General features: G+C 37.5%; 5 protein-coding genes and 3 long non-coding RNA genes across 10 annotated transcripts; 3 read left to right on the top strand and 5 right to left on the bottom strand.

Annotated features, from left to right (window-relative positions):
- Positions 1–1,616: 1,616 nt before the first annotated feature.
- On the bottom strand, positions 1,617–3,587 carry LOC106323998. The gene is made up of 5 exons (XR_001266686.1): positions 2,891–3,587; positions 2,713–2,799; positions 2,266–2,630; positions 2,024–2,157; positions 1,617–1,769 (listed from the first exon to the last, which is right to left on the bottom strand). It is a non-coding gene; the product is annotated as an uncharacterized LOC106323998 (long non-coding RNA).
- Positions 3,588–4,292: 705 nt separating this feature from the next.
- Positions 4,293–5,322, top strand: LOC106323986. 2 transcript variants are annotated; one of them, XR_001266685.1, is made up of 2 exons: positions 4,293–4,595; positions 4,938–5,322. XR_001266685.1 is itself a non-coding variant. In XM_013762021.1 (2 exons), the coding sequence occupies exons 1-2, from the start codon at positions 4,371–4,373 to the stop codon at positions 5,083–5,085; spliced, it is 387 nt and encodes a 128-aa protein (XP_013617475.1). In that variant the 5' UTR covers positions 4,293–4,370; the 3' UTR covers positions 5,086–5,310. The 2 variants fall into 2 exon arrangements, 1 of the variants encoding a protein (XP_013617475.1); XM_013762021.1 differs by having other exon boundaries at positions 4,924–5,310.
- Positions 5,323–28,469: 23,147 nt separating this feature from the next.
- LOC106298381 (cation/H(+) antiporter 4) lies at positions 28,470–31,399 on the bottom strand. Its single transcript, XM_013734531.1, has 3 exons — positions 30,910–31,399; positions 29,767–30,825; positions 28,470–29,675 (listed from the first exon to the last, which is right to left on the bottom strand). Exons 1-3 carry the CDS (start codon positions 31,171–31,173, stop codon positions 28,545–28,547), a joined length of 2,454 nt encoding a protein of 817 aa, XP_013589985.1. The 5' UTR covers positions 31,174–31,399; the 3' UTR covers positions 28,470–28,544.
- An 87-nt stretch (positions 31,400–31,486) lies between these two features.
- LOC106298472 (50S ribosomal protein L9, chloroplastic) lies at positions 31,487–33,161 on the bottom strand. Of its 2 annotated transcripts, none has more exons than XM_013734641.1 (7): positions 32,907–33,161; positions 32,639–32,766; positions 32,474–32,519; positions 32,250–32,347; positions 32,113–32,160; positions 31,845–32,009; positions 31,487–31,656 (listed from the first exon to the last, which is right to left on the bottom strand). In XM_013734641.1, the coding sequence occupies exons 1-6, from the start codon at positions 33,054–33,056 to the stop codon at positions 31,889–31,891; spliced, it is 591 nt and encodes a 196-aa protein (XP_013590095.1). In that variant the 5' UTR covers positions 33,057–33,161; the 3' UTR covers positions 31,487–31,656; positions 31,845–31,888. The 2 variants fall into 2 exon arrangements, with proteins under 2 accessions (XP_013590095.1, XP_013590165.1); XM_013734711.1 differs by having other exon boundaries at positions 31,487–31,649.
- A 5,726-nt stretch (positions 33,162–38,887) lies between these two features.
- On the top strand, positions 38,888–40,760 carry LOC106292755. Its single transcript, XR_001260242.1, has 2 exons — positions 38,888–39,253; positions 40,616–40,760. It is a non-coding gene; the product is annotated as an uncharacterized LOC106292755 (long non-coding RNA).
- A 1,881-nt stretch (positions 40,761–42,641) lies between these two features.
- On the bottom strand, positions 42,642–45,346 carry LOC106314152 (pheophorbide a oxygenase, chloroplastic). Its single transcript, XM_013752085.1, has 7 exons — positions 44,742–45,346; positions 44,162–44,397; positions 43,962–44,088; positions 43,732–43,868; positions 43,498–43,657; positions 43,147–43,431; positions 42,642–43,044 (listed from the first exon to the last, which is right to left on the bottom strand). The coding sequence occupies exons 1-7, from the start codon at positions 45,258–45,260 to the stop codon at positions 42,790–42,792; spliced, it is 1,719 nt and encodes a 572-aa protein (XP_013607539.1). The 5' UTR covers positions 45,261–45,346; the 3' UTR covers positions 42,642–42,789.
- A 5,324-nt stretch (positions 45,347–50,670) lies between these two features.
- LOC106311874 (BTB/POZ domain-containing protein At3g44820) lies at positions 50,671–54,512 on the bottom strand. Its single transcript, XM_013749199.1, has 3 exons — positions 53,605–54,512; positions 53,219–53,288; positions 50,671–52,929 (listed from the first exon to the last, which is right to left on the bottom strand). Exons 1-3 carry the CDS (start codon positions 53,652–53,654, stop codon positions 51,103–51,105), a joined length of 1,947 nt encoding a protein of 648 aa, XP_013604653.1. The 5' UTR covers positions 53,655–54,512; the 3' UTR covers positions 50,671–51,102.
- A 2,275-nt stretch (positions 54,513–56,787) lies between these two features.
- LOC106294722 lies at positions 56,788–57,783 on the top strand. The gene is made up of 2 exons (XR_001260902.1): positions 56,788–57,379; positions 57,616–57,783. It is a non-coding gene; the product is annotated as an uncharacterized LOC106294722 (long non-coding RNA).
- The last annotated feature ends 13,152 nt before the right edge of the window (positions 57,784–70,935 follow it).

The following is a 70,935-nucleotide window of genomic DNA, read 5'->3' as shown; positions in this document are numbered from 1 at the left end:
CAAATAAAATAAAAAATATTGTAGATTTGAATAAAAACTAAATATACTTTTCTAGTTTTGAATAATGCACTGGCTTAAAATATTTATCAAAAGTATGTAGATATAATTTATTTCACTTTCTACATCAATGATCCTGAAATCATTGTAAAGAAAGTGAATTTTAACTTATGCATAAATTAATTAACCATTTATAAAATAATTGGTCCTGAAATCATTTTAAAGAAAGTGAATTTTAACTTATGCATTAATTAATTAACCATTTATATAATAATATTTTATAACCTTTTGTCTGAATATATATTACTTTATGAAAAATTATCATAATAGATATTATGTTCATTTGACCACAAAAGAGATATTATGTTCTTACATTTGAAAGGAGTTAGTTATACATTGATAATGGATAGTCACGTCTCATCAACTCACAATGATCTTAATCAAAAAGTGAACTTGTTTTCGTACACTGAATCTTTAATAAAGGAAAACCAAGTGGATATTATTAATCAAAATAAATAACATACGTAAGGGATCTAATATATTTCAATATCATCAAAACGGATGCCTTAGAAGTTAAACCGATAAAAATATGTAGCATATTTTACTGATTCAATTTGGGAAACTTAGTTTCCACAAAACATGCATAAGTGATCATATATTCGAATATCAACAAATGGGACACTCCTTGAATTAAGACAAAGAATGTGAAGCATACTTTGCTTAATTCATTTAATTTTTTTCACAAATGCTCTTATTTCAATCTTATAGACATAGTTTTCACAAAGACTACTACTTTCAAACTCTACTCGATGAATCCTTACCCATGATTGGAATCAATGGTGTAATAATTGTCAATTATTTTTTGAATTACTGTATAATTCATTTAGTAATTTATGATTATGGTATTTTGAACGTCTTCGGGTCGCGGAGACTGATGAATTAATAGCTATTCATATACCTGTCATTATTATTGCTTTTAATTTTTTACAGTTTTAGTTATATGAAAATTAAAATTAAGTCGACGTAGTTTAAAAATCATTTTATAAAATATAAAATTGAAATCAATTTTTTTTTTGTGAGGTTGTTTGTATATGTACATGGTGTACATAAACATTAATTTTTTTTTATAAATTTAATAGTTGCCTTCAATTGCATTCATCTATCATCATCTTAAACTTTGATTCATTAGGTGCAACTGCAACGCCTTTTTCTAGCTCTTTTAGCAGTACTATATTCTTGTAACTTTATACAAACAGTGCTTCAAATACAGTATAGTGTGACACGATAATAACATGAAGAAGTTCACACTCAATATCTGTAAAGGTTAGTTTTCTAGCTTTGATCAACCAAGCAGCAATGACCAGTAAGTACAAAGATTAAACCGTTTTAATCAAGGAAAATAAAAATTAACGAAAGTCAAATTTGTTCAGCATCAAAAGTGGAAAAAGAAATATATGTGCATCTGTAATTAGCTATACTTTGTCTTCTTGTTGATAAACCTTATCAGAGTTTGACGAAGCTTTTTATAACCACAGATTGATATATTTTACCAGTTCAGTGAGAACACTTATAGATTGATTCTCAATTGTAGATTGATGCATTTCCCCAGTTTGTTTTTCTGCAGCTCCTTTTGTCTATTTTCGCCCTCTCCAATTTTTTTTCTCAGCTTCTTAATCTCATCGCTTGACCATTTCAGAACTTCATATGCTCTCTTCCGCTTTTCAAGTATTCCGCTCCATCTTCTTTGCCGTTTCTTTCAGCTATGTCTCAAGCTGGACAACAGTAAAAGAAAAACAAAAAAAAAAACTAAATATGAACTAACAAACATGGCTTTTAGCTCATGAACAATGTTTAAGGAACGCCGCAAAGAGTAAGGGATGCCTAAAAACCCATTACATGACATAAACAGCACAATGTAATCTACTGATTCTTTAAATGTACTGACAAATAAAGCACAGCCACATACCATGGGACCTTCAGGGAGAGCAGAAATTAACAATGAAGTCAATTTTATGACAGAAATTACCATATCTGTGATGCGGTTAAGCTGACTCTCATACGATATCTTTGTTTGCTTCTTGAGCTCAGAAATCTCACTCATTGAAGAACCCTTGAGCAATCCAACCTCCTTTTCGGGTCATGTAGCTTGATAGCCTCTTCCTGAGATCACAAATTATAAGAAGCATTCTCTGCATCAAAACAGATAAATAAATAAACCGAGAAAAATATTTCACCCCTTGATACAAAGAATTGATGACAAAATCATACCCATTGCTGAAATACGCTATTGCCAATGTAAGCTCCAACTCGATGGCTTTGTACGCATCTGCAACATCTTCTACTCATGGAAAGCGACAAAAGATCAGATGTCAGATCCAAGAATCGAACAGAGGTTCAGATGAAACCCGCCAGATTACAACGTTTGAGGACACCGTTATAAAACATGGAGTAAAGATGCATGTATAGTCCTTTTCTAAGGAACACAACAGTTCAACTTTTATACTTATCATATGAGTGGTCATAAGAGGATGGGACGACCAATAACTTAAATCAATGAATCATTTGGAGAAGGTTAAGGCGAAACTCAAGCACAGCGCTCTCCTCTTTTACATCCGGTACATCTTCAATGGAAACTGCAGGAATCTGATAGTTAATTTTGATTTTCCTCTTACTACTTTTTAAAAAATGGGTGAACTTGGCTAAAGAATTAATCACCTTCTTCTTCTTCATCCATATTGTGAGATTTAACAGTCTGATCATTTATCTCCATGACCTCATCAATGATTTTTTTTTCTTCAGATCCTTCAATAAACAAATCAAAGTAAGTATCAATGAAATCTTAAAAATCTCATAATCCCGCATGAACAAAAAAGAAGAAGAAGAAGGTGATTACGGAGTGTATGGAGCCAATTGAAGAGTAGTTTCTTGTTGTCATCATGAACGTATGCAGAGGGTTGATGTTGGGTTCCTTGTTGATTTGACTTAATTATGATTCTGGCTTCTGTTTTGTATCTCGACTAACAAAAGAGTATTTGTGTGATGACCTTATAACAAAACTGTGTCCCTTGTGCTTTAGAAGACGGTGAAGATAAATTGAACAGAAGGTCGTGGGATTGTCTGAATGACCTCATCATGGGCGATTGAAAATAATGTGCCACCGAATCGTAGTCGCCGCAGAAGAAGAGAGTCGAGATCGTTTTCTTCACCGTCTCAGGGAACAGAAGCGGTGGACTTCCCGTTTGGTTTCGCAGTTGCGGAGGAGGCGACGGTCTTCTTGTTGGTCTTGTGGTCGCTGGAGATTGAAGCGTTTCTTTTGGGTTCCATCGGGATGATTGTCTGAGAGAAGCTTTTCAATATTAATCTAGACATAAGCTAAGGAAATAGATCTATTAATAGACAAACGGAGAGAAATGTGAAAAGGATCCATTGAATGAGTTCAAGCAAGGTCTGATTAGAGTAGTTAGTGGTGAAAGTATGAGATGAAACGGATTTGGAGAGAAGAGTAATCGAAGATGTGGAAGACGAAATGTGAAAGAAGAACGGCGTAATCATCAAAGAGAGAAGAGAGAATGAATCGACGCAAGGACAAGAAGCCCAAAACAAAATAAGAAAAGTTAAAATAGAAACCCAATACAAAACATGAACATGAAGCCCAAATCAATATTATACAAAGATGACATGGATGATTGTCGCAATATTAGTGGCTGATTTTCTGATCCTAGGTGGCATAGCTCATGAGGCTTGTTATTCTCCTTTTAATAGTGTTAGATTTAATGTAAAATTGTCGGTTTTTAAAAAATATATATATGTTAATTTAATTGATTATGTAATTGTACACATTTTTATAACTTTTGAATATGATATGAAATGCTTAAATACCCAAATAATTTTATATTTCTAATTAAAATAAAAATATTAAAATTATTTTTTAATTTGTATTTTTATTTCAAAAGAATTTTAGTAGTTAAATATATATTAACAAGAACATATATATTATAATTTTTATTTCTAATTAATTTTAATATTTAAAATTATATTAAAAAGAATATTATTTTGAAATTTTCACTTAGCAGAAAAAAAAATCTATAATCGTATTAATATATTAATTTTTTTTATATCAAAACCGCACTATTTTTTTAACAAAATCGCACTACTTTTTTTAACTAAATTCGCACTCATCCCGGAAACCGCAGGAACCGAAGTTAGACCGTACCACACTCTAATTCCGCACCGCTTATGTTATCAAAACCTTGATTACTATTCAGATCCTTAGTTTTACATTTACGATCCAAGACCCTCCTTCCATTACTTAACATTAAATTTTCCAACTCTTGCTCTTTCCGACTTTCTCTAATTTGATTCTATAAATAATCATGTCTACATCAAGAATTTCATCACTCAAACAGCCTCCTTGCTATTTTTCACTCACAATCACAGTAAGCAGCAATGATAACTTATCAGCTCTTGCTTCAGAGTTGAACCCGGCCACTGTTCTCAGGCTGCCAATCGTCTTCTTTGTTTATAGGAGACGAGTACCGTCAAATGGCGGTGAGTTGATGGGCCTCGAGAGCCTCGAGATGCTCATAACTGATCAAAAGGTAGGTGCTGTTATTATCTTCTCCACTTTTTTTACAACTGTCACCGTCGCATCTAGCTGGTGGTTGACCTGCAATCTATATATACGAATATCTCTTTTCTTAGGTCCTTTCTTAGTCTTCACCCTAGAAAAGAAACAATCGTTTTGAGGTTATAAATTCTTCATTCTTAATAAATGTTTCTGATTATACAATTGAAGAATAATAGTAAGGAAACATATACATGTTCTGTAGAGATAGTGCAAGCACCTGGATAATTCATTGGAAATCTCTTATCTTCTCTTAGATCTGCAAGAATACACATTGGACTTCTTATACTTATCAATGTTAGATTCCTCATGTCAGTGACAGCTCGAGGACAACATTCACCAACAAAAGCCAGTCCAGGAGAAATGTATACAGCGGGAAAAGTGTTGCTGGTGTAGGAGATAAGAATAAAAGTTTTGCCCACAGCTCTATCACCGACATTGACGCACTTTATAATATGTCGTAGATGTTGTTGTTGTTGATGCTGATGCTGCAGACACAGAAGCTGAAATTTATTTGAGATATGAGAATAGGACTCTCTGATTTAGCTTCTCTTTCTCTTTTTGTGCACTTGGTTAAGTGTAGTTTGGTGGATGTACTTACCGTGTCAGCTTGGATAAATGGACTTGCACGTGTATGAAGTTTAAGATTTGTGGTATTCCTTGTGAGCATGCCTATGGAATCATTTTCATAAGAAGCTTAAGGCTGGGAACTTCGTATAAGTGGTTCATAATAGCTATGTGGAGAAGAAACTATGTAGATGGCCTTATTCGGGTGAGAGGTGCTCGGTTTTGGCTTGAAACGAGTGCTCCGGACGTCCATATTCAATCTGATTGATATGCTCAAATTAACCTTCAAGCTACTCTCACAAATAAGAGGTTCATTGTAGTACTTGAAGATCGTATCCACAGAGACTCGATATCTCACACAATAGACTTAGCTTCAGACAATGCTAGTCAAATAATATATAAAGTAATAAATAATAAAGCAGTAAATCAGGAGTTTGTTTGTGATAGAAGGATGGTTGCTAGACTTAGGATTTCATTCAAGTTATAAGAACTCAATCTATAGATGCTAAGGGTTGATCCTAGAACTCGATTCCAATAAGCAAGTAATACAGCTCTCGCATGCAATTACTAATCAGATGACTAAGTCCTATGTTCCAGCTCTCGCATGTGAACAAGAATCGAGTGTCGATCGATAGTATTGACTAGTAATCGATCGATACAATTGTCTGAGTGTCGATCAACACTTCCTTAGACAAGCATTAACGTCCAAATCTATTTGTTCGCTAGATGCCTAGACCAGCTCTCGCATGCGCCTAACAACCTAGCTCAGCATAATTATTATCAGGTATGAGCCTACTCTCGCAGTTGTCAACACCTAGAATCATGATCCTAGTTAATTACTCTAGAATGCAAGCTTTCATGACAATCCTATTGAAGGGTACAATAAATCACCTAGCAATTCTATAAATTACAAGTTCATCCAAACCCTATAAAATCCCTAAACCTAGCTGGTGGATCTACTCAGACATGATAGTTGTCACAGAAATCATAAACTGAATAGATATAAAATAGATAAAACCAAATAAGAAACCAAGGAGTTCCAAGAGGACTCTGAAGGAGTTCATCTCTTCTCTCCTAACCTAGAACAATGAATAAAAGAAAGCGTAGCCTTCAACAATGGCTTAGAAACACACATACATAGGGTTTTAGGTCGTCCAGGGATATTCTGGTAACTTGTGGTGGCTTCTGGTCTTCAGTCGGTCTTGAAATAGGCTCGGCCCATCTTCTGGGATCACCTTCTATCGACACCAAGGGTGCACCGTCGACCGACATTCCATTCGTCTCCTCGACAGCTTTATCTCGGAGGCAGACATACCACTCTTCCGTAAATCAGGCATAACTTCTACTCTAACCGTTGAATTGTCCTCAAACCAGTGGCATTGGAAAGCTAACTCAAAGCTCTATCTTGAATACAAACATGGGCTCAATCGCACCGGGAGAAGCTCTCCATCCATAGCTAAACATCTGACGCATTTGTGCAGTTCTGTACCTCAAAAGGCTCCAAAGGCCCCAAAATCACCAAAGTTCTCCAAAACGTACATGAACCTGAAAACACTCTAAAACACACTTCAAATACATATAATAGTCTCTAAAACATCTATATATCATGGCTAAAAATGAGTAAAATTCGTGGAATATCACTGATCCAGACCAACCGGGGAGGAAGAAGTTGACTATAAGGCTGACAAGAAAAGAAAAAAACCTGCTAATGAGTCTCCAACCAAGAAACAACCAAAACATAAGAAGAGAACTATGCACTGGGGAATATGTGGCCAACCTGATCACAACTCAAGGTTTCAAACTAAAAAACAGGTTTGTTCAGTTTCTGATTCACCATTGGCAAGTTCAAAACACATATTTACTAATTTCAGGTTTGTTCTTTTTCATTTTTGGTAGGCTTCTGGAGTTGATCCTTCTCATGTTGCTTCTCCAGCTGCTTCTCAAACTCCTTCTCAAACTTCTTCTCCAACTGGTTGTCATATCATCCATGGATATGAAGATGAAGATATGTGTTGATGGTGGTCTTGACTTTTGTTGTTTTTGTCTCAGCTTTTGTGATTTTGGAGTCTCGGCTTTTCTGGTTTTTGTATCATCTTTTGTTCAAACCGATGATATGTAACTTTTGAATGTGGCTTTAGGAATGGTGGCATCTATTTAATAAACATTATCTTGTTTATGTTTATGTCGGCTTTATTGTTTTTAATCATTTCTTGTTACCTCTTTTCAATGCATATGACCACAAAGCTCTAAAACAAGTCATCAATTTTTTAAAGATCATCAATAAAACAGAGATTCAAATTCTTACAACACCAAACAAAGATTCAAGTTCATAACTAAAGAACACATAGACATATTCTTCACCATTTCTTGAAGGAGAGAAGCACCATCGACCCAACACAAATTTCAGATCTAGTGATTAAGACAACCATCATGTTCTTCATCTTTGTTTTCTCTTCAGCCAACACTTCCTCAACTTGATCAAGTATTTCCTTCTCAAGGACCAATCTCTCTCTTGCAATCTCTTTCACCTCTTGCTCAATACTTGTATTTTTGCATTCAAGTGATTCTAACTCCTCCAATATTGCCTCATCTATTCATTTGAATCTATGCTCATCATTCTCCAGCTAAAATATCATTATACATACATACCCATACACAACAAAGCATTACTCAATCATCATTCTCTAGCTAAAATTTAACAACATTCTGAAACGAGACTAATCGTGAGCCGACAACTAAATTACCTTCTTCTTTGCAGCATACACATCGAAAATATCTCATGTAAGGACTGGTATTCGATTTTGACATCAATAGAACGACAGATTCACTACACTAACAATTCTTCAGGACACCTACAAATCGTCTACCTCTTCTACGCCTATTTGATGATCCAGAGGAAGCTTCAGACACGACATTTGAAGACCCAGACATCACTCCTTACTCTCACAGTCAGAAATTGGGGGAGGGGGTGAGAGAATCATAGTTGATTAATCAGTTTTAGGGTTTGGGTTCATAGGGGAAGTCGTTTCTGATTTTAAAGAGGGAGGGACAACGGGTCAGGTCAATCTGGGTAAATATTCAGTTTCGAGCCGGTTTCGGTTCCAATTCTGAGTTTTTTTGGGTTTGGTTTTGCGAATAGACTGAAAATTGTCTAAACCAATATCGAATTGAGTTTCACGGGGAAATAAGTTTCGAACTTTTATTTCGGAGACATCTGGGATGAGGGAATAGTTTGGGAGACATATGTAAGGATACAATACTTCTCATGGGAAAATAGCACGTCTTTCCTGTAAAACCTTTTGCATCCTTGAATAGTAGTTTTGAATCTCTTGATTGATAGATCTCTAGGTTTAGCACTTTCTTTGTTATTGTTTACAAACCTCAATCAATCAATCGAACAACTGGCTTGTTCACCCTGCTTACTGCTTTGTTTACTGCTTTAATATTGATTGCCTAGCTTAACCTTGATTTATATGGATTTCTAAAGTCTAGCTTAACCTTGATTTAATTGATTTCTAAAGTCTATTGTGTGCCCACGCTCTATATGGATTTTATCCCTAAGTACTACAATTGAACCTCTAATTTAAGAGAGCAAAGTCACTATTATGATAATTTGAGTGATATCACACAACATCAACACGATAGTTGAGCTCCCGCACTTGTTGTCCCATCGGTGTACCTCCGTAAAGACATATAGTATCCAAGCTTAGAGCAAATTCCCTGAACTCCTTCTCAACCTGACGTGCAAGTGCTCTTGTCGGAGCCAAAACCATACAAAGAGGGTTCTTCCCACGCCTGCTACACATCAAAGGCTACATAAGAGGCAAACAAAAAGACTGTAAACCCAATACAATCAAGGAAACCACAAACCCATGTTTAGGTTATATGAAATTGGGAATTAGGGTTCCAAAATCTCAACATGCAATCAATTAATCTATCATAACAACAACTCGAATAGCACAGATTAAAGACTCACATATTAGAGTAGCTTGAAATTGAATCCGGATGTGAATGAGGTGAAATTGATTTCGGGTTTGTCGAGAAACACAGAGACGGAGGTGAGTTATCGTGGAGGATGCTGGAGACAAAGTTGAGTTACGGTAGAGGTGACGGAGACGAAGCTTGTTGTGATGGAAAAGGGACCGTCGGAGATGGAGGTGACGAGACGACAAGAATAGCGTTTCCTAGCTTTAGTGGAGAAACCCGTCAAAGATAAAATGTTCGACCTTTTTTATAAAAATAAATTTAAGTTGTAAAAAAAATCTTCGATCAATCCTATATATTTTTATAGAGGTAAAGATATATGTTTTTTTGGTAGATCGTTAAAATACCTCTTCAAAGTAGCTTGTTCTTCTTTTGAGAATCTAACATTGTCAATATTTCATCTTTTTTTTCATACACCCTTCAGTTGATCAGTATTTTCAAATAAAATATAAGGTGAACTTAAAATAATTCATTACAACACACAGAACTCCCAAATAAATAAAATAGTTATATGAAACAAGCTGGTGACAAAATGAAGACCATGATGTTTTACAAATCTTGCACCAAATTTTACAAATCTTGCACGAAATTTTACAAAAATACAAATGGAAAGTCATTAACCTTGCGCGCGACAAGCCCTCTAATTTATTAATAAGATCAATCAATTGGTTTGATAATGTGATGTAGTACTCCTTTGGAAAAAGTTATCACGCGTGTAAACTAATTACGACACAAAAATGTAAAATTCTTGAGTTGTTTCATGTGCAAATTTACAGGTTTGTGTTATGAGAAATATAGAAAGCTGACTTGACATTTCCTGCCAGTCGCCTGACCTCCCAAACAAGCATATTAACCTAACTGATGAGTACATTCAACCAGAGCTTGAACCAGACTTAACTGAACCTGATATTCAGGACATGATCAGCAACATAACCAAACCAGAGACAGTTCAAGACGTGCCACTAGCGCCGGTACCAACCGTATTCAAGGGAGTTATCACTAGACAAAGAGCTAAAGTACTTCAACATAAATTTAATGAGAGCATGATACTTGCTTCTGATCTTGGACAGGTTGAGGATTCAAGCTTGAAGAAAGATGAGCTAAAGAGTGAACTGGCTGAGAAGAATCAAGCATCAAGTGAAGATATATGGCCATTCATTCCGAAACAAGGCCACAACAACCTGATGATCATTACCATAGAAGATCAATTTTCCTAGCAAGACTCTTGGATGGATCTAGAAACTAGGCCAAGCCCTTTGTGTGTGCTCTTTTCCTTGCTCTTGGTTTTTTCCCAAATGGGTTTTTCGGAGGAAGGTTTTTAACGAGGCCACAACCTGATCTACACATTTCCTAAGTGCTATCTCGGTCCAAGGCTATGAAGACTTATGTCATTACCTTATGTTTTCATTTTAGACTATAGTTTTGTTTCTCATTTATATTTCGTGACCTAAGGAGCTTGTTCCTTTAGTTCTTATTTATATGTTTCGCAAACCCTCATTTTGTGGCAGACTTTGAATAAACATAAACTTTTCTTCTAAAGAAAACCCTAGAGCTCTCTAGCAAGAACTCGCCTCCTCTCTCATTGCCTTGTGAGACCAGTACCTCCACGGCCTTGAGAACCCTGTGTTGTATCACGAGCTTTCCATCTCTTGTGTGGTGCACTTCGATCCATCCATCCGTTCATGTCCAGATCCCTTTGGTTGATTAGATCAGTCCAAAACCGGATCACCCTTGTGCTAGATCGGCTCCTTCTCTCTTGCTTGGGAATCATATAGCCTTTGTTAGCTTAGGCTTGTATCATTTCTGGTATCAGAGCTGAAGTTCCTTCAGCATCAGGTTTTTTCTATCCTATTGCACCTTTAGTTCATTCGATTTGCTTTCAAAAAAAAAAAAAAAAAAGATGTTCTTCGATTGTTCTTCATCATGTCGAGTTTAGTGCATCCTAGATTCATATTCCTTCTAAGATCGTGTCTTGCATTGCTTTCTTCGATTGTTCTTCATCCTGTCGAGTTTATTGCATCCTAGATTCATCTTCATTCTAAGATCGTGTCTTGCATTGCTGCATATCATAGTTTCCAAATTTTTGGTCGAGATCTTTTACATTCTGGTCGAGTTTCTTTTTCTGTCAACCGCATATTAACTTTCTTTTAAAACTTTGCTTGCAAACAAATCTTTCCTTATTTCGTTTTTATAAAAAAAAAAATAGGAAAATAAAGTTTCAAAACTTTAAACTCCAAACTTTATAAAAAAAAAAAAAAAAAAAAAAACAAAAAGGTACTACTTAGCAACCAACATGGGGGAATCGAGTGAGCAAACCACCATGATGCAGGCCTCCATGCCTTGAGAGAGGAAATGAGGGTAATGCGCCAAGACCTTGGGGATAAAATGACCAGAGTTGAACAGAGGCCTCCCTTACAAGCCGTCAGGAATGTTGATAGGATTTTGAACCCCAATCTAGACAACCGCGGGGAAGGTGTGTGCATCAATGATGATAAACGAACTGGTGATGATACCGGGCAGCAACACGGTCCTAACCCAAACCAAAGAGCAAGGGTACAACATGATGACTATGGTGAAGAAGATGAAGAAGATGAGGACTTCTTACCCCGGCCAAGAGCCCCACGCTGGCAAAACCGCAACCAAGGGTTTGAAGAAGAAGACTTCTTACCGCTACATAGAGCTCCACGCCAACAAAACTATAATCAAGGACCAGGACACATCAAGATGACCGCGCCAAGCTATGCTGGAAAGGTTGATCCAGAAGCTTATCTTGATTAGGAGAAGAGGATGGATCACATCTTTGCCTACTATAATCACCCGGGTCCTAAGAGAGTTGCTTTGGCAGTAGCTCAGCTCACAGAAAATGTGCTTTCCTGGTGGGATAGGTTGTGCTCAGACAGGAGGAGAAGCAATCTGAGGCAGCTAGACTCCTGGTTGGATATGAAAGACGCAATGAGGCAGAGGTTTGTGCCTCAACACTTTCACAGAGACTTGCAAAGAAAGTTTAGGTCACTTAAGCAGGGTAGCAAGTCGGTGGAGGAGTACTATGAGGAGTTTGAGAAGTTAAGAAACCGCTTGGACCTTAATGAGGATGAAGAAGCTACCATGGCTCAGTTCATTGATGGGTTGCAAGAGAGAATAAGTTGCAAGGTGGGAAGACAGGTTTATGCCGACATGAAGGACCTGTTCCATTTAGCTACCCAAGCTGAACATCACATCAAAAAGAAGAGCTCCAAGGGTAAGGATACATCCATCCGTTATGAACAGGTCCACGAAGCAATGCTTCGTACGGAAGGTGAGCCTCGCTCCACTGAACCCACTAAGGAGACCAGAAACGAGCCAGCCAAAACTACTAATCCCCAACGTGCCAGAGACATCACTGTTTTCAAATGTAGAGGCCGAGGGCATATGGCAAGAGAGTGCCCAAACCAGAGGGTTATGTTACTCACTGATGATGGCTATGAATCTCGTGATGAAGAAGAAATACCTGAGATTCAAGAAGAGTAATGGGGAGGTTGAATATGCCGATGTGGGAGAGAGCTTGATGATCAGGCGTGTGCTTAGTGTCTTAGTGCAACCAGCCGAGACCATCCAAAGAGAAAACATATTCAACAGCCGGTGCACCATAAAAGGCAAGGTATGTAATCTTATCATAGATGGTGGGTCTTGTACTAATGCTGCTAGTGCTTGTATGTTAGATAAACTTGGCCTAGAAAAGACTAAGCATCCGCATCCATATAGAATAAGGTGGCTAGATGATAAGGTTGAGCTTAAAATTAAAGAACAAGTGACCATTCCATTTAGCATTGGTAAGTATCACGATGAAGTAGTTTGTGATGTAGTACCTATGCAAGTTGGACATGTATTGTTAGGAAGACCATGGCAGTGGGATAGAGAAACTAACCATGATGGTAGAACTAATATGTATACATTCATGCATGATAAGCGTAAGATAAGCTTAGCACCTCTCACACCAGCACAAGTCCATGAAATTCATTTGCAAATGGTTAAAGAGAAAGAGAAGTCTGTTAAATCTAACTTACTTATCCAGCCTAGCTGTGTAAGAAAGGCTGCTGCTACCAAACACAAAATGCTACTAATGATCTTTAAGGAGCTTTTGAGTGCAGGTTCTGATGAGTTAACTCTTCACCCAGAGATTACTAAGCTTCTTGACAGGTTCAAAGATGTGTCCCAGAAGAGATTCCACACAGTTTACCCCCACTCCGAGGCATTGAGCACCAAATAGACTTCATACCAGGAGCTGCTTTGCCAAACAAACCAGCTTATAGGGTGAACCCGGAAGAGACCAAAGAATTGGAGAGGCAAGTTCAGGACCTACTGGACAAAGGATATGTGAGGGAGAGCCTCAGTCCCTGTGCTGTACCAGTATTACTTATTGACACAGTAAAACTGAACATTTCCTATTGTCAAGTTAACAGTGATAATTGTAGTAATTGAGATTCAATCCAGAGGACCAGTCTACACTTTATTCTTATGCATTTTCAACTTAGCTAAAACTAAAATGGGTTTTGAATTAAGTAGTGACTTGCAAGTAAAGTAAAAGATTTTAAAAGGTTTAGATTCGATATTGAGAATAAGCTGATCTAGGATTTCTCATCGGGTGTTAAAACTTAGCCAAACATTTATTCAAGCTCGTTAAGACACGATCTAGAACACGGATCACTCTTAGTAGAACAGCCCACTGTCGTGGTGCTGTTCCCTTTGCGGTCCGACCTTGACGCCTAAACTGTCGTTTGGATCAAGGATCGGTCGCAAGCTATAGAGATCAAGTCCGATAAGTTCACTGAACACTCTAGCATCTACTTTCACTGGCTAGAGATGTTCAGCTCATTCATTCGATATCAGGTAGACTGCTACACGGTTAGTGGGTGATCGGACCTAAGATCTAACAATAAGTGATCAGGTTAGAACTAGCATTAAGAACTAGAATGAACGAAGAAACGATAAGTGCTTATTTATGTGTATCCTTGCGTGTAACACCCTAGAACCCTAGACAAGCTAAACGACTACTCAGCCATAACACAAGATGAACATGACATAATAACTGAATAATATTGCATGTAAATCAAAGGTAAAACAATGGGGTTCAGGATGATCTTCTCTGTCAAGAATAGGAGTCGTCTCCCTTACAAAAGCAATATCCAAGAATAGGTCTAGGTCTTTTTGCCAAAAACTAGCATAAAGAAATAAGATAGATAGGGGTCGCTTTTATATGGAGGTGCCCATCCCATAGACTTCAGAGTGGAGAATCGGCAACTAGGGCAAATCTTTGGAAGATATGGAAATTTTCATAATTATCGAGAACAATCGTCTGGCTGTTCTTGGTAGGATCGTCCGTCAGACTGCTCTGCGGATTGTTCTTTAGGGGAAATCTCCAATCCTTGCTCTTTTCTTCATGCATATTCCTTAAGCTCTTTTATCTTCTCCAGACCTGAAATGACTCTAAAAAGACTAGACTAGCTCGATAAAACAACGAAAACAAGTTAGAAAGCATATACACAATGATGTCAAAAACACCATATATCAATTCCCCCATACTTAGATCCTTGTTTGTCCTCGAACAAGGCAAGTATCAAGAACAGGGAAAAGGTTTGAAAGTGTGGGAACTCTCCTAATCGTCAATAACCATACCTTAACTTCAAATCTCTGAACCATATAAGCAACCGACTAGGACCACACACTTTTACCATAACTTTCGCTGATCACTGTTCAAAGATCGGCTCCATACTCCACATCTCAAACCTGAAAAGGCACACTTTCTAGACAGAACTCCCTATATTCGTTTTAAAGTGTCGTGATCCTCTTGTCAAAAACATCATTCAGGGTAGACGGGCTAGGTATGAACAGGCTAATTTATAGTGAGTCAAAAGAGTGTTTAGGGGCTACCAATTTTTGATGTGGATGCAGGATATCGCGCAAAATAGCAAGAGAGAATGGATCCATTGACGTCCACAGCCTCTCACTCGTTTTGCTGACTTCTGGAGCTGTCGCTTTGACTGTTCTTCTGCTCCCCACCATTGGTACCAACTCTCCTTGTTCTAGTTCTGACCGAGTTAACTCAAAAGGGCATCTGACCGATTTAGTCTTCCTTCTCTATCGATGATCTCATAAAATGGTAAATATACATATAGTCTCCTCTCTTTTTTTTTTTTTACTGATGAGATCATATATGATGAAGTGACAGAGAAGGAGATAATACGCGGAATGATCTGTGCCCTGTGGTCGAGCTCCTTTGCTCTCAACTGACTGCTCCTCTCATTGTTCTGGAGCTGGTTGTTCCTGATTGTTCTTGCACGATTACGAGTAAGAGGCTGCGTCGATCATTTCCTCTCCAACTTTTTGCACATATCTGCACATATGAAACTGAAGAATAGAATGCATGAAGGCGGAATAAAGGCTTAGGTACAAGGTGGGTACTAGCTAAAAATGAACTAGCCACTCAGGATCAGCAAGATTGGTAAAAAGAGTAAGAAGTCCTGAGTGTAAGTCTCGTTTCCCTGATCTAATGCCAATGACAAGAGGAATTTGCAGTCAAGATTAGGTTCGAGTTTAGATGGAGTTAAGTCGGCCCAGTGTAACCTGATCTGTTGAAAACTTCTGGAGAATCAGGTGAGATAAGTCAGGGCCGTTCCAGGTCCAAGTGTGGGTCTTTCGTCGCCGCTAAGGTCACTGAATAAAAATGTTTAAGCACGAGGTGGTTAAAAGATCATCACAGAATAGGGTCCTAATTCCCACAAAAGTTTGGACTGACTCAAACATAAAAACCGAAAGAGATTAGTTTCACATAATCACCTCCCCTAGACTTAGTTAACACCATCCCTAGTTGTGAAAATAAATTTGAGGTAGGCTAAAAACAAACCAAACAAGCAATTAATATGCAAGATAATAAATTGTTCAGATGGATAAGACAATGAGATAGGGTGAAAAGGCGGGATCAGTCTGACTCCCCGCTCTCAGAGCGTCCAGCCATCCGCCTGTTCCTCAGAAGACGCTCTGCTCCAGCGGAAGATCCGGCCGGTTCCTTCCCTGCTCGATGGTACTGCTGTGGAGTCTGCTCAGCTGCGGCTGGTTGCGGCTCTTGACCTCCGAAACATCCCCCCGTGATCGCCTTGAGGATCCTCTTCATGAGGCTGTTGTTTTTCCGCTGTGAGTCAACCATCCAGTGACGGTATGCTGCTTCGTCATCGTCGAGTGGACCTAGGTCATAGGTCGTTTCCTTGTTCGGTGTGATGTCTTCTGGCTCGTCCATATCATCGTCAAGAGGTGGTGCTCGCGGGTCGGCACAGAGGAACTCTGGGTCAGGTAAGAAACGGATGTTCTCTATCATACTGAAGTTCGTGAGGTGCGGTTGGAGCAGCTTGATGAGCAACACATTTCCTTCCTTTTCCGTGAATCTGTATGTGGTCTCGTCACGGAGGATGTGGCACGAGATCAGATATGGAGTGTCCACATACTCAATGTTGTAGTTGACCGCGTAAGCTTGAAGGTTGATTCTGAAGTGCTTGAACAACAGAGTGAGCAGGCTGCCGCAGCGATCCTTCTTGTTGTCGTTCCTGAGCAGGAAGTCTTTTCGCGTGTAGAACATCCAGATGAGATGGAAACCGGGGTTGGTCTGGACATGCTGAAACGGGATTCCAGCTCGTGACCTGCGGATCTCATCCTCAAGACCCGAGTATAGCATTTGCAGTTCTCCTTTGGTGACCTTTGAGGTCTGATCCTTTGCAAAAAGGAGGTTGGAGACCATCTTCGCGATTACCCTCAACGTAGGGTTTCAGATCTGGGACTGATACGCCTTTCTGGAGGCGAATGATCCGGTACCGGTTGCTATGAGGTCCTAAAAGCGCTCCGTCGGAGTGAACTTGTTCTCCACTGCCACATCCTTTCGCTCGTCCGACATCTCGTATATCTCGTTGAGCTGGTCAAGCGAGAGGTATCAGAACTTGCCATCGGCCATGAAGGAGAAAGAACAGTTCTCATATGTGGGTGCCTGAGGGTTGTCGTAGCCGATATGAGGGGAGCAATCCCCCATTGCATTGAGCGTCTCGAACACGTCCGTGTCTAGCCCAAGAGCAGCGAGGGTTTCAGTGTGACTGAGTCGAGTGGGCAAGATCTCGGTGTTGAGAAGCGTGTTGTATTTTTGCGCAGACTCCTTGTCCCATCCTTCGCAGTTGAAGGTGAGGAGCATTGGGTCGTCGAGATCAATCGGCTGACCCTCCTTTCCAACGCGCGGCCATGGGTAAGAGGCCGGGGTGTTGTGGCCTGTTGGCAGGACGTAGTTTCTCGCGGGTGATCTTCGGGGTTTTATCGCCTTTTGCTTGGTTTTCGGAGCCATCTGCAAAACAGAACGATGAATTAGGCATTAGTACCGTTCGTGGGTTTTGTAGAAAACAATGGAACTTCACCATTTCTCAGTTAAATCCAAGTCCATTCAATTTTCGAACAACCCAAATCACATCATGAAGAACAACGACCCTGAATTCGACCCGCATCAACCAACAATCAACACAATGATCAGTCACAATTCTCAATTCAATTCGAAACAAGGCGGCTCTCATTATATATCATTTTACAATGAATCTCTTATCTTCCAAGCAATCATGAGATGATCTTATTAAAGTACAATGCCATGAAAAATGATTCAATCGCTTAAAAGAGATATGAGAGAAACCCGACTTGCGACTGGAGAGAGTTCGAGTTTTACCTTGTCCGGTTGAGAGAGTGCCGGAAAAAGGAGATCAAGTTTGAAATCTCAAGATATATTAAGTGCTAGAACCAAAATCGATTTAGAGAAGGCTAAGAGTTTAAGGTTTTCGATTTTAGGGTTCTAAGTGGGGAAGTGGGGTAGTTGCCTTAAGTAGGCAAACCCTAATCGCTTCCTCTTCTTTTTTCTTTTTTTTTTGTCGAAAACATACCTGGAGGAGCAGCTGTTCTCCAGCGAGAGCAATCTGTTGACTGTTCCTCCAGTGAGAGCATTCCGTGGACTGTTCTTCCGGGGGTCTTCGATTTTTTTTTCTTCCTATAACAGAAATAAAAACAAAATGGAACAAATTACGAAAGGAAAAACATATTTACACTTACTAGTGGGTTGCCTCCCACCAAGCGCTTGATTTAAGTCACTAGCTTGACTTTGATCAGCCTACTGAGCTGGGGATGGATCGCCTAAGGGGATTTCTTCCCCTGCTGCGATTGTCGTATCAGCCATGTATGGCTTAAGATGCTGACCATTTACGACGAATTCCCCTCCATTCGGATCCAGTAGCACCACGGCTCCATACGGTCTGACCTCCTTGACAGTGAAAGGTCCGGACCACCTAGATTACAACTTTCCAGGGAAGAGCTTCAGCCTGGAGTTGAAAAGCAAAACTCGATCATTAGGTTTGAAGTTTCTGCAGATGGTCCGCTTATCATGATAGGCTTTGGTCTTTTCCTTGTATATCTTTGTGCTTTCATAAGCCAGGTGCCTGATCTCTTCAAGTTCGTGAATCTGTATGGAACGCCTTTCCCTGGCTGATTTGATATCAAAGTTGAGTAGTTTGACAGCCCATGCCGCCTTGTACTCGATTTCCACAGGGAGGTGACAGGCCTTCCCATAGACCAGATGATATGGAGTGGTCCCTAATGGCGTTTTGTAGGCTGTTCTATAGGCCCATAGCGCATCATCCAACTTTAAAGACCAGCCCTTGCGTGTAGCTCCGACCGTTTTCTGCAGGATGCTCTTGATCTCCCTATTAGACACTTCCACTTGGCCACTTGTTTGGGGGTGATATGCTGTAGCAACTTTGTGCTTGACACCGTTTTTCTTCAAGAGCCCTTGGAAAACCTTGTTGATGAAGTGTGTGCCTCCGTCGCTTATGACCACTCGAGGTACTCCAAACCGAGGAAAAATGATGGTTTTAAACATTTTGGTTACAACCCGCGCGTCATTAGTAGGACTGGCAATTGCCTCTACCCACTTGGAAACGTAATCCACTACCACTAGAATGTACTCGTTCTTGCACGATGGTGGGAATGGTCCCATGAAGTCGATCCCCCAACAATAGAACACTTCGATCTAGAGTATGAAGTTATGGGGAATCTCGTTCCGCTTGCTAATGTTTCCTTGTCTTTCGCATGAACTGCACTTGGAGATGAAAGCTTGTGCATCTCGGAACATTGTTGGCCACCAGAAACCAGCTTGCAAGATCTTGGAGATGGTTTTGAATGCTGCAAAGTGACCAGCATAAGAAGAACCATGGCAATGAAACAAGATTTCCGGGATTTCAGTTTCCAGAACACAGCGTCGGAACACTCCATCCTTGCAGTGTCGATACAGGAACGGTTCATCCCAAAAGTAGAGTCATGCATCCCTTAGAAATTTTTGCTTCTCATTCCCAGTAAACTCAACCGGTTCTTTTTCTGCTGCTAAGAAATTGGCTATCTGAGCGAACCACGGTAGGTGGGAGTTCCTTTTTTTTATGGTTGCAACGAAGTGTTCCTGGTTGGCGGAACAGTCCACAGAACAATCAGAGAAGTTCACCGCGGAACAATCAGCGAAACAGTCTGTGGTGTGAGTATCTGGGCTGTTCTCGGCATACAGACCAATCGAGTAGACTTGTTCTTCAGGTAGACTATCATCAGGAACAGTCTCGTCGTCGATCTTCATTCTAGACAAATTGTCGGCGACTCCATTCTCAATCCCTTTTTGTCTTTGATCTCAAGGTCGAATTTCTGGAGTAGGAGGATCCATCAGAGCAGGCGCGGTTTGGCATCTTTCTTCGTCAGCAAGTACTTCAGAGCTGCATGATTTGTGTGCACTATCACCTTAGATCCTACTAGGTAGGACCTAAATTTCTCGAAGGAGTAGACTATGGCCAGAAGCTCCTTTTCCGTTGTCGCATATCGGCATTGGGCTTCATCCATGGTCCTGCTCGCGTAGTAGATCACATGCAGTTTCTTACCCTTTCTCTGTCCCAGCACTGCTCCTACCGCAAAATCGGTAGCATATGTCATGATCTCGAAGGGTAAATCCCAGTACGGAGGCTGAACGACCGGGGCACTGATCAAGGCTCCTTTGATCGTGTGGAATGCCGTTAAACATTCGCTGTCAAACTCGAATCTGGTATCCTTGCATAGCAGTCTCGTGAGTGGTCTCGCGATCATTGAGAAATCCTTGATGAATCTCCTGTAAAAACCCGCGTGCCCCAGAAAACTCCTTATCCCCTTGACTGATGTTGGTGGCTGCAGGCTCATCATGACTTCAATCTTTGCCTTGTCGACCTCGATCCCCTTCTCAGAGATCTTGTGCCCGAGAACAATCCCATCCTTAACCATGAAGTGGCACTTCTCCCAGTTCAGCACTAAATCCTTCTCCTCACAGCGCTGCAGTACCATGCACAAGTTTTTTAAACAAACAGAAAAAGAGCTTCCATAGACACTGAAATCGTCCATGAAAACCTCCATTATATCCTCAATCAGGTCTGTGAAAATAGACATCATGCAACGTTAAAAGGTCGCAGGAGCATTGCACAAGCCGAATGGCATTCTCCTGTATGCAAACGTGTCGTATGGGCACGTGAACGTCGTCTTCTCCTGATCACCCGGGTGGATAGGGATCTGAAAGAAACCTGAATAACCATCTAAAAAGCAATAGTATGGCTGGTTAGCTAATCGTTCAAGCATCTGATCAATGAAAGGTAATGGAAAGTGATCCTTGCGAGTCGTAGCATTCAATTTGCGAAAATCTATGCACATGCGATGTCCTGTTACTGTTCGAGTAGGGATCAGTTCATTTTTCTCATTTGTTATTACAGTTATTCCACCTTTCTTAGGAACTACATGAACAGGGCTAACCCAATTACTATCAGAGATGGCATAAATCACACCAGCCTCTAGAAATTTCATTATTTCTTTCTTTACAACATCTTTTAGATTTGGATTTAACCTCCTCTGATGTTCTATAGAAGTCATCGATTCATCTTCTAGGTGTATTCTATGAATGCAAAGATCAGGTGAAATGCCATGAATGTCAGCTAATGAATAACCTAGCGCCTTACGGCATTTTCTCAGCTCACACACGAGTCTAGCTGTTTCTACATTGTTCAGTTCAGAATTCGCAATAACAGGATAAGTAGAATTTGGCCCTAAGAACGCGTACCTAAGCCCCGTAGGGAGTGATTTGAGCTCGATCTTTGGAGCTTTCAGTTCGCTTCATGGATCGTCGCGTGGTGTGCTCACCTTAGTAGCGCCCTTCGAAGCGACTGCTCCAGAGTTATCGCTCTGATTGCTCTCGTCTTTCTCCCCCAGACTTAGATAGGTTACAAGTCTCTCCATGCTTTTTGCTGAGTCAAGCATCTTGTCGTAGCCGTCCGCGTCCACGCTCATGACATTGTGCTCTGTCGCAGAGCGGATCATAGCTAGCTCGAACGGATCGTCGGTCAAGATCTCCTCGATCATCCCTTCTTGAGAGAGTAGCGCCAGGTTGTTATCCTCAACGATGTATGTCTGCGCATCTAGCATCGGTTTCTTCAGCAATTTGTTCATTTCGAACTTCATCGCAATGTCTCCTTGGTGAAGATCAATCCTCCCTTGCCGAACATCAATGATCGCCCCAGCTGTGCACAAGAAGGGACATCCCAGGATGAGTGGATCTCTCGGTTCTTCTTCAACTTCCAGAACCACAAAATCTGTCGGAACAAACGTGTTACCCACTCGGACAGGAAGGTCTTCCAGAATACCCACTGGTGACTTGACTGATCTGTCGGCGAGCACCAGAGAAATTCTCGTCGGTTTGAAGTTTGTGAAGCCTAGTCATTTTTTCACGGAGTAAGGCATGAGATTGACGCTGGAACCCAGATTGCATAGAGAACAAGCGAATACAGTTCTCCCGATTTGTATGGAGAGAACAAACTTGCCTGGATCATCCATTTTTTTTATCGGCTTGTTCTGAAGTACCGCAGTGCACTCTTTTGAAACCATCAGTAGCTCACTATCTCCAGTCACTTTACCAGAGATCAACCCCTTCATCAAGCTGCGCATAGAAGGTATCGTCTGTATCGCATCTACAAGAGGTAATTTGATAGTCAGATCTTCCAGCATCTTTTTACACTTGGTCTTCGCCCGATCCTTGCGAGACGTCTTTGCCGGAACAGGATATGGATCCTTGGGGGTGTATTCGCGTGGAGGAACAGGCTCAACTGGTGGAGCGAAGAGCGACAGGTGTCGGATCAATCTCAGCAGACTGTTCCGGTTCCTCGTCAGATAAAGGAGGTGTTTCAGATCGTGGTTGCTCACCCTCTTTCTGCTTACCCTTTTCTGCTGCCGCCAACTTCTTGGGAATTGCATCAGGTAGGTTTCTTCCACTCCTTAGTGCTACAGCATTACATTCCTTAGGATTTTTATCGGTCTTTCCAGGTAGAGTACCTTGCTGCCTTTTGACGCTCTCAGCTGTCTGTGCGATCTGAACATCCATCTGGCGCATATGGCTGGTTACGTTATCATATTTGGTACTCAGGTCATTGAACATGTGGTTCATCCTGGAGTTGATGTCCGTGGTGACTTGATTCAACGCTTTCCCTTGAATCTGATGACCTTGGAGCAGCTGCTGCATCATCGTCGCTAGACCTTTTATTTCGTCTTGCGGAGAAGTTGCTGGCAAAGGAGCGGTAGGTTGAGCAGTTTGTTGTTTCTGGTTCTGGAACTGGTTATGCTGCGCTTGGCTCAGGACATATGTTCTTCCCTGATATGGTTTCTGATAGCCGATGTTCTGCCCTTGACTGTTCTGAGCGTTGTCAACCGGGTTGTCAGCCTTGGGATATGAAAATAGGTGAGGATTGTTCCTAACGTTAGGGTTCGGGTGGTAGTTCTTGTACTGCCATCGTTGTCCATTGATGTAGCTCACTTCTTGTTGATCATCCACGGTGTTGTCTCCCTCAGTTGTAGTGTCTGAAACTTGTTGGGAGCGAGTCAAGCCAGTGAGCTTCTTTCCCTTCCAAGGAGAATGGGAACAACGTGCACTTGACGTAATCTGGTGGCACTCCATTCGCGCGAGAGAAATTGCAGACTCTCTCGAAGTTCTCAATGTGGTCCAAAGGGATTTCAGTTGCGAGACCGTTGAATATTTTCTTCTGCACCAAGCTGATCAAAGCGGGTTTGATTTCATAGTCCTGTCTAGTGCAGGGAGGCGGATTGATGGCGGAGCGAGTGGTGGAGAAGTTACGCGGAAGGTTCCGCTCTCCGATGGGAGCGCCTTGTTGCTCGACTTGCTGAGCAGCGAGGTCGGCGGCTGCTTGGGGAGCAGCTTCTTGCGCATTGATGGTCTGTTGGGCGGAGTGAGTGGTGGGGACGTTACGCGGAAGGTTCCGCTCTCCGATGGGGGCGCCTTGTTGCTCGACTTGCTGAGCAGCGAGGTCTGCTGCTGCTGCTTGGCGAGAAGCTTCTTGGGCGTTGATTGTCTGTTGCATCTGCTGCATCTGTTGTTGCATGAGCGCCATTGAAGCAGTGAGATCGTCTTGGCCTCCGCATCAACCATTGTGTTGTTAGTAGGCTGCGGTTGTTGTCTATTCTGCCTTTCTAATCTTGCGAGCTCCTCGTTACTTAATGTGAATAATGGTCCTTGTGTGTTGCTCCGAGTATGTCTACTGGTCATGCACCTGGATCATTAGTTGTAACAAAGAGAGAAACGCAAGTTAGATGCTTTAGACTAAGTATAGAACGGAAAAACAAAGGTAAAATATCTGGTCCCCGTCGCAACGGCGCCAAAACTTGATACACTAAAACTGAACATTTTCTACTGTCAAGTTAACAGTGATAATTGTAGTAATTGAGATTCAATCCAGAGGACCAGTCTACACTTTATTCTTATGCGTTTTCAACTTAGCTAAAACTAAAATGGGTTTTGAATTAAGTAGTGACTTGCAAGTAAAGTAAAAGATTTTAAAAGGTTTAGATTCGATATTGAGAATAAGCTGATCTAGGGTTTCTCATCGGGTGTTAAAACTTAGCCAAACATTTATTCAAGCTCGTTAAGACACGATCTAGAACCAGGATCACTCTTAGTAGAACAGCCCAATGTCGTGGTGCTGTTCCCTTTGCGGTCCGACCTTGACTCCTAAACTGTCGTTTGGATTAAGGATCGGTCGCAGGCTATAGAGATCAAGTCCGATAAGTTCACTGAACACTCTAGCATCTACTTTCGCTGGCTAGAGATGTTCAGCTCATTCATTCGATATCAGGTAGACTACTACACGGTTAGTGGGTGATCGGACCTAAGATCTAGCAATAAGTGATCAGGTTAGAACTAGCATTAAGAACTAGAATGAACGAAGAAACGATAAGTGCTTATTTATGTGTAATCTTGCGTTTAACACCCTAGAACCCTAGACAAGCTAAACAACTACTCAGCCATAACACAAGATGAACAGGACATAATAACTGAATAATATTGCATGTAAATCAAAGGTAAAACAATGGGGTTCAGGATGATCTTCTCTGTCAAGAAAAGGAGCCGTCTCCCTTACAATAGCAATATCCAAGAATAGGTCTAGGTTTTTTTGCCAAAAACTAGCGTAAAGAAATAAGATAGATAGGGGTCGCTTTTATATAGAGGCGCCCATAGACTTCAGAGTGGAGAATCGGCAACTAGGGCAAATCTTTGGAAGATATGAAAATTTCCATAATTATCGAGAACAATCGTCTGGCTGTTCCTGGTAGGATCGACCGTCAGACTGCTCCGCGGATTGTTCTTTAGGGGAAATCTCTAATCCTTGCTCTTTTCTTCATGCCTATTCCTTAAGCTCTTCAATCTTCTCCAGACCTGAAATGACTCTAAAAAGACTAGACTAACTCGATAAAACAACGAAAACAAGTTAGAGAGCATATACACAATGATGTCAAAAACACCATATATCACTTGTACCAAAGAAAGATAGGACATGGAGAATGTGTGTAGACTGCCGAGCCATCAACAACATCACCATCAAGTACAGGCACCCTATTCCGCGGCTTGATGACATGTTAGATGAGTTGAGTGTAGCCGCTATATTCTCCAAGATCGATCTTAATAGTGGGTACCATCAGGTGAGGATGAAAGAAGGAGTGAGTGGAAGACAGCCTTCAAAACAAAGCAAGGTCTTTATGAATGGCTGGTGATGCCATTTGGACTCTCCAATGCTCCTAGTACTTTCATGCGCCTCATGAACCACATTCTTAGGCCATACATCAGTAAGTTTGTTGTGGTTTATTTTGATGATATTCTAATTTACCGTACTAGTTTACTTGATCATGTGACACATCTTGAGCAAGTACTAAAGACACTTCGGCAAGAAGGGCTTTATGCGAACCTCAAGAAGTGCACATTCTGCACTGATAAAGTTGTTTTCCTAGGTTTTGTTGTGAGTTCACAGAGATTACAGGTTGATGAGGAGAAGGTTAAAGCAATTCAAGAATGGCCAGAACCAACAAACATCAGTCAAGTCAGAAGTTTTCATGGTCTAGCTAGCTTTTACAGGCGGTTTGTTAAGGATTTCAGTAGCATAGCTGCACCCCTTACTACTGTGGTGAAGAAAAGTATTGGGTTTATTTGGGAGAAGGCTCAACAGGATGCCTTTCAGACCTTGAAGGATCGCTTGACCCATGCACCAGTACTGGTCCTACCTGACTTCAACAAGACCTTTGAAGTAGAATGTGATGCATCAGGGATTGGGTTAGGAGCTGTGTTGATTCAAGAAGGAAAACCCGTGGCCTATTTCAGTGAGAAGCTAGGTGGAGCAGCTCTTAACTACCCTACTTATGATAAAGAGCTGTATGCCTTGGTGAGAGCTTTAGAAACATGGCAACACTACCTGATGTCTAAAGAGTTTGTGGTGCACACTGACCATGAGACTCTCAAGCATCTAAGAGGGCAAACCAATCTCAAGAGGAGACATGCACGCTGGTTAGAGTTTATTGAGACATTTCCATACATCATCAAGTATAAGAAGGGCAAGGAGAACATTGTAGCAGATGCACTCTCAAGGAGGTATGCTCTGATAGCAACCATGGAAGCAAAGGTGATGGGATTTGAATTCATCAAAGATTTGTATGAGGAAGACCCGGATCTTGCAGTTATCTACTCAAGATGTACCAGAAGACCACAAGGAAAGTTTTACTTACATCAGGGGTTTCTTTTCAAAGGGAGGAGATTGTGCATTCCTCATTGTTCTTTAAGAGACTTAATCACTAGAGAAGCTCATGGAGGAGGGCTTATGGGACACTTTGGAGTAGATAAGACACTCGTTGTGGTCAGGGAACACTTCTGTTGGCCGCATCTTAAGAAGGCAGTAGAATCTCATTGTGCCAGATGTGTAACTTGCAAGAAAGCTAAGTCTAGAGTGCAGCCCCATGGTCTTTACATGCCACTGCCGATTCCTACAGCTCCTTGGCTGGACATCTCCATGGATTTTGTACTAGGCTTACCAAAGATCCAGCACAAGGATTCAATCTTTGTTGTGGTGGACAGATTCTCCAAGATGGCACACTTCATACCTTGTGCCAAGGTGAATGATGCATCCAAGACAGCTGATCTGTTCTTTAAAGAAATTGTGCGCTTACATGGGGTACCAAGGACCATTGTATCTGACCGAGACACCAAGTTCCTCAGCCACTTTTAGAGGACATTATGGAAGAAGTTGGGAACAGAGCTGCTATTCTCCACTACTTGTCATCCCCAAACAGATGGCCACACTGAAGTTGTCAATAGGACACTCTCCACGCTGCTTAGATCTACAATTGGAAAGAATATGAAGAACTGGGTGGACTGCATTCCCTTCATAGAATTTGCATACAACCGGGCTCAGCACTCAGCTACTAAGATGTCACCTTTTGAAGCTGCTTATGGCTTTAATCCAAAGACCCCTTTAGATCTTAAACCCTTACCTCCAGCTGAAACCATCAGTTTAACCGGAGAGGCTAAAGCTGCTTATGTCAAGGAACTCCACCAGAAGGTGAAAGAGAATCTAGAGAAGAGAACTGAGCAGTACACTAAACATGCCAATAAGGGCCGCAAAGATGTTGTATTTGAACCAGGGGAGTGGGTTTGGTTGCATATGAGGCAAGAAAGGTTTCCTAACCAGAGGAGTTCCAAGCTAAAGCCAAGAGGAGACGGTCCATTCCAAGTTATTCAGAGGATCAACAACAATGCCTACCGCCTTGACTTACAAGGTGAGTTGAATGTGTCTTCAACTTTCAATGTTACTGATCTATCTCCTTGTTTTGCAGATGAACCAGTTTTGAGGCCAAAACTTTTTGAAGAGGGAGGGAATGATGAGGACATTCAACCAGAGCTTGAACCAGACTTAACTGAACCTGATATTCAGGACATGATCAGCAACATTACCAAACCAGAGACAGTTCAAGACGTGCCACTAGTGCCAGTACCAACCGTATTCAAGGGAGCTATCACTAGACAAAGAGCTAAAGTACTTCAACATAAATTTAATGAGAGCATGATACTTGCTTCTGATCTTGGACAGGTTGAGGATTCAAACTTGAAGAAAGATGAGCTAGAGAGTGAACCGGCTGAGAAGAATCAAGCATCAAGTGAAGATAAATGGCCATTCATTCCGGAACAAGGCCACAACAACCTGATGATCATTGCCATAGAAGATCAATTTGCCTAGCAAGACTCTTGGACGGATCTAGCAACTAGGCCAAGCCCTTTGTGTGTGCTCTTTTCCTTGCTCTTGGTTTTGTCCCAAATGGGTTTTCCGGAGGAAGGTTTTTAACGAGGCCACAACCTGCTTTACACATGTCCTAAGTGCTATCTCGGTACTAGGCTATGAAGACTTATGTCATTACCTTATGTTTTCATTTTAGACTATAGTTTTGTTTCTCATTTATATTTCGTGCCCTAAGGAGCTTGTTCCTTTAGTTCTTATTTATATGTTTCGCAAACCCTCATTTTGTGGCAGACTTTGAATAAACATAAACTTTTTTTCTAAAGAAAACCCTAGAGCTCTCTAGCAAGAACTCGTCTCCTCTCTCATTGCCTTGTGAGACCAGTACCTCCACGGCCTTGAGAACCCTGTGTTGTATCACGAGCTTTCCATCTCTCGTGTGGTGCACTTCGATCCATCCATCCGTTCCTGTCCAGATCCCTTTGGTTGATTAGATCAGTCCAAAACCGGATCACCCTTGTGCTAGATCGGCTCCTTCTCTCTTGCTTGGGAATCATATAGCCTTTGTCAGCTTAGGCTTGTATCCCTAACTGTCATCACAACTTCTGAAATAAACTTGTATGAAATATATACACTAATCAAAAATATTGTAATCATTACTTGTATATGAAGGCAACGTTATTTCTAAGCGTTGAATTTATCATGGTTGTATATTTAAAACCCTAAATCATCTGCTGTTGCTGCTGAATCACCAATACCGAAGCTTGGCATTTAAGATCTTGTGAAGCCAAGAGATCTCCAACCACGCCAAGTTCTTCGAACTCACTCCATTCCTCAAGCCCTTCTGTGAAAACACTCTTCCTTCCTTTCTCTCTTCCGACGATGAACAGATCATATTCATTTGCAATCGATTTTAACAGTGTTGATATTTGTGAGGCGTCATCCACTACTTGCTCGGAGTAGATAATGCTGACACCTTCAAGAACATTGCTCTTCACGTCTCTGAGCAGTTCTAAATCGAGCATTCGATCCCAATCAGTTACTTGTTTGGCTCTTTGTTCAGAAGAGACCAGACAAACCACTGTGATCTTTATCCGTGCGTTACGAGCCATTCGCTTGGCGAGTGTTAAGGCTTCTCTATCGTCTTTACCTCCAAGGAAAAGCATGCATACTTGGTAAGATGAGAAGTTTGCAGCCGTCTCTCGGATCGTTCTCCTGCCATTGTTGCTCCGGTAGATGAAGATTCCGACAGAGCAAGGAGAGAGCTCGAGGACGCTCTTGTTCAGTTTCCGGATCATGATACTGTCGGAAACAATGGCAGATCCATCAGCAGACCAAGTCTGGTGAAAAGGAAGGATGATGAGAGACGTTGTGTTGTTCAAAGCGAGCATACATATGTCTCCATGCATCGTCTTGGGAACAGATATAGCCGTGTAAGTGCTGACGAAAACAGAGCCGAAGAAATCTTTGTGGAACTGATCAAAGGAGGCAATGACGCTCTCGGAGTTATAAGAAGTGTCCTCGCTTTTTCTTGTTTGCAAACGGTGAGAGATGAAAACCGGAGAAGCTCGTCCTATGAGCTCCATCAAGTGAAGGACGTAAGTAGCTACAGGACTTTCTCTTGAAGGACAAGTAGCTTCAAGGAGATTGATCATGGGATGAATGTCGTCGGTTCTGTAGATACACGACAGAACCCTCAACTCGGAGTTTGGTTTCATGTGAAGCATGTTCCGCTTCTCGTATCCTGCATACATCCTCGAAGGATCGTATATACGTCTCAAGATCGGAGGTATGATTGCAGAGTTCAACAAGATGTAAAGAGATAAGATGGTGAAGGTCACAGGCCGAATAGACTGCAAAATGAAGGGAAAAAAAACAACTCAACGGGTTTGTATCTCAAAAATGTTATAAACATGCATATGTCAAATGTAATAATATACTTACTCCTCTTTGGAACCCAAACGCATAAGCGCCGAACTCGAAGATGCCTTTAAAGGACATAATAAGAGACAGAGCAAGGCAGTCATTTGCGGGCATACGGAACAACAAGGCAGGGAGTGTCGTGAGGGCGAATTTGACGACAAAGGATACAAACACGATGATGAAGATACTTTTGAAATCTGTCCAAGAGTGTAACATAGAAGTATCAAACTCTTCGGCGGATGTAGCCACGAAGAAGGGAAGGAATGTGCCGAAAACCGCGGACTCGAACTTCTGGACGATGGCAGATCCCAAAGGCGGTCCGTGCGGAACCGCTAGGCCTAGAATAAAAGGTCCGATGAAAATAGATTGCTTGCACCAATCCGCAAGAACGGCTGATCCAAACACAAGAATGATGATTAAATATATATAGAATTTCTTCACGGGACGACCAGAAGGTGTTCTGTTGATGATAACGAACATCAGTGGCCTGAAAACGTATATGGCGAAACAAACAAAGACCACCCCTGTCCCTGCACGCTTCAAAGGACGGTTTCCGACAACAACATCTCCGATGAATATGGAACCAAGCCGAGTTTTCTCTTCCCTGAGTTCCTTTAAGAAGACGAGAACCGCAGAGAGGACCGAGGTGCTGAAGTCACTGATCACAGCAGATGACATAGCGAGACGGCCAAGCTCTGAGTTCTGCAGCCTCAGCTCGAAAAGAAGGTTTCCGATTACAGGAAAGGACGAAAGGCATTGGATGGAGTAGATGAAGATGATTTCGAAGAAATTCACAACCGGTTCTCCCTTTTTGGTTCCTACATCTCTTAAGATGACGAAGAAGATGAAGGAGCAAACCGTTATAGAGAGCAACACAGAGGAGAGGCCGATGGTGATGGCTTTCTTCCCTGTGTTGCGGACTAGACTCAAGTCCATTTTAACTCCCATCAAGAACCAGAACATCATGTAAGAACACGCACCAACCAGACCAAACAGAGTGTCTTTGTAGTCTTCTGTCGAAAAGAAATTCCTCGCGGGTGTATTCTCTTTCATAAACGACTTGCTGAGAAGAATTCCTGTCTGCAAAAAAAAAAAAAAACAAAACACATTTAGTCGAGCTTGAATCAAAGTAAGAAACAGTTTTTAAAGATTCGCTTTACTTACAAGCATGTGGGAAGTGAAACGAATCATGCCAAGACGTTTGAAGAAGAAATGGAAGAATTGCCATAGCACGGTGACGATGAGGAAAATGATCTCAACATGTGGAAACATGTAGTTCCAGAACTCAATGTTGGCTTTAGGATCTTGGAGCTTAGTGGATGGCCATATCCCGCTCGAGCTCGGATTCATGGGCAGGACGCCGCAGATTGTGTTTGCTTCTCTCCATGTGTCTCTAAGGTAAAGACTCATATCATCTCCGAACTCCATTGTGACCCAAAAAGAAAAAAAAAAGGGTTTCTAACAAGAACAAAGATGATAGAAACAAAACAAGATCAAATGATTATGAAAAGAATTGGAAAAAAACTACAACTGTTTTAAACAAAATGTTTTTGTTAACGGAATTGGAGTGAAACGAAACAACATCTGCTTTTTGTTTCTTTTTAATAACCAATTCTCTAATAATAGTCAAATCTTGTGGTAACAAGAGGCGGCAACATACATTTTTACTTTACAGATTTCTGGTTAATGGTTATTTGTTAGGTTATTACAGCTTGTTTAGTTGTTAATTTAAGCGTCCATCTACTTCAACAGACAAATGTATTAGAAAATAGCTTCAAGAAAATATTTATAACATTTTCAAGATTCCAAAATATTTTTTTTAAATAGCAAAAAAGACAAATGCAGCAAGAAAAACTTCACAAACTTTGATCCTGGCCAATCTCTTCCCCCCTTTCTCTATGTTCCTGCAACCTCAAAACACCAAACACGATGCAATGGCCAGTTAGCATCTGCGTTTGCCCCTAAACCCTAAAACGCTAAACTCCATTACACAACCATGTTTTCAGAGTTCACAGTATGGGTTTAACTACATATTTCAATTCAGACTGAGACGAAACTACCAACAAGCCATATTATGACCATGGAGAGTAGATAAATACCTTGGGGATGCAGCAGTAGCAGTCTTTGACTATTGGAAAGGTTGTTAGTTGGCGAAAACGTTGAGCCTAACGCGAGCAGTGACATCAGGGTGAAGTTTGAGTTCGGCTATGTATTCTCCCGTTTCACGGATCTCCGGAAGAGAGACAAGGCGCTTGTCTATATCCCTGTTAAAACCTCAGCCACAGAAGTAATCATATTAGGCTTTTCAAAGAATTTTGAAAGCTTGAAGCATCTGAGAAACTATCAAAATTTTCAGTGTTATGTTACCTTTGGAGCTGCGCCTTGATGATGTCAACAAGGTCTTGTGCTGTGACACTGCCGTAAAAAGAAATATCAAGTTAAAAAAAGGCTAGAAATGATTCTGAAGGCCACGAAAATTTGGATTGGGTTAACACAAGACTTACGATCCAAATATTTGTTTGCCCTTACCGCCCTTGCGTTTAACCTTGAAAGCCCCAACGGTTTCGAATACGGTAGCCAATTGTAGCGCCTCTTCTTTCACCTGAAAAAGGAATATTAAAACAACCACCAAAATTCCAAACAAGAGCTTTTCTTGATCACTCAAAAGTCAAAACACACATGATGAGCAAAGCAAAACAAAACAATGAATGTACTCATCTCAGATTACCCTTTGCTTTTCTGCCTCTATCCTTTCGTTTTCCATCTTCATTTCCCTAGCAAAAGAACAACAACAACAACAAGGGTTTGTAAAACGCATGTAAGAGATTTTGATATACGAAATGAAGAGAGTTCTGAAGTTGAGGGGTGACTTAATGTATTGAATGTGAATTACTTGAGCAGAAGCGGAGTCATGAGCTGAGCCTTTCCAGTGGGCAAGAGGAAGTTTCTGAAGAAACCCGCTTTCACGTCCAGTAATTGCCCTTGCTTGCCCAAGTCCAACACATCCTCTTTCAAGATTACCTTCAACAAACAAATCCAGCCAGGAACAAAACTAGAGATATAAAAGGTGTCTACTTTGATGATGAAAATACAAAGATTAGCACTAGGCTTATTCAAGTTATCTTTCATCTACATCAAAATCAAAATCAAAAAGACTTTACCTTGCGGAGTTTCTTGGCTTTCTTCTGGGCAACAACCTCCAAAGTAGACCTTCGCTGGGATACTTTTAGTGTTTCATTTCCGACGACATTGAAGGTGTGAGACGAACAAAGCGAGGAGCTCCACGAGAGTGACAAAGACGAAGAAGCCATTGGCGAAGCTTATTCAGTTCCCGAGCAGAGAGATGAGAGAAGCGCTTTCTAGTCTTATCTTCTTCTTATCGGCTTCTTCCGCAACATATGATTTTTCTCAGTGTTTCGAATTTGACCCCATAAGTTTTTGGTCTTTTGGTTTTCTTCCTTGTACTCTCTTAATTTAACTTATGTACCTAACATATTTATTCTTTATACTAATGTTTGTTCACTACAATTTTAATCGATTATAAAATGACGAATACAAACGTTGAACTATTAAATGTATCATATTTGTTGAAAATTTAACGTATTAGAGCTCATTTTAATTATTTTTAAGACTGCATATGCACACAAAAAAAAATTAAGTTTTACGGCTAACACAAATCACCAAAATCAATAGGCAACATCAATTGTAAAATGACAAAAGGAGATTAGGTTTTCTGCTCTCGATTTTTTTACTTTTGACTCTCCATAATTGATTTCATTTTCTACCTCTATAAAGTTGTGTTTTCGTTCTCGTTTCTCTTTCATTGATATGAGTTTAGTTTCTTTTTTTAACTTCTTCTATGTATTCAATGAATCACATAAGTGTCAATTAAAAAAGATGGACATATGTAAAATTAGTTCCACTGCAGATACATATCTAAAAATCAAAATTTTGAAGAAAATCACCGGCAAACTATATTCACAGGTTAGTGTTCAAATCTAATATATCAAGCTGTTATAGACTATAAATGTAGACTCGAAATATAAATGGTTTTCTAGTATATATTCACCAGTTTGGTCTGAAAATCATATAATTCTATAACAACAAAACAAATTACTTATTTTATTAACATACGCTTTTAAGGTTTAGTTACTTAACGGTATACCGATAAAAAAAAATATAATACTTTACCATTCTAGTATATGTAAACTATGTATAAACTAAGAACTTTTTGATTTATCAAATGATAAACCAGAAGACTTATAATAAATAGTTCAAACTTCTCATTCTTACAATTATAATAGCTAGTTAGGGTATTAAGGAGAAACAAATATCAGACGAATTATCAAATCTCTCATTCTTCGAACAAACTCAAAAAGGAGGTGATTGAAATCTTGTCATAATATTTCATTAAAAGCTTTTTAGGAATAAAAGTCAAGACTAAATTATTTAATCTAAATGAAATAAAATATATAGTGCTTCCATTATTAAATATCACTTCGATTTGAAGAATTGTATTTTTAGGATTGTTAGGATCAAATAACATATTAGAAACCACCTATTTAAAAATAATAATTTTTATACATAAAAGTATATACATTAGAGTAAACACATAAATCAAAACCAATACCTTTTGCTAATTTACAATCACGTTTTTGGTAAGTTAATCAAAACAATCATTTCATTTACTTTATATGGTATATAATTAACTTTAGTGATATTTACATAGATGCATATAGTATATTTTAATATAAATATTTACTATTGACATTTCCTACTCATATGATTTTATTAACATTTGCATATTTGCTGTAACAAAAATTTAAATCGTTAATCACAAAACTTTTAGTGTGAGATTTTTCAATAAAAAATTTAAAATTAAAATATTAATATCTCAATAAATTTTTCACTGTAAATTTGAAATTAACATATTTTTATATTTTTATACAGTATCTAATTTATTTTAAATGATATTAATATATATATATATGTATGTATATATATATAATATGAATATCTATTAATAAGACTTCATATTCATACGATTTATGATTTTTTTTTTGCTGTCATACGATTTATGATCATTTGCATTATGTTTGAACAAAAAAAAAGTTAAACTATTGATCACAAAATTTTTAGTGTGTGACTTTTATCATTTTTAGTAATTTATAGCCGTTTTAAAAAATTCAAAATATAACATATAAGAAAAAATCTAATTTTTTTTATTATATGTTTAATGTGATTGTTTAATTTATTTTAATAATATAAAGTTAAAACAAAAAGAGAAATGATACAAAATTGTTATCAAATATGTATTACTCATAATCATTAAATGTCATATATATATGTTAATCATATTAGGTAATTCTGTAGCTTTTATTTAAGAAAAGAAAAAATATTATTTTGTACACTACTAATCAATTTGATTAGTTTAATAAAAAATATAGTATATATTTATATGAACCAAGTTGTTTTTCTAAGGATTCTAAGAATCATCCTCGTGATGGTATGTGGCTACGAAAACATGTTGTATTGCTCGAGGATTAATATATAGGGGATTATCCTAAAGATAGCAGGAATTGTGAAAGCTTATAAAATCATTTTGAAGCCTTATTAATTATTTGTAAAAGTATTAAAATATTTATAAAGCCTTATAAAACAGTTATAAGATTTGTTAAGTAATGGATAGCAGTTTATAAATTAGTTTTAGAAGCTTAAAATCAATTTTAAACAATGCATAAATGAAATAAAAGATTTTAAAACATTTAATAATTTATAGTGATAAAACTCCTCAACTATTTCAGAATCAGAAGAAAATCCCTAAACTAAATTTTCAAAATTATAAACCTTCAACTTATAAACCGTTAATGTATGTCACCTAGCGTCACGATAATCTTTTACGATTTATTACTTTTAGAATTTTAATATTTTTTTAAAAAAATTTACGGATCCAAATCCGGATCCGGAGACTTACGTATAATAAAATATTTATGCGAATATTTGAAACCGGATATCCGGAAGACACGAATCCGGATCGGGATACTAAAATTACGGTTCCAACGGATTTGGATCCAGATACCCTAAATTTTCTAGATATCCGGATATGTCCAACCCATGACCAAAACCTCTCCAAACTAGTTTAACATTTTAATCTCATCAATTTTGATTTGCATTCTCACGAACCATCTCCTTCTCTGTACTGTTTTTCCAGCTGATTGCTTACATAAATTTCCGTTGTCATACGTTATAATTGTTCTTATTGTATCTCTCGCTTAGCGGCATCTCAAACCAATGCATATTCTAAGGGGAAAAAATTTTCAAAATAAGGACTTAAGAGTTGATTACTTTAACCTTGAATCTTCAAAAAAAATTCTCTAAAATTTTATTTAGTTACATTATAGTCCTTGACATTAACAAAAGTTACTAATAAAGATAAAGTTTCACAAAAACATGTAAACATATATTTAATATTTTATACAACACACAATATTACAGTATTATACAATAAAATTACATATAAATTAAATATATAATAAAACAACACACATAAACACAAAATTTAGAAGTTATATACATATAAAATACCTAATACTCAAGCATTATTTCTGTATTTTTATTTTTTATTTACGTGTAGAATGTATTTTTATTTTGTATGAGCTTTATTTAATGTATTTTCTATTGTGTGAACTTTATTTTAATGTTATGTAATATTTATCATATATTTATTTTGGAAGTTATTATAAATTAAGCTTCGTATACATATTTGTGAAAAGAAATAATTACACGGATCAAAAGAAAGAAAAAGATAGTTTTGAAGTTCTGAATAGTGAAACATTTGAGGTTGGGTTGGAATTGAACAAAATTTCAAAATTTGAGAATTTGAAGTTGGGTTGGAGATGCTCTTAGAATAATAATTTAGCATCACATGTAAGTAATTATTTCATTATAAAACTATTATTTGGCTTCCAATTGGTTTAGGTGTATAGATCTAGTCTTAAAATAATAATTAGCTAGGTAATTTTTCCGTACTCATGCACAGATATAAATAGTCTAAAGTAAATATACTATAATAATTGATTGCTATTCACTTTTAATTTTAAATTAATTTATAATTTGTATGCATCATTTATATTAATAATATTATATTACTTTAATATACATATGATTTTATATATGTTATATCTAATTGGTTTTGTTGTTTTTACAGTCGATTTAGTTGTCATTTAAGTAAATTGGATTGCATCTCTGAATTCAACTGTAATATTTTTATTCAATATATTAAAATTTTGATTAATTTCTTATTTGCATTTAGGTGGTTGTTGTTTTAGATATGTAAATTTATTTTATGAAAATTATGTATAACTTAAAATATATTATGCTTAGAATGAAATAAAAAAAATAAACTAAAGTATCTGATTCTAAATTACATAAATTAAAATAACGATAATATTTCGAAGTCTCATGCGTATATAAATTTTACAAAAGAACTAAATTGTAACTGTTGGTTAATATTTTATTTTCATTTTTAATATGTTTTGAGTTGTCCTATAATTTATATTTATTAAATAAATGACTATTCTTATCGTACTTAAATCTATGATTTTAGATATACGTTGGATTAGTCGAGTCACTCATGTTGTGAGTATACTGAGTTACATATATTCTTTTAAAATGAAGTATAATTATTTTTTTATTATAATTAAGTCAAATAAAATCAATTTTATTTATTTTTTAAATGTGCATGTATTTTCATAATATTTATCAAATTATATGTTGATGTTTTAAAAAAATATTATAAAATAAAGTGATGATCAATAGGAAGTTACATGCATAAGTAGCTGATACATTTCAATATTTACAATAATTAAAATATTTTATAAATTCTAAATAATTTTATGCCTTTGATTTATTGAATGAAACCTGAAATTTATTTTAAATAATCCTAAAAATGAGAATTCAGATTTGCTTTGGTATTTTGATTATGGTTCTATTAAGTTTCACAAACATAAAAACATAAAATTTAAAAGTAAATTTAATATTAAGAAAACTAATAACTTAAATAATGATAAAATATAATATATCTACCTCATTAAACTATTTTGTAACTATTTGATTATGTTTATTTTTAAAAAAAAAATTTATTTTTTAGAATCTCTTAAAAATAACCAGTAAACTGAATTATGATTTTATTTGAAAATAATATTATATAACTAAAATATAATTTATCGATATTTTTATGTAATTGAAAGATATTATTGTCAATTAAATATATGAAAATAAATAAAATATTTCAATAATACTAATTATAATCTATTTTAGTTAATTAAACATATATAAGCTTATGTTACTTAACTATTTTATGTAATCATCTAAGAAAATAGATAGATATATAAAAATATTTCTATTACTTTGAATTTTTTGTATTGTTTAAGATTATGTTTCAAAAGAAATAATATTTTTTTTTCTAATATCAAGATTATCTGTGTAAATTGTTTTTAATGAAATCACATTATATAAAATTTTATACTTTTCATCTAATAAAATCTAGATATAAACAAAGTATTTTATTACTTTAAAAGTATATTTTATGTTATTTAAAAATCTTTTTTAAATGTAATATTACTATTTTGTGAACTTACCTTTTTTATGAAATCATGTTATATATACATATTTTTCGTTTTTCAATTTGTTGTTTAACTTTATAAGAAATTTCCTGTTTTATTATATGTATATGTTTTTGGAAAATTCTAAAAAGAATACTAAATAAAAAATAATAATAGTATTTTAAGTGTAATATTTTTAATTAATTAAGGGTATCAGAGTAATCAACCATCGTGATAATTAACGTGAAAACAACACATATGAAACTGACTTCTCAAATAATATTATAAAAATTTAGCACCAAACGTCTATGCTTTGTTTAATTGTAAAAAAAAAAGTATATTAGTTTAGCAGCAAATAATTTTCGTTGTAAAAAGATATATATATATATATATATATATATATGTATTTCTTTTTTTGATTAACTTGGGATATCTCGGACTTATAGAAAAGACCTGACTAATCTCCAAGTGGATTAATATATAGTTTCCTAATAATTGGTATTGGCTTAGCCGCAGTTTTAAAATAATAACTTAGCACCAAAGAATTGAAAAGTTCTAAAATGATTTGTGTGTTTTCAAGACTTTTGGCTGGATTTGGATGAGAAATAGAAGAGATCAATGAAAGGCCCTTTGTTGAGCAAGAGTGGTCATATCACAATCATTGGCGATTCTTCATCAACTGATGAGCAAACACCACTTAAAGGTTGTTCAATCGTGTCATCCATGTACACAAGAACGTTTTTGGAACTCGATCGAGTTTGCTGTGAGTTTGGTCCAAATTGTTGCAGCAATAGTAGTTTTGACTCGAGCAAAAGGTGAACATCCAGAGACAACAAGGATCATTGGTTATGCTTGTGGTTGTATTGGCGATGTTGGCACCACCCAAATTTTATCTCAGAGATAAGGTACAAATTATATTTCTAATCTTTCATTTGTTGGCTAGTAAAGCTAAATTGATTGGTAGGATTATATGTTTGAAATAGGAGAAAATGGGATAATGGTTAGTTGGTTTGCAGAATCAACGCTGTGGTGGACATTTTGAGTACAATAGTTACATATTTCTTCGTGGGTTGGTTTGTGCTGCTCCAAATGAGTTTCTGATTCGGGGAAGCTTCTAGGGTTTCGATTTGTCTTTTGGCGTTCATCTCGTGTCTTCTACTTCTTCTTCTTCTTCACTCTCTTTTCCTCGCATCTTAGATACGGTCAAGTTTTGTTTTAAAAAAAAAATTATTACCGAAATTGCTGTTTCAAACTGATTTTGTTACTGTTCTTTCAATTAATTTGTGGGTTTGTTTAAAAATGGATCCTTGCTCTGTCTTTACATCGAGTTAGGCCTATGGGTTTTTAGATCCTGTCGGCTTGTAGTTTGTTAGTTTTGCTTGGTCAGTGACACTGAAAAAGCTTATATTTATTTTCTGGAGATGCATTTTCAAATTGGGGATAAGAAAAGGAATGATCTTTCTTTTGTGTTCTGTAATTTTATTTTTTTCATCATTGGCATTTTTTCATTGGTGAAGTTCAGAGTTTATGTTTTAACTCGTATACTCATTTTAAATGTTTTAAAGGCCTAGCCTCTTCTTCAAGAGATTTTTACAAGCACCAGCCCTGTTGAAAGCAGTAAACTCATCAGAAAGGATAAAGTAGATAGATAGTAAACTCTCAGTAAACTCATCTTTCTGATTTTTTTTTCCAAGAGTTGCATTTGTTTGTTTGTTGAACATGATGTCGTTGCTTGTGTTTAATTCGTTTCCATTTTGGTTTTGTGTCTCTCTTGTTATACTGCGCTCAAGTTTCAATTCTTTGTTACAACTTACAAGTTGTTGACTTTTGGGTTCATGACTTACAACGTCACGCATGTTTGTGTATGACGTTAAAATCATAAAGACAAATACTTTTCGATTACTAAAGTGTATGAGTCTGTATGTCTTAAGCTAGTTTTATACACTAAAGGAAACAATTTTTTTTGGAACATTTTTTTTTTTGGAACACCACTAAGGGAAACGTTTATTTATTCCTAACTTGTAATGGTGTTGCCGTCTGTTGTTGCATTAATACCCACTTTGTTTCATTATTCCACCACTGAAGACCTTTTTGATGAAAATGAAGATGTTAGAAAGAAAAAGTAGTTTTGGAGTGGAGTCTTCAATATCAAAAGATTGATATGTTTGATGGAATAATGGTATCTAGTGTTTTGGTTATGTTTTATATCAGTTTATAATTTGTTTGATGAAATATGTGATAATAGGTTTTGTTTTGATTATGGACAGGTCCTGGTTGTCTAAGAAGGAAAAGAGTAATTTATGGAAATTTTCTGTTAAGTGTGAAGTTTATATGTTGTAATCTGTAAACTTTGAGTGTTTCAAAAAAAAAAAAAAAAAAAAAAATCTGTAAACTTTGAATTTTTAGTTGAAACAAAACAATGGTCATGTTCGTTTGCTCACCCAGATGATCCATCTGGGTGAAGATGCAAATCGATGTTCGTTTTGTGCATTAATGTTACTTCTAGATGGATCATCCAGCTGAATTTTTTAAAACTCATCTCAAATTATTACCCAAATGAAGCTGAGTCTTGATGGTGCATCTGGATGCAGATGCATCTAGTTCAGTCCAAAATGATAAATGACAAAAATAGCCTTTTAAAATCAAAATGTTATTTTCAAACCCTAAATTCTATTTTTTTGCAAATATATTTTTCGGTTATAACCAAAAAATGAATTTTCTCGCAAAAACTGAAAAACACACTTTCCCGCCAAAACCGCAAGATGTGTTTTTCCGAAAAAAAACGTAAAACACACATTTCCATAAAAACACATTTTTCAACCAAACCAGAAAAACCACACATTTCGACCAAAACCGAAAAACGCATTTTCTCGTCAAAACAAAAAAAATCGCATTTTCCCGCCAAAACCCCAAAAAATGCATTTTCCCGCAAAACTCCAAAAAGCATTTTCCGGCCAAAACCGCAAAAAGCATTTTCCCGCCAAAATCAGAAAAATGCATTTTCTCGCCAAAACCGGAAAACGGAATTTTCCCGCCAAAACCGTAAAAACGCATTTTCCCGCCAAAACTAGAAAAGAACTGGAAAACGCATTTTCTCGCCAAAATCGGAAAAACGCATTTTCCCGCTAAAATCGGAAAAATGTATTTTCCCACCCAAAACCGGAAAAATGTATTTTCCCGTCGAAACCGCAAAAATGTTTTTCCCGCCACAATCATGAAAAAACTTTTCTCGCCAAAATCGCGAAAAAAACTTTTCCCGCCAAAATCGTAAAAAAAATTTTCCCGTCAAAAACACTTTTTCCGCCAAAACCGCAAAACACACTTTTCCCGTCCAAACCGCAAAAACGTATTTTTCCGCCAAACCCATAAAAACGTATTTTCCGCCAAAACCACAAAAATGCACTTTTTCGCCAAAAACACATTTTCTCTCAAAAACCGCAAAAATATTTTCCGCCAAAACCGTAAAAATGTTATTTTCTGCTGAAACTTAAAAAATTATATTTTAATCATTTTATTAACAAGTCCACCTGGATGTAGATGGAAGTTAAAAAATGAAAAGCAAACGAACATAATTGCATTCAGATGATTCATCTGGATGCATGGACGAAATGAATAAACGAACAACACCCAGATGGAGCATCTGGATGCATCTTCCAGATGTACAAATGTAATATTAGAGTCTGGACTTATATTTTATTTGACAGGTTTAGCAGAAGAAAAATGTAGATTACATTCATTACAAATAGGTTACGTTCATTTTTTTTTTATGTAAACGGACTTGAAACGGGCTTAATGATAAACTGGCTTCACATAAACGGGTTTGGTTTAAACGGGTTTGGTTTAAACGGGCTTTAAGTGGACATCTATTACACGGGATAGGACATAAACGGGTTCGGACGTAAACGGGTTCGGATAAGCCGTTTTAACATCCAGTTATGTTAAAAATTATGATTTACCACTCTGATAGAATAGTAATTCATCATTGTCCTTTGCAGGTTATGTATGGTTTTTCTTGCTTTCACTTCCATACGATATGTTCTTCCTAATCTGATATGGGCAACGACATGTTTTTGTTAAACGCTCTTTGCTCTGTGGGACGTTACTAAAGCGCGCGTGCATCAACAAATAAAACAGTGGCGGAGCATGGTGTTTTCTTCTTTTCGCATACAGTTCTTGTAATACTATGGACTAGAAACATATTTATTTATTTTGCTTGAAAACAAAAAAAAGCATATTTATTTATCAAAGCAAGGCCAATCAACTACTGACTATAGACAATTGAGAAAAAAAAAATTACTGACTAGACAATGATCTAGAATTACGCAGGGTGGCAGTAGTGATACTGTAAATTTGTATAATGATTATACATATCTATTCGATTTTACAAAGGTTTTTTTTGTAGCTGATGATTTTACAAAAGTTGTATGATGATTATACATATCTATTCGATTTCAGAATGCACGTAATCTCTGAACACGAAGTTCTTCTCTTTCTCATGTAAAGCATATGCAGAAGCAGCCGAGATTAGAGCTAAACCGGCCAGAACCAACCGAATCTGGACATCTGAAGGAACACCGGCCGTGGCGGCCAACAAAACCGTTGTTCCGACAAGGAACTTCTTGACGATCTGGAAACCGTTGTATGCTCCTTTGCAAGAGGAACACACTTGTGTATGCTGCTCAAATCTATCCAACATCTGTTTTTTTAAATGGTTCAATTACCACATTCAGACATGTCAGCTCTGACATATGTATATAATAATCAATGATGTCTAGAACGCATGGATTCAATGGCTTACCTCGCGCTTGGTTAAGACAGTGGAAGGGAGAGGTTGGTTAGCTGCAGTGGAGCCGAACCACTCAGGCTGACTCTTGCCATACCGTCTGAGCCAGTTTCTGAAAGATAGAACGAAACGGTCTGCTTGTGTTGGAGTGAACGTGAGCTTCGTGTACTGTTTGTTCACATCGTAGTCTGGTGACTCCATTGATTTAGAGAGGAATACTTTCTCTTGTCCCTGAAGTACAATCATGTCTCCGTCGTAGACTAAGTTGGAAGTCCAGTGTTCGTACCATCTTGGTACAACCTAACAAGAAACAACATCAGAAGACTCGTGCAGACAAACGAGATTTGACATGGAACCAAGCTTTACCTGCCACCAAGCAGGTCCAGGTACAGAGAACTGGAAGAAGTTACGGGCGCTGCAAACAATGGAACGGGTCTTCCCTGGAGCCATTGGTATATTGAATGAGCAAATCCATATAACCCATTTTTGGTTACCGACAATCGGTAGCTTCGCATCTATCTCAATTCTGTACACAATCCCAATAAGTAAGGAAACTGTATGCTAATCACTTATGTGTTGTGTGAGAAACTCAAGACTCACTTGTTAAGAGAATAGCACGGAGCAACGAATTTTGCGGTTATCTTTGGACTGTCGTCATTGGCACCTTGGAAACCCCAAGGACCACTTGACTCCACCTTGAAGGGCAATGGTTTGGCTCTATCTCTTCTTCCTGTAACCTATTTACAACATAGCCTGTCCTGAGGATGGTTTCTTTAGAGAAAACGTAAACACATATGGGCGCTTTGAGAGAGAGAGAGAGAGAAACACACCTTGTGATGAGCAAAATCGATATGGGAAGGATCAGATACGTTTTCCATGAGAGTATCATATCCATAGAAAAGATCCCTTTGAATTGTCACCGTTGAAAACTCTGGTTTATCGAAGTCATCCGGCAACCTAAAAAAAAAGAGAGAGTTAAAGATCAGATCAATATTAAAGTTTCCGCACTATACTCGTTTGGGTTGTTTACCTAGGGGGTTCAATGGAATTGGCTCTGTCCCATCCATTTTCATCAGGCCACACAAAGAGAAGACCTTGAGACACCATTGTTGGGAACTTAATAGCGCAAGCTCTAGGAGATTTAACAGCGCGAGCTTCAGGACCTGAAGTAGCAGCCTGTGGAATCCTAGTGCAGGATCCACACCCGGCAAAAGACCATCCATGATATGAACACTGCAAGTGTCCGTTCTCATCCAACCTTCCTTCCTACAAAACCACAATGCATCAATCAACACATGTACTTCCATATATACACACATTACAAAGCAACTCAAATATCCAGAAACTGATTAAAGCTGTTACCACTTAACCATAAAGACTTTCTTTTGTTCATGTCAATAAATATATAACTGTTCTGATTCTGATGTTAATATTATATTCAAAAACATGCATGAAGCTGACTTGTTTTTTTTTTTTAGGCAACTGAAGCTGACTTGTTATATGAATACTTTACAACAATAAACAATCATCTCCAATAGTTTATTCATCTAATCCAAATCAATAGACCTAATTAAAATACTTGTCTTTCAAGAACCAGAGAGAGAGATTACAGAGAGAGGAGCGAGCCGGTGAGGACAGAGGTCATCAAAGGCGGCCCATTTCTGATCGTTCCGATCGAACCACAGGACGAGGTCTCGACCCAGGAGCTGAAACCGGGTTGGCGAATTCGGATCCAGATCTTCAACCAGAGAAACCGGATACCAGTGATCTCTCCACTTGAACTCAGACCCTTCTTCTTCCTTATCTCCGCCGTGCTCTTCTTCGATCCGACTCTCCTCCGCCGGATCTGAAGTGGGTACTGAGGGTGGCGCGGCCACGCGAAGAGGGCTGTCGAGAAGTTTCGGTCTTTGAGGAGAAATCGAGACTCTGGACGGGAATTTCGCGGAGTTGGGAGATAAGAAGGGAATCTTTATGGATTTAGATTTGGTGAGTGTCGCTGAAGCTGAAGAGACTAAAACAACTGACATTGCTTCTTTCGTAGGAATGATTTTTGCTGAAGATTCTGAAACCTGCGAGAAGAAGAAGGAAGAGGAAGAAGAGATTGCGTGCAAGTTTTTGCGTTTTTCCATTTGGTGTTCTTGTCTTTTAACGCCAAATTGTTTGAACAAATGTTTAACACGTGGCGGATTTTGGCACTTGGCATATATGAACGCTAATCAGAGATCTCAATGTTTTGTTCTTCCAACCAAATCTATGGATGGGCACCAAACGACCAAATCTATGGCTTCTGCTTGTTTTCAATTTCAACATTAGCATCTGGGATTCTGGGTTTTCGGACCAGTTAAGCATCCAACAGTTTCGGATAAATGTGTAACGATATGATTTGACAGTCTTTTTCTCCAAATTTAGTTCCCTTAATAACTTTTTCCCCAACCATATGATTTGCCAATTGTGTTCTGTAACCTAAGTCCCGCTGCACAATTCTTCCGTAGGATCAAGATTTCTTGATAGCATAACTGGTATACTAATCCTCAGCTGTAGCTCATGATTAGGTAGCCCCAATGTCTTTATACTATTAAAGAAACTCTGGTGAAAAAACGAAGTCATCTTTTGAATTCATAAGCACATCACTAAACACTTCTCCCATGTCTGAATCAATGTCAGCAATTGTGCACATCACTATACACTTCTCCACCTATATTAACATGAAAAATTGTTAAGGAAAGATAAAAGTAAATCAGAGTAAGAACAAATAAGTGTAAAACTTATTAAACCTGTCTTGATTCAAACATTTGAGGCACAGATTTTCTAGGTGTGTGAACAAAAAAAAATCATCCTTTTTTTAAATTCCAATCACCAAAATAGAGGCTTTGAGTCCATAATTGCTAATGATATATCATCGTGTGATAACCTACATATCCCCTATATATTATTTGAGAAGCATTGCAATATTTTTTTGTAGCCACGTGTCATCACTATAATGATTCTTAGAATCATTAGAGAAATAGGTTGGTCCATCTAAATATATAATAAACTTTTCATTAAACCACAATAAATACATTATTAATGTGCTTCATTATTTCCTTAAATAAGATTACGGAATTGCCTAATGTGGATAAAATATATATGACAATTAATGATTTTGAATAATAAAATTTGATAAAAATAAGTGTGTATTATAATTATATTTGTTTAATTTTAAGCTATTAAAATAAATTAAACAATCATAGTAACCATATAATAAAAATTTTAAAAAATATTTATATATTATATTTTGAACATTTAAAAACGGGTATAAATTACTAAAACTGTTAAAAGTTTCACATTCAAATTTTGTGATCTATGATTTAAAACTTTTGTTATGACATGATACGAATAATTAAAAAATAATATAAGTTGAAAATCTCATTTAATAAGTATCAAAAATAAAAGATATATAAATATATGTATCATTTTAAATTAAACTATATGCCATATAAAAATACATAAATATCTTAATTTTGAAATTTACTTTGAACATTTTTTTGATAAAAATTCTGAAAAAATATTGACAACTTAATTTTTTTAAATATTATAAATTACTTAAACCATTAATCCCACAGTGAAAATTTTGTTATTATTAGTTTAGACTTTTTGCTATAACAGATACAAATGATAAAAAAAATATGAGCAAAAAGCATCATCTAATAAATATTAATATTAAAATATACCATATTTATATGTTACTATCATTTAAATTTAATTATATATCATATCAAATAGAAAAAATATTTTTTCGATTTATAAAATTTATTTATATGTTCGCACCAATTTAATTATATAAGTAGTAGATAATGACTTTTTAATTATTCAATATATATTTATTATTTCATAATATGTTATAAACATATAATATATAAAATAATTTTTATATATAATGTTTATACCGCGCAAGGCGCGGATCTTAACCTAGTATAGAATAAAAAGAAAACTAAAAATACTCATGGTCGATTAGTTTAAGGAAAACATTCCAACAAACATGCCTGAAGTGAATTATTGACTAAAAGTTCATAATAAAATTTAAATAGACACAAAAACTTCCACCTCTGCCATATTCGAATTTAGGTGTGATATCTGACACATTATAGGCATTGGAGATGCTCCGATCTTCAGCCAAAAAAAATATATTCAAATATACAATTAGAAACACTACTAATATAAAATCCACCATCAATGAGAAACTGTCTACATCCGTAAATATTTAACTTTTCAAACTTTAATCTTTCTAAACCTCAAAACACAAATCAGTGAATGTTGACTACAAACCTGAATATCATCAGCAACATCTGTTGCAAATTGACCCCATAATACAGGTGGGAGACGTTCGTCCCTAATTCAAATAGAAGATGTTAGTCTTTTAAAAATAGTATTTGATGTTGTGGTTGAATATAAGTCGTGTTTAGTCTTCGATAGATACTCAGGTTGTGAAGTTCAATGGAAATCTTGTTGGTGTCTTTCCCATTGACTGAATCAACCTCAAGATGGGTCACTTTGACTATTTGTCCGATAACATTTAGAAAATTAAAATTCAACTTCTGGTTTATGAAGATGCAAGATATGCTAAAATTGCCCTTTTAACCAAAAAAAAAAAAAATATGCTAAAATTCAACATCAAGATGGTATATGTCAATAGTCTTCCGTGACTAACTTGGCGACGAAGTCACTGATGTTGGATACATTAGTCGTTACTACATAAGGCATGCACAGTGGTGGGTTACCATGTGGATGCAAGATATGCTGAGATGGAGAAGGATAAACTGAGGGTTTATGTCTTGACGTAGTCGTTGAAGTAATTGATGAGGCAGTGTGTGTCAGAGAGTAAACCAGGAGGCATGCGGCATGCGGAGTGGTAGAGACCATGTGGACTCAAGATGCTGAGCTGGCGTGGGATAAACTAGAGGAGCAAGTTTATACCATGGAGAAAAGACAAGAGATAAACTTGGGGAGCAAGTTTATGCCTTGAGGAATAAGTACATTTCAAGAAAAGGAAAGTGTATTTATTGATATGGAAGTTGTCCATATCCATGTTCCTTGGAGGCTAGAATTTCAGGAACGTGGAGATCAGTATAAAAGAGTTATGGAGTCGTGTGTATTCCATAAGACACTGGCTATTATTATAGAGGAATGGTGAAAATCCCTTAAGGGTGTTCTTGGACCGTGCTGAAGCAGATGCTGAAGTACTGACGACAGAGAGACAAGTTTGAGTAGATTAAGGATCTTTCAGTAGCAGCTGTTAGGGTGTTAACAGGCTGTGTAAAACTGATAAGCAAGTCTTGTAATAGATTGTTTAGGCGATTTCTAATAAAGCATAGTTGGTGCTTGTATCCGATTATCTCTTGATTTATCTTCTGCATTACTCAATTGTGGTGTCATCTTTGCACTAACAGTTTAGAATATGTAGCATATATACAAAATAGAATAGTGAGGAATGATACTAAACAACCAAGTAGTCCCGGTTGAAAGTTCCATCTAGTATGGTTTTGCAATTGGCCAGTCACTGCTCTTGGTAAATCTTCACAGATTCTCACACAGGTTGTTGACAGGACGCTTATCTTGTAAATGTGATTCATAGTACGATATGATCCACTTGAATGGTTCATATAGAATTTTATGAAAAAAATTGACTTGCCTTCAGCCATGAAAGAATCAAATTGGTTCACTAAATCATTTTTCACACTTGTATGAATTTTGTAACCTTGTTTAAGAATTGAGTCAACACATTCACGTTAGATCACATAGCATATAGAACTGAAGTTAGAAATAAATTTATGTTCGACCATGTTATCAATCATTACATTCCATATATATAGGCATTACAGTGAGATAAGTAAGACATTAAGGTTACTTACATTAGCATCGATGAGCACCATTTCAACGGTGAGCACCATTTCAACGAAGTACTTCTTCTGAACATGTGTTTATTTAGAGTTTCTTTCTTTTTACATTAATTATATGTATATTCAAGAACCATGGTTTCCACATTTTTAATGTATTGGAATGTCTCTTTTAAAAACAAATACTACGTAAACAACAATTACAAAATTTACCGAAGTAAACAAAAAATTCAATCTAAAATAGTTATTTTCAAATTATTTTTATTATGCATGTTGTTGATCTGTTTATAGCTCAAACTGTAAGATCTAATCAGTTAATGCGGGTTTTAGTTAAAATACTGAATATTGATGATAATTATGTGTTGAAGTGTTATTTAAACAAAAAAAGTTTAATACATGTTTCAAAACTAACTAGATATAAAACATAAAGAAATTGCTCAAATTATAATATATGATCAGCAATAAATTTTATTATGAATGTTATTGATCTGCTTATAGCTCAAATTATAATATCTAAACTACTTAACGTATCGATGAAAAATATATGTTGAAGCGTTATTAAAAAAAAGGTGAGTAATGTTATAAGTAGAGAAGATAGAAAGAGGAATTGGTGTGTCTTATTCATTGAGTAATAGATCCTTTATATAGGATTACAATAGCTTGGAGACAAAGTCTAACTTGGAGGTGGGAACATGTATATCTAGGACTTTCCATATGGACATCACCACAATATTCATAACACTTCCCCTTGATGTCCATTATACCAAAGTGCTTTCAAAACGCCGTATATGTTGTCTCGTTAAAAACCTTATCAGGAAAATCCAATGGAAAAAATCATGATTAAGGGAAAAAGAGTACATCGCGTAATGACTTCCCCTCATGTGTACATACGTCGAGATCTTTGAGATGACGTAGTCTGATAAGATGAACTAGCTTCTTGAAAGTAGCAATGGTTAGCGGCTTGGTGAATAAGTCAGCGAAATTGTCACTTGAACGAACTTGTAGGACGGACATCGACATTCTTCTGCAGTGTCTGAGTCTTGATATGATTTGATATTTTTCTTCGATTCTCTTGACTTCAAAGACTTTAGATCTGTGATAGACTTTCAACTTTGAAATTATAATAATTCTTTTGGGTGTCTATCATTTGTGCGTTCTTTGTTTAATGTTTAGAGTTTTTGCTCAGGGTTAGGGTTTCGTATTGATAACGTGTTATAGGTAAAGAAGATAGAAAGAGGAATTGGTGTATCTTATTCAATGAGTAATAGATCTTTTATATAGGATTACAATACCTTTGAGACCAAGTCTAACTTGGAGTGGCGAACAAGTATATTTAAGACTTTCCATATGGATATCACCACAGTTAACATATTTTAAAAATAAGTTGATTATATAAAACAGACAGCTTTGTTCGAGATTCCTAAGAATCGAGTTGTTAGTTGGGGTCTATATAGTATAACAAAAGGTTGGAGGTAAATTAGAGAGTAATTAGAGATTTATTCTGAACGTTTAACATATACTAGGGTTTAATCCTCGTTACAGAAACATTTTGATAATTTGTTTCAATAAACAAAATATTTTGTCGAACTTTTAAAATAATATTCCACTTCATACAGTTTTTGGGTAGCGTAATTCGTTTATGAACCATTTAAATGCATCTGAACAGTATAAAAGAATCTATATTTATTGACAGAACAGCAACATGCTTGCAGATGATAAGATGACTAAGAAAGCGTTACACACAGGTAGACACAATAACACATCTACAAAGATTCCACAGAATCATATCAAATCAGACAAGAATTATACCCTCTTTTCTCTATAGATTATTTACTTTTACCGTATACCCATTTTCCCAAACACCACAAAGATCACAAAGGCATGACTTGTCCGAAACCTTTGATGGTAAGAGTCTTCAAAACTTTTACCTTCAGAGAAAACCGCGGCAAATACTCTTAACCGAAGAGTAATCGAGTTTGCTGAACAAAAAGAGAGCCAGTTCCAAATGACCAGCTGCTGCTCCTCTTGAAACAATGCAACCCCCTTCTCTGTTGGTTTTTTCCCGAGTAAATAGAGAAGACGAGCTTCGGAGAGAGATTTATCGGAAGAATGAGAAGCTTTTACGGTGTTTGGAATGGCGGGAAGACCGAGGCAGTGCGTGTTCAGCAGCAGCAGCAGATCTTGGAGTGCTGGACACAGATCCCTGGGCTGTATCATTATTCTTGGCATCAGAGGCTCGTGGAAGAAGAAACTTGCAGCCCATCTTGACCAGCCGAGGCGAGCTCACTGAGCTAGAGGACTTGCTCACTCTCTTCTTCATTTCCCGCTTCATATTCTGAAACTCCTCTTCCAGTTCTCCAACCCTTGACCTCATTTTCTGCATATCAACTTTTAAAACCTGGTTTTGGCGCACAACCGTCACCCACCCATCCCTCTCAACTATCTCTTGTCCTGGAACGGTCATTGCATGAGCCGTTCCGGTGTTCGCGACATTGGTACCCCCTGCAAGTGCGGTTCTGAGATGCATTTGTTCGAAGAATAGGACTTGAAGAACAACTCTGAGCGGTAACCTGTCGTTATGGGAAGCATGAGCGCAAGCGTCTATTGAGAGTCTTTGGTAGTCCATCATGTTGCAGAGTTGTTCCTTGTCTTTATCTGATAGCCATGGATGCTCCTTGAAATAGATATCAAAGGCTCTGTATAGTCCATCGTACAAGGGTCTTGAACCTTCTGGAAGAGCTGCCGCAAGAGACCGCATCTTATCAGGTTTCAGATTCACATCAGAAGCAACCTCTGCCATGTAGCTATCGACCAGCTTAGCCACTTTCCTCAAAGAGGAAGGAGACATCCCTGGATCCAACGATGGAGGCGAGAAGTCAGATAGCTCTGAGGATGACGATGATGATACAAAGTGGCGGATCATTCGTTCTACACAATCTACATTGTACAAAGTATCTGAATCGGAATAGTTAAGTATCAGAAGATTCTCGAGCGTTGCGAGCTCCAACTGCATCCCTATCCTTCTCTCTAACTGCTTCACGCAGCTCCCATCAACTCCCAAAATGAAAGCAACACGGAGAAGACATAGCAAGAACTTGCAGAATGATCTTCCTCTCTTTTCAGGGAGAAGACTCAGAATGGTTTCAAGCAAAGCAATCTGATCAACAGGAGACATAGAGGAAGAAGACGAAGAAGCTGCTGCCAAACTAAAACTCACAACACTTGTTCTGCTTTTGTTGTTGTTGCTGCCACTTGTTCTGCTCTGCCACCGTCCCAAACCAGGCAAGTACTTTCTCGCATAATACACCATAGCACCCACTAAGCTTTCCGCGCGTATACCTTTGGTTTCCATCGTCTTGATGAGCCTTCTGAACAAATCTACGCTTAGATAAGAGACATCTTCGTACCACCAATCCGAACCAGAGCTTCTCATTCGCGCTCCTGTGTTTATTCCGTTCCATAGAATGCTTCCACCAGGACTCTGCAACGTACCATACATCATCATAGGCCATCCGAACAGACTAGGGTCAGTACACACCATCGTTGAAACAGCGTTCATGAGTTTAGGTATTGTCTGAAGCTTGTCAGCAGATTTCAACACATGGCTGGAGCTTTGTAAGGCCAGGATACAGTCTTTCCAATTGCGAAGCACGTGCTTGTGCAAAAATGTTTCCACTTGGGATATCAAGTTATCTTCCCCGTACTCACTTGTCATGTCGAGGTACTCAGCTGCGCAGTGTGTGGAAACTATGTTCTTCGAGGTGAAATCTACCCGAGCCCCGTAACAGAATCTTGCAGCCGTCAGGAAAGTTTCTGACCCACCTGGGAAATCTTCGAGAACTGTTGTCCAGAGAGATTTCTTATCGTTACTTTTAGAATCTTCATACATCCGTGCTAGCTTTCCACATTTTGACACTAGAGGAAACTGCAAATAAACCCCCTTGTAGTTCTGTAAGAGGGTCGCTACCAACACTCATAGATACTCATTCAAGTACATGCACAGAACTAGTTAATGAATCTATGTAGCTTAACATCTAACAGTTCCGGAATACTTAAAACCACTAGCTAGAGGGTAATCTCCATGGTTCATCTTAGAGATTCACACAAATTCTAACCATCAAACACATACTTTACCTAAAAAGATAAAAAGGCAATGGATACCAAACTCAGGAAGAAAGCAAAGCATCATGATGAGTAATAAAAAAGCTATATACCTTATGAAGATGGAACTTCACATCATCCACAACAACAGTTATGTCACTTGGAAGACCTGTTCTGCAAAACCTGCAAGAATTTAAAATTCAGCTCTTTGTAACAAAACTTATAAGGGAAATTCCATCTGGAGAAGATCTTTTTGTAAGAGCTATTTAATTTTCCAGGTCAGTATCCGAAACAAAAAAAAAAACATCAAAAAGCCAAATGATTTCTGAATCCTTCTCTCACTGAACATCTTTAAAATGAGAATTGAGAAAAAAGCTGCAAACTTTAAGGTCTCCGAGCTACCAAGACCATAGAATTGGGCAACTGAATCAATTCAAGACAGAACAACAAATACACATACATGCAGATAAAGAAGAAAGAAAGACAAAGAGTGATTTACCAATCATTTCCTTCTCTGTGAAACTCAGAGACTTTGGCTGCAGGTGACATGCCTCTGAGAGAGATGACCCAACTTCCAGCTCAGAAATATGATCAAAATTGACAAATTTCACATCTCACATAGAAATTCAAAAGAAAATTAAAACAAAAAAAAAAGCCAGAAGTTTCTCAACGGAGAATTAATAAACTGAAGAGAAAATGATCACCACTAAAACTCCATCAAAGAAATAATTGTTATTCAAATCAAAAGTCACATAGAGAGAGAGACGTCAAGAAGGGGGCATTTTGTGGGCAATGGTGTATGTGTGGCCCTTTACAGCTAAAATCAACCCAAGACCGAAGAACATCCAAAAACGATTTAAAGTACAAAATTAAAATATAATAAATACTTTCTTTTTTTTTCACCAAAATTGAAAACAAACAATTTCTCTCGAGTTTGGTCGAAGCTGCTGGCCTCTTTCCACTTCACTCGTCTTCACCAACCAACCCAAGAGAGTAAATGAAAGCAAGGCAATAAAGAATAGATTTTTTAGAGTAAAATCAGGGAAAGTAGATGATATATCAGTTTTATAGATCCCAAGACGAAAATGTTTTTCTTTTCACTTTTACGTTATGTATATTTTTCAGCAGAAATTAAAATAGAAAAGAAAACATATAGGAGGGAATTAAGGAGACAAAGAGACAAAAGCAACTGTGTGTATGAGTTTCGACATTTTTTAAAGGGATAGTCAACATTGACTTTAGAGATGTAAGAGGGTAAAGGTCCAGGTAGAAGCATCACGTATCCAAGGTGGCTTTCGATATTTTCTGTTAGTGTTGGAGATAGATTACATCTCTTGGATAATACTCACTAAACAAACCGAATTCAGTCCAATTGAATTCAAGTCAGCCCAATCGAAGATGAAGTCGGCACAATTTCAAATCGATTTGATAGAGAAAAATAAAAAAGACTTGTATATAAGGAGTAAGCCACCGAGTAGGGACATTTACAAGCATACATATAACTCGGCACAAGAGTTGAGTTTATAGTATATTCTCCTTGTTCTTACTGATTTGATCTAATTATCATAAAATCTTATTATTATCTTGTAATTGTATCTCAGATTAATGATCATCAATAAACAACTTTCAAATAACCTACCATCAAATTCAAGCATACTTCAAATACGTGTTGAATCTATATTATTAAAAGAGAAGTACCCATTTGAAAATGTTCTTACTTCATTAATTAAACTCCCTTTTTTTTTGCTTGTCTTTTTCAGTTGCATTTATGAAATATCCTAAAACGAATAAAACTGTCTAATTTATTACTTGTCTTTTCAGTTACATTAATGAAATATGCTTAAATGAATTTAAACTTCCTATTTTATGGTTTGTCTTTTTCAGTTACCTTAATGAAATATCCTTAAATAAATTTGGACATAATGTCATTTAATCAACCAAAAAAACTCATGAGTTATCCTTACGTGCATAATTTTAATAATGGAGATTTTTAAAAACGTGCATCATTAAAGTGTTACCTAAAACATGTAACACTAATATATAACATGCATCAATAAAACTAGAATTTGACTCACACAATTGTACGAATATTATTTTCAGTTGATTAAATTTAAAAATAATTATTTATTCAAAAAATATTTAAGAATGGCTATGTTTTTAAAAATTATATGGTATTATTTGCTCATAACTCATTTGTCATTTGCTAAATTGTTAGAAAAAATATTTTACCATAATATAACTCAGTTGTCATTTGCTAAATTTATGATTTTTATTTATATTTTTTATTATTTAATTATAATATTTTCATTTTATATTCTAAAGATAAATGAATTTTCTTTCAAAAAATATTTTTGAAATTTGTATTTTTTTAAAAAATAATCAATTTAAATTGTTATTATCATTGAATATAATTATTTTGACATAATTTAAGTTTTCGTTTACATCAAAACTTATCATATTTTAGGATAATTTTAATTTAAAATGTAATTTTCATATTTAATTTTTTAAATTTTTTTTTTGTAATTTTTTAAAAAAATATTGAGTTGCATTTCAAATAAAAAGGTAAATATATTAAAAATATTCTAATTAAAATATTTTAAATTTAATATAGTTTTAAAGAAATTGTCAAAATAAAAAAAATAAAAAATAAAAAAAAATCATGATTTTTGTTAACTGGGTGGATCATTATTTATATGATATCGCACACGAAACAAAATTTCTGTTTTTACAATTATCTAATTAACTCTATATACTCATTTTTTTATATTTTTTTATATGATATCACACATTCGTAAAAAAATAGATAGTTTAAGATGCAAAAAAAAATATTTACTTAGTGAATATAATATGAACGAATATTACAAATACATCATTTAATAAAATAAATAATTAAAAACTGAAAATTCATATCCGCGCGCGCTGGCGCGCGGATCAGGGTCCTAGTTCAGATTAAAAGAATTGCACTGTCTGTGAGGAATTAGAAAGCAACGCTAAAAAAATCAATCATTATGGTTGCAGACGATCAAACCGACACATGGAGAAACCTGTCATAGATAGATATCGCCAACATGATAGAGATGATAAAGAACATAATTGATCGTCTTACTCTACAAAATGAGGCTAATAAAATTTTGCTGACGAGGAGAAAGATTTTGAATACTGTCAGTTGTTCGTGGAGAGCCTCAACGGACCAGCTCTAAACCTGGTTCTCCAGATTGACTAAAGATTCCATCATTTACTTCCATTACCTATTTCAAAGTGGAGAGCCTCAACGGACCAGCTCTAAACCTGGTTTATCTGGCATGGAGCCTCGGCCACTGATTTATGGAAGATGTATTAAGGCCCTTAAGAAGGACTTATGGAGTTCATGGAGAAATTCAAGAAAGTGGTCTCCAGAGTGTACGTTCTAAGCGACACAACAGTTGAAACTATGCCACAACAAGGGAAGTGGATAAAGATAGCACGTGAAGATAGTGTTTTACGTAAATGCTATAGTTCTTATAACACCCAGTTTAAGATAGCATTTCAAAATGAAAATGCTATCTTTGTTTTTTCGGATTCTAAAACTTTGTTTTAGATAGCATGCGTATCGTTAAAACGATGTGTTTAATCTAGGCGGAAAAATTATTTAATTTCCGAGGAAAGACTTAGCAAAAATTATTTCACTCTCCCAAACTCTCGAAATTCACAGCCAATTTTTCTCTCAATTGTTTCATATCTATTTCTTTTTCTCTCAATACCAAACCCTAATCCCTTTTACTTTTTCTCAATATTTTTCTTCTCAATCCTTAGATAAAAAAAGACGGATGAGAAATCAACGCCGAGAAGCTTGGCCTTAGTCGGCTCCAATTCCGAATCTCTCCTCTCTCTCTCACAACTACGGTGGCTCACTTCTTCGACTCTCCACTTTGAAATCTCTCCTCTCTTGTATATCTCCTCTAATTAAACATCTACATATGCTCTTGTCTCTGTATCTTCTCCTAGTGCTCATGTAATCTCTCTCGCTCCCTTAAAGCATGATTATTCATAAGTGTTATTGATTTTATGGTCTCTCCAGTGATTTTCCTTATTCGTTGATTCTCTTATGAATTTCCTGATAGCGTCTCTTCAGTTCTCTATGGCTATCGATCTCCTCAAACAAAAGACGAAGCTTGTTTGAATCTCTGTCTTTGTAGATAGTTTCTTGTGTTCTTATGCGAGTGTTTCATTTGGCAAGCATTGATTACATTGAAGATCTTGTGACCTACAATGCTGCTGACCACAACGTTGAACAAGTTCGTCTCTTTCTATCTCTTGTCTTCACTACGATGTCTATGCAGAAGAAATCTTGTTACCACAATGTGTAGCGATGGAAGGAAGGTTGATTAGTACTTGTATGAAGCTCAAAGTTGAAAACTTTGAGAGTTTTACTTGTTCAAACTTTGAGATGCAAGCATAATGTGTTGTAGCAAACGATGCTACTTGTAGCTAGTTTTTTGTGTTCTTACTTGTACCTTTTGAATTTTGGCAGGCGTTGATTACATTGAAGAAGGGCTTGCAGGTTTTGATCTGGATATCGAGCAGTGGTGAAAAGCGACTTAAGTTAGCTTCTGTATCTAAAATTGTACCTAGACAAAGAACTGTAAGAAGATATTCTTCATTTTCTTGTGAAAGTGTTCTTTTTGGATCTTGTTCTGAAGCATCTGGTTTAAATACTGTATCTTTCAAAGCTGTCTTCTATGTCGTTAAGTTGCATCCATCCTTTTGTTTTTTCTGTTTTTTTAATTTTTCAGGCCTTGCAAAACTCTCAGTTACATGTTAGATCTCGATTTAGAGTTTATTTTGTGTAGCTGCTATGTCTATGTTGTGTTCCTTTACTGTTCTCTTCTGCAAGTCACAAAAATTGTTTGATAATGTTATTGAGGAGCCTTCATACCTGTCTTAGGGAATCGATGTGAATCAAAATAGGATTTTGAGTTACTGAGCAATGAACTTTGCATTGAGGTCTTATTTTTTAAGTTATACTATTTTGTTTTTGTTACAGGATCAAATTTTCCTAAATTCAATTCAATAATAAATCGACAACAAAAATCTTTGTAAATCAGTTTAAAAAAATTGTACTAATACTCAACATTCCTGGAAAAATCAAACCCAACTCAAAAAAAATGCATGATTTCTATATTTTAGCCTTTTATGCCAAGTGTCAACTCATGTATATAAGTAATTTTTGGGTTTGTAGATATGTCATTGTTGTTACTTGTTAGCATCCATAGATGCATTTCTTATGGTTGAATTTGTTTCCTGGTTCCTGGAACGGAATATTACACCATCTCGAGGTAAAATTTATTATGTGTTGATCGCGTCAAAATATGATCCATTTGCATTTTTTATTGGTTATCATTGCATGGTCATAAGTTATACTTTTATCATTACAATAAAATCTTTCCTTTTTGGTTTCCACCAAGCATCTTGGCTCTAGCATTTCTTGACATAGCCTCACCAGTGGCTGATATGGAAGGCTAATCTTGCCTTCACGATGCTAATATTCTCAATCAAGTTCTGAAATCTTGTGTAGTCTTTACCAAATATGACAAAATTTTGTATGTCTATCATTGCAACGTTGTCAAAAGAGTGATTCAAGTTTTAACTACATTGTTGATTATTTCATAGAAGAAGCCCATACATTGGTAAGGTTTATGGTACAAACAACTGATTGTGGTCTTCTCTTAACAATCATTAAACATAGACGTCCAATTTATCGGTATGAAGACATTGTTGTTTAAAATAGTCTATCTTCTGATCAAATCAAAAGAGTGTTGAGAAGATATTATTGACACATAGCAAATATCTTTTTGATGGTTCATGAATGGAATCATGGAGCATCATTACATTGACCAAATCTCTATGCATTGCCAATATGGATGGATTTACTGGGAGTGGCAAATAATAATAATTTTTTTAATGAAAAGTGCTAACATTACTTGGTGATCAGATTGGATCTGCCCAAAAACTCCACCTTAACATATAGCTTTGTGTTCGATTGGATATTGATGTATGCTAGTGGTGATCAACTTGGGAAAAGAATTACGTTACAAGATAAGTTTCAAATGTTACAATAAGAGTAATTTTCCCTTGATTACATCCAAAAATCTTGACATCCAATGAGTGGAGATATCATGATAAGGATTGTGAACATATGAGAAAAGGAATATGTTTCAGTCTTTTGAGAATCATTAATGGTAAGTGAGGAAAATGTTGAAAAATTTCAACGGAGAGTAAGCATGAGAATTCATGTATTAAGGTCAACCAAGAAAAACCGTTTCTGAGTAAAGCATGTTAATGGATGTTATATCCATATTGGGGAGGGGTGGGGAAGTGAAATGATCCACTCCCAAAGTAGATCCACTCCCAAAGTATCTATCTAAACTATTAAAATTGGAGTACATTTTATATTTTACCTCGATTTTTTTTTTAAATTACCATTGCATGCTATTGGCATAAAACACGGCCGTTCATTGTCCTTACTAAACCATATAATTACTAAACCAAAACATTAGTAAACCATCTAAATAAATTTGATGTGATCTTTACAAATTAAACCCGTCGGCTTCAGCACATCCACCGTCGGCCATGGCCTCCTCTGTTCATTGTCCGTGAGCTAGATCATATAATTGTCCTTGAATACGGTGACGAGACTGGCAGTGAGCTTGAATACGGTGACGAGACTGGCGGTGAGCTTGATCCGGCGTCGAGGAGACCAACAACAACCTTGAAACCGGTGACGAGCTTGATTCATACGACCAACTTGAGATTTCTACAAGATCAATCCCGTGACGGCATGAGCCACCGCCTCCGGTTCATCAAGATATTGATTCTCATGTCACCACCTACGGTTCATCAGACAACATTTACATATTCAAATCTCACCGTCGGAGGTAGTCTTGGGGAGAGAGAGGCAAAAACGTTATGGAAGTTAATGCTTGCTGTGTCTGTGCCTTTTTCATTTGTGGAGATGAAGAGAATATAAAGAAAAGAAATATCTGTATGTAAAACAAAAAATATAAAGAGATAGCAAAACAAAAAAATGCTATAATAATTTGTCAATCTGTGATGTGAGTCTGTGATGAACAAAGAGATTTACATGTAACCATTGAAAAGAGGGGAAATAAAAGAGGCGAGAGAGAAGAAGAAGCACAGATTGAATGAATATGGACCCTTGAAATTTTCTAATCAATGGTCAGTATTAGCAATCCTCCATACACTCTCATTTTCAACCATTGATTTTTTTTTCCAATGTAGATCTAACTTTAGAGAGTAGTTTTAAGTTTGAAATTAAAAATTCTAATGTTTGTGATTAATTTAAAAAAAAATATTTATCTTAACAAAATGGCCAATTCAATAACTTAAATTAGGTTTGCTAAATAAAATATGCAATAATATGTACTTATTTTGAATGTTTCTTTAACTTGCTTCATTATTTTTATGTTTATTTCTAAATAATATATTTATTTTTTAAAAATCTCAATAACTTAATCCCAATATTTATAATATAATTTAATAAAAATATAAGTATACTTAAATGTTTAATTTACCAAGTCATCGAATAACGTAACTGAATAAAAATACAATAAAAACACACAATTTAATAGTTTATAAATAGACGCAAAACACATTGAACAAAGCATATCAATGTCAAAACTCAATAAGATATGAATCAATAACTAGACACATGAACAACTACGTTTACAATATTGTTAAAAGTGAAAATATAATTATGAACTATAACCATCCGCGGACTCACGGATCAAAAACTAGTTTTTATTTTTAAGAAAAAAAAATTTGGGAGGTTTTATCGTGGAAGGTATCTAGTTTTCTAAGTGTTCAAACACTTGTAGTCGTGTAATGTTGAATCAAGTCAACTGCAGACTAAGTGTAAGATGTTCATGAGACTAGAAAAGATCTTGACTATTGGACAATGTGGGTTACAAACTTACAAGTAATGCAAATTTAGTAAGTTATTGTTGCGGAATTCTAAAAAGGGAGGTTGGGTCTATGGGAATCAGATAAGGAAAGTATCGTAGAGAATGGATAAGGAATTAATTGTGAGATTTTCCAAGCCAAATAACGAAATATTAAGTGTCCAGCATGGTGGAAAATGCAAATAAATGCTACAAAAAACCGTCCAACGCCAGAGAGAGAGAGAGAGAGATCAAACGAGTGTCTTCAGTGATGTCTCGATAACAGCGGATTCAACGCCGGAAAGTTCCCGAGAAATGTTTCTTCTAAAAAGGGAAGTCGAAAATCAACATTAAAAGCCTCATACAATTTTAAAGAAGAGTTATACGAAACGTTATCGAAATGGATAGACCAAGCCATCGATAGATGACTTCCGGGAGACAAGTAATGAAACGGGAAGAAGGCCTACCATTGTTCCCAAACCATACGAATAACCCAGGGAGAGCCAAAACTCGGCCTCAACCTTATCCGGCTTGCCATACGGCGAGCCGGGACAGCATCGTCCCGCTAGCCATATGGCGAGCTGGGATGTCAACATCCCAGCTCGCCATATGATGAGCTGAGGCGTCTCCGTCCCGCTCGACGTATGGCGAGCACGACTGCACCATACCAACATCGCGCACTCTCGTCTCGTCTTCATAGATTTTTCCTTCGAGCTTCGGTTATACGGTTTCTCGTTTAGTCTCGATTGTAGTTACCGTGGGAACTTTACGATAAAAAACTTGTTTTCTCGTATAAGTTCGAATCAATCGTGTAAAACGGTAAACTGTTTACTTAACAACTTAGTTGTAACCACTATACAATTGGTTTGAGTTATTTTAAAAGGGCCGACGTCGTACCGAGGGTAACCTTTCAAAGAAATCGTAAAGATGTCAAGTCGAAACACGACCCAAAAAGGTCTAAAACGCGGCTAAAGGCTCACTTACGATTTTAGACAAAATTAAGCCCAATGTTGCTATGACGGTCTATTTTTTATCCACAAGAAGAGATAAATGTCAAGTTTTGAAGGATAATCATGAAGATCGGGAAAAATGAAATATTTCCACAAGGAGATAAACTCGACCCAAGGGCAGAAAAGGAAGGCCAAAACCGACCTAGGAGAAGTATATAAAGGATGCTATGACGGTCTATTTTTTATCCACAAGAAGAGATAAATGTCAAGTTTTGAAGGATAATCATGAAGATCGGGAAAAATGAAATATTTCCACAAGGAGATAAACTCGACCCAAGGGCAGAAAAGGAAGGCCAAAACCGACCTAGGAGAAGTATATAAAGGATGCCAAGGCGAAAGGCGCAAGAGAGAACCTTTTACACAAAGCAAACTTAGCACTTAGAGCAATAGGAAACTTTCCGTTTTTGTTATCGAACTGCGACTCAATTAGGTTTTTGCAAGTCTTAGGTTTCTAGAACTAGGGAACTCGCCGACAACATTTGTTGCCTAGGCTCTTACCTTTTGTATTCGTGCTTATGCAAATTCGGAATAAGACATCTTTTGCTTTTTTCGTTTTTATTGATTCATTATTTCGTCTGGGACCTCTGGGAAAGTAAGGCTCGCTTGACTTTCCTTATTTTACGGAAATCTACGGTGTGAATTTTAGTTCCCACAGTTTGGCGCTAGAAGGAGGGGGAGGGGTACAGATCAATCTAACTCGCAGCCGCAAAACGCTTGGTCAGCACGTCTATAGACAATTAAAACAATTAACAAACTCGCGATGGCACCACTGCCAGCGACGACGTTAACCAAACTTCGGCAGCAAACGTCTCCGCGGTCAACGCTGATGCTAACACCGTGGCGCTCGGCCAGTTTAAGAAGATTTTCACGGCTTTTTCAAAAAATTCAGAAGAACAGGAGAAGGTCATGCGCACTCTCGCTAAACAGGTCAAAACCCTAACAGCGAGGACCAGGGCCATCCCTCCGTGTGGAGCCACCAAAATCCGTGGAAGAAAAATCGATTTTGCGACTCCGTTGGATAAACCGGGGAACGCACAGGGAACACGTCAGGACAAAATCCTGATGAGATAACCCCCACGCAACATGTAAGGATTCAGAAAAGCTTCCACCTCCCAAGCAGGAACGATTGTAGGCCTTCTTTACCCTATCGATCAGTCTGAACATTCGGACGAGGACGCTGGCGTGCATCCAAGAAGGACTAGGAGCCATACGAATCGGCTAGACTCTTCGTTAGAAAAAACCATGAATGAGGAAGAAGAGAACATCTTTTGGGTCGAACAAGAGAAACTCGCCGAGGAACAGGTCCGAATCACTCGCAGCAAACGCCGACAGACTCGGAAAACTACTGGCGACGACCTCGACAAAATTTGCGATCTCTGTAATTACATCACAAATGTGGGAACCAAAATTCACACCGTCAATTTTCGTTTAAATTAAGAATGTCAAGAAACCCTAACTTTCCCAAAGGTCTCGGATTCTCTGCGAGAGCCAACAACAAGTAACCAAATAAATGCGGAAAATATGAAAAGGCAATAAAGCGAGTTTAGAAAGAGTTGATCTTATTTCGAATCCGCGTAAGAGCGTTACGATTATTACAAAAGATTACAAAAGCTTCGGCCGCAAGAGCTGTCAGCGAGTTCCCTAGTTCTAACGACCAAAAACTTTAAACCTAGTTGAGTCGCAGCTCGATAACAACAAACAAAAAAAATATGAAAAATGTGTTGATTCATTTCGGACTGAACCTTATGAAAGGCTGGCTACGTACCCCTTTCGAAGATCAAGCCGAACGTAGTTCGATTGAAATAGTAGAACAAGGGATCGAACTGCCTATGCAAGTTCCTCTAGTAATCGAGTGCCAGTCATAGAAACATAACATGTCGATAATAATGCCTAAAGTTTCTAAGTGCAGAGAGGTCTAAGTCTCAAAAGAGTTGTCTCTCTTCTGAACCTTCAACCTCGACCTCTTTATATACTCCTCCTAAAGGCGGTTTGCTCTTTCCCTTTCTGCCCTTGGTCGAGTTTATCACTTCGCGGAAATATTCCATTTTCCTTCGACCTTTTGTGTTTATCGTTGGAAACTTAGCATTTATCTTCCGAACTTGACATTTATCTTCTCCTGCACAATAAAAGATAAACCGTCGTTACGATTTGGATTGATTTCGTACAAAGTCGCGAGTGGGCTGTTAGCCGCGTTCTGGCCCCTTTTGGGACGTTTCTTGACTTGAGCGCTTTCACGACTTATCGAAGAGAGCGCTTTCGAAACGACGTTGATTCCGAAGAAAGCTCAAATTTCTCGTATAATGTAGGCAGTTCAAGGTGTTTTGTTAACCGTCGCCATTTTGTACGATAAATTCGAACTTCATACAAGAAAACGAGTTCTTGCGGTTTTAAAATCGTAAAGTTCCAACGGTGTCTCCGATCGAGATGAAACAAGAGCAGGTTCGTTCTAATCTCGAAGGGGGGGAGCTGCGAAGGACGGGATGAAGAATCCAGCTCGTCCGTCTGATGGGCTGGACCGGTCCAGCCCGTCGAACGGCCGATCTGATCGTGTGGTTGATCCAGCTCGGCCATCCGCCGAACTGGATGGGTTCAGCTCGGCAGATGGCCGAGCTGGTTGCGTGGTCGATCAATCTCAATCATCCGCCGAGCTCCATGGTTGAGATCGACGGATGGCCGAGATGGTCGTGTGGCCGAGCTGGTCGTGTGGTCGATCGCCGAGCTGGACGGTGTGCTCTGTCCACCCTTCAATAAAACAAGCATAACTTCTGCTACAGGATGCTGATTGAACTCAGACCGGTGGCATTCGAAAACTAACTCAAAGCTCTATCTTGTGTCAAAATATGGACTCTATCCTACCAAGGGAAGGTCTTCATCTATATCTAAACATCTGATGCGTCTGTGCAGTTTTATTGGCAAACCTTTGTCGAGAGTCTGTCGAGAAAGCTTTCGTACAAAAATTCAATTTTTAGACGTTTGTTTCGAGATAACCGTTTTTAATCCCAACAATTTTTGTTTTTTGTTGTCGATAAAATAATTCAAGAACTCGTTGTATGACCTTTTCAAGAAAAATTATACGAAATTTTTATTGCGAGAAATATTTTCCGGGGACTTTCGGACATTGATTCCGTCGTGGCCGATTTTGACCCAAACAGTTAGCCCCCCAGCTCGTCAGAACCATGAGCATCTAGCTTGAGGTTCTAGCGAGTGGCTTGGCAAGTTGGCCAAGTTAGGCGGAATTAATGGTTGAAAAGGTCCGTCGTAAGTGGTCTTCTTGTTCTTCTAAGAGTGGAACGCGATAAGATTGGGGCAGCGCCTTATGACGGCTGCCTATGTACCCTTGTTGAAGGGATCATGCCTATCGTAGTTTGTTTTGGAGTTAAGATTTTTATGATCTGTTTCCAGCGAGAGATTATCGGGCATGTTACCGCTGGTGGCATTTTGTATTGGACCTTTGTCGGCCTCGAGACTAGCCTCGTAGGCTGTTTTATTTGACCAAGGGGTCGCGTAGATTTCTCCCCGGGAAGAAGCGTTTTCTTACATTGTGCTTTGTAAGGTGTTGGTCATCCGAGATTTGTTTGTGTATTTTTAAGGATGACTTGTATAGGCGCTTTGTTACAATTTTTTCCTATACATGCCGAATTTTATAGGTAACACGTTGTGGGTTTAAAGTGAATCGTAGTATATGGAACTTGATCGATTTTTGAGAAGTTCGATTTTTCCATTAACCGTTTGGTTGCTAGGATTGAGCTCTGTTGTGAAAAAATTATCGTATAATTTCCTCTCTGGTTTATACGAAAAATAGTCTGTGTGGTCAAGGACCAGACCATGGAAATTTTGTTTTACAATTGTCTTCAAAAAGATGCTGAATTCTGGTCCGGGCTTTACGGGGAAGCGTAGTTGATCGAGTACCAAAGAGCATCTGTTGAGATTGATAGGCCAAGTATAGTGGAGTTTTCCGTGTTATGGCTGATGGTAGTTAAAAACGAGTTTCCACTTTGGGTTTAAGTTATACGATAAATGTTTCGTATATTGTTTCCTTTTTATCCGATGGAGACGAATTTTAAAGAGGCTGGACACAGAACCTTCGCGGATTCAGTTGCGAGGTGATTTCCTGCTCTGATGTAATCGAGGAAAGTGAAAGGTAGAAGTCAACTGTCATGTCCCCGATCCTAGATAGGATCGTCCGGACGGACCATGGTGCGAGGAGACGCACCAGTCAGGTCGTAAGACCTTGAGACAAGCGTACTATGGTCCAAAATCAAGGTTAAGGGCATCAGGAAGCTGAGACTTAACCAGAATATGAGGGAAACAAGTAATAAGGAATTGGATGAGTGAACCGGAAGCTGTATGAGGTCCGGATCAAGCTCAGCCAGCTAGGTGCAGCTGGAAACTAGTTCACCATGACTTAATCAGCTCACAGGAGCTGGAATACTAGCTCACTCAGCTGGGAACAGTTGGTGGTCAGCTCATCTCAGCTGGGAGGAGTGTTCCGGTCCGAACCAGTGTGGTCGGGTCCGAGCGGTTACAGACCAAGCCGGTGGTCCATGTGTGACGGTTGGATCAGGAGTATTGGGGATCAAGCCAGGGAGTGAGAAAACTCAGGTTTCGTTTGAAAAGGAAGGAACAAGAAGAATAACCGCCATGGGCAGTTACTGGGCGGCAGTTATGGGAAAAACTGTCCCTTTCGGTACCTTTTTGGTAACTGCTCGTCCAGGCAGTTATGGGGGAGGTTATGATCGATTTCTTCTTCATTTTTCCCTTGTGTCTGTCGAAAATATCAGAAGAGAAAAGACATGTAACTCAGACAAAACTTCCAAAGAGAAAAGAGAGACAAACCGACAGTTGGGTGATCCGATCTGTGGTGGTTCCTGGTTGTTTCCGGTGGAGTTTGTCTGTGAGATCAAGAGGATGGATACTAGGCAGAAAGACAAGGAGAAGGAGATTTAGAAGGAGAAGGAGACAGCCCCTAGAGATCGCAACCCTAAGGTGAGAGGTGTGGCCAAGAACCACCGGACATAGCCGGCAGATGAACCATCTGTGCCTATGGATCGGTCTGGTTCGTTTGGTTACACCTAACTCTGATCTTATACTCTGTCTTTCATCTATTTCTTGTTGTGGTATTGGATGTTGATGTTTCAGACATGGAAGCACAGATCTTAGGCCTTGGCCAGATCAAAGAACTGATGAAAGTCCATGGCTTTGGCCGGATTGACCATGATCAGGATCCATATGTTCTGGGTCGAATCTTTGGATTCTGATTATGGGAATCTCTTAGTTATGAATTATCATGAGTTTTCATGAATTTTAATCAATTTTTAGGAATTGATTTGATGATGTTCACTTTGGGCCGGTTTGACTGATTTTGGCCGAGATCTATAGGATCAAGACCGGTTCTGCAAATTCTAATTATGGAATTCTCTTAGTTGAGAATTATCATGAATTGTCATGAATTTTAATTAATTTTTGGAGTACTTTTGAAAATTGGTCATGTTTTGACCTGATGAGTAATTTTGATGATAGATGTGATTCCAGTTATGCTGTGTGATAGATTCTTGTTTAGTAATCTGATCAGGTGTTTGTTTTTGTGTCGTGTTGGTCTCAGGTACAGACCTGGACCGTGGTAAAGGAAAAGCACCGTGAGGACTCCGGCCATGGGAAGATGTGTGGTGAATGGGTCATACCTAGCAGTGGTGTTATCTTAGTAGTCTATTGTGAAACCTGTGAACTTATGCTAGCCTAATGTGCAACTTGTTTATGCTGAACGAATGAATGATGTCTGATTCTGTTTATCTATCTATGAAGTATCTATTTGCCTTATTGATTCTGGTTGGATATAAGTGTGTAACAATGAACCGCAAATCACTGATAAATACTTAGAAAATATTGTACTTGAATCGGAGTTAATGGAATCAAACTGGTTAGGATTGTTTGGTGAGATTGTGGTCTGGTTGGATTGAGGAATCCAGGATCGGGTCTTACATCAACAATCTTCATGGAGTTTCATTTTTATTATATGAAAAATTATCTATGACAGTTTTCCATAAGACCCGTTATGTTTATTTCCGAAAGTTGCTCCGTATGACTTGTTTTGACTATACGGAGGATTTTTCGCGAAAATATTCTGAGAGGGGCTTCTCATAGAAGTAAATAGGAAATCAAAGATTTCAAAGTTGCGATGTTTCCGCGGATTACACGAGGAACGTTTCCGCTTTGATTTCGACCTTTGGTGAAAGTTGTTTGGAATTACTCATGGAGTTTTACCAAAGGTTATTTCGTTATTTTAGTACTGAGAACGTTTTCGATGCTTTTCCGTGACTCACTAGGTTCAATGGAAACTGAAAGCAATGCTTTGGTGCTTGAATATTTTTTGTATAATTTTTGACTTTTATACGAAAATTGTTTTATTAAGTCGAAAAGGTTTTTCCAGACTTTGGCTAATCGTCGAGTTTCAGTTTGATATTGGTACATGTTTTCTAAATGCGTGATTGCGACAAAAGATGATGTATAGTCCTCAAGATTATGTCGTGATGGTGTAGATATGTTTTTAGCGCTTAGAAGAATCATAGATTGTCGTTTGCCTTTTTGGGATGATTCTAATGAGGCATTGGATTGCCTAAGTGTTTTTCTGCCGGTTGCTGCAAGAATTTACTTTGTCAAAAGCATTTTTTTTACGCCGAGGCAAAACGTTTTTTGCAGTGTGGGAGTATACGAGTATAGTATACGTACCTACTCCCTCCCTTCTTTTTTTTGAAGATTGGGATGATCGAAATCCTGGGTCGGTTTAAAGACGACGCTAGGATTGTTACTTGGTCGTTTTCAGGCTGATGACTTCGAATAAGTTGGTTTTAAAAAAGTCGCTAGAAACGAATCGGTTTTAAGATGACATTAATTTCTCTAGTTCTTTCTTTCTTTGGGTAGCGACCTGAATATGTGTGGCGATCGTTTCTCGATGAGATTTAGATCGGTTTGCAAGATCTGCCTGAACAGTCATGGAACAATATACCGAGACAGGGAAAAACGCCTAAAACTTAGTTCGCTAGACTATCCACCTAGGTTCAGGGCCGGCCCTAGGCTAAAAAGCCCATAAAGCCAGGGCTTTAGGCGCCACAAATAATAGATATGTAAGAGGCGCCAAATTATATGAAGTTCACTTTAGTCCAGTGGTCTTACACTTATAGTGCTCTTCTTCATGTAAAAGGTTCGAGGCACCCACGTGACATTTTTTTTCTTTTCCTAATTTTTCCTTTTCTGATAAATCGCATTTATTAAAGATTTATTGATGTTCCATTGTTGTTGATCTTTGTCCAAGTAGCTCTATAGGAGTTTCATGTACGTCTTTTCTTTATTTTTTGTAAGTTTTTTAATACTGTTAGAAACTCATGAAATTCAGAAATTTTAAAACTATCATAGAGCTTTAATCTGCTGTGAAAATCTGTGCAAACAATAAAAGTTGTGAAGTTTTTTTTTTTGAAAAAGGGCATAAAAGTTGTGAAGTTGATATTATCTTATTTATATGTTTTGCTCTATCTATATGCTATATATTTTGTTCTTTTTTCTTTGTATTTGTATAAAATTCTATTAAAATTAGTATATTTACTTAAAATAAAAAGATAAAAAACAGACAAGATGAGTTGCAAATAATCTTCGATGTTTTCCAATTATTTAACTCAAATTTTAATAATATTTGGTATTATTTTGATTATATTTTTAAAATATAGTAAATTTTAATTATGGCTAAAGGACAACATTTTTGTTGTCCGCTTTAGGCACCGGACAAGTTCGGACCGGCACTGCCTAGGTTTTAAGTTCCCTAAAATTCTAGGGCAGTCTCAAAATCGTTTTTTATTTCTTTGTACTTTCCTCTGAAAATTCCATGTCGGATATACCTTAGTTTTCTTGAAGATTTGGTTTTGCCTCTTCTCCGTTTTGCTTGCTTATTTCCCGTGTATGTACGCCCTTTTCGATATTGGTGTTTATCATTTGAAACTTGACATTTATCTTCTCGTGCAAATAAAAGATAGACCGTCATAATATCATTGGGCTCGATTTCGTCTAAAATCGTAAGTGGGCTTTTAGTCGTGTTTTAGACATTTTCGGCCGTTTTCGGCTTAAACGTTTTTACGATTTCTTCGAAAGAGTACCTTTGATACAACGTCAATTTTTATAAAAAGGTTCAAATTACTCGTATAGGCGGCTAAGGTGTTTAGTTAACCATTGCCGTTTTATATGATCAATTTGAATTCATACGAGAAAACAAGTCTTTACGATTTTTATCGTAAAGTTCCAATGGTAACTCCAATCGAGACGAAACAAGAGGCGTTTCTATCGAGATTCGAAGGAGAATACAAAGATGGAGGTAAGGGAGAGTAGGATGCCCAAGAACGCGAGTAGGGGCAAGCCAAGGAGTTTGAGAGAGTCTTACTTCTTTTCGCCATACAATCTCAACGGAAACTCCGATTGAGACGAAACGAAAAGCGTTTCGATCGGGATTCAAAAGAGAACGCAAAGGAGGAGCCTTTGGGGGCTGATCCAACTCGAGTTTTTATGGTACATTGATGCAATCGTAAATGCTGTCAATTTTATTCTACGAAAGACATATCGTAAAATATTGACTTGTTTGACTTTGAGAACGATGTTCCATAAAACATTGTCGAGATTAATTTTACGAAAGCTGTTTCAGAAAATGTTGTCGAGCTTTTATTTTCTGAAAGTTATTCCGCAAATTGTCATGAGTTTAGTTTTACAAAAGCTGTTTCGTAAACATGTTTTCGAGTTCGGCTGTAGAAGAGTCCTTTCTCGGAAAATTCATGTTTTGTGGTTCTTCTGCAACTTTAGTTTTTGGGTTCAAGTATCAGAAATTTTGGCTGTCACGAGTTACTTATT

This window comes from Brassica oleracea, chromosome C1 (genome assembly GCF_000695525.1).
Source record: "Brassica oleracea var. oleracea cultivar TO1000 chromosome C1, BOL, whole genome shotgun sequence".
Taxonomy (NCBI): Eukaryota; Viridiplantae; Streptophyta; class Magnoliopsida; order Brassicales; family Brassicaceae; genus Brassica; species Brassica oleracea.
This window is presented reverse-complemented; position numbering and strand designations above follow the sequence as displayed.

Excerpts from the sequence above, each read along its gene's own strand:
- LOC106323986 (XM_013762021.1), top strand. The coding sequence starts at position 4,371 with ATGTCTACATCAAGAATTTCATCACTCAAACAGCCTCCTTGCTATTTT. Across the intron at positions 4,596-4,923 it reads TGCTCATAACTGATCAAAAG|ATTCCTCATGTCAGTGACAG; the intron begins GTAGGTGCTGTT and ends TATCAATGTTAG.
- LOC106298381 (XM_013734531.1), bottom strand. The coding sequence starts at position 31,173 with ATGGAGTTCGGAGATGATATGAGTCTTTACCTTAGAGACACATGGAGA. Across the intron at positions 30,826-30,909 it reads GTTTCACTTCCCACATGCTT|ACAGGAATTCTTCTCAGCAA; the intron begins GTAAGTAAAGCG and ends TTTTTTTTGCAG. Across the intron at positions 29,676-29,766 it reads CGTTTGGGTTCCAAAGAGGA|TCTATTCGGCCTGTGACCTT; the intron begins GTAAGTATATTA and ends TTCATTTTGCAG.
- LOC106298472 (XM_013734641.1), bottom strand. The coding sequence starts at position 33,056 with ATGGCTTCTTCGTCTTTGTCACTCTCGTGGAGCTCCTCGCTTTGTTCG. Across the intron at positions 32,767-32,906 it reads AAGCCAAGAAACTCCGCAAG|GTAATCTTGAAAGAGGATGT; the intron begins GTAAAGTCTTTT and ends TGTTTGTTGAAG. Across the intron at positions 32,348-32,473 it reads TAGAGGCAGAAAAGCAAAGG|GTGAAAGAAGAGGCGCTACA; the intron begins GTAATCTGAGAT and ends TTCCTTTTTCAG.
- LOC106314152 (XM_013752085.1), bottom strand. The coding sequence starts at position 45,260 with ATGGAAAAACGCAAAAACTTGCACGCAATCTCTTCTTCCTCTTCCTTC. Across the intron at positions 44,089-44,161 it reads AATTCCATTGAACCCCCTAG|GTTGCCGGATGACTTCGATA; the intron begins GTAAACAACCCA and ends CTTTTTTTTTAG. Across the intron at positions 43,869-43,961 it reads TCGATTTTGCTCATCACAAG|GTTACAGGAAGAAGAGATAG; the intron begins GTGTGTTTCTCT and ends TGTTGTAAATAG.
- LOC106311874 (XM_013749199.1), bottom strand. The coding sequence starts at position 53,654 with ATGTCACCTGCAGCCAAAGTCTCTGAGTTTCACAGAGAAGGAAATGAT. Across the intron at positions 53,289-53,604 it reads CACAGAGAAGGAAATGATTG|GTTTTGCAGAACAGGTCTTC; the intron begins GTAAATCACTCT and ends AAATTCTTGCAG. Across the intron at positions 52,930-53,218 it reads TGAAGTTCCATCTTCATAAG|TTTCCTCTAGTGTCAAAATG; the intron begins GTATATAGCTTT and ends GTTTATTTGCAG.